This window comes from Urocitellus parryii, chromosome 4 (assembly GCF_045843805.1).
Source record: "Urocitellus parryii isolate mUroPar1 chromosome 4, mUroPar1.hap1, whole genome shotgun sequence".
NCBI classification, from domain to species: domain Eukaryota; kingdom Metazoa; phylum Chordata; class Mammalia; order Rodentia; family Sciuridae; genus Urocitellus; species Urocitellus parryii.
The window spans coordinates 4543001-4610605 of NC_135534.1; the positions used below are offsets into that span (position 1 = coordinate 4543001).

A 67605-nucleotide genomic window follows, 5' to 3' on the forward strand; every position below is an offset into this window, starting at 1 on the left:
TGACTGTGTGGCCCGGGCAGGACCTCGTTGGCCTCTACTGGATCTACCGGCAGGGACTACCCCATGGGCATGGAGATTTGGCCTCTGGGCACCACCCCTGTCCTGCTGCGGCGCGTCCCTTGCCAGAAGCCCAGGGGGATACTGAGGCGACGTGATGCTTAGGCCTGGGCCCCACAGCCTGCTGGAAGAGGGAAGCCAGGGGCCCTAGGCTGAGGGAGGAGCGTGGGGATTCCAGTCAGCTTGCCTCCCCTCTGCCTGTGTGACCTTGGGTTAGTCAATTCACCTCTCTGACCTCCACTTCTCGTCTGTCAGGCAGGGCTGGGCAGGCCAGTTCCAAGGATTCAGGAGACCCTCTGGCCCCAGCCAGCACGTAGAGGACTGGGTCTCTCTTCTACTCCTCTTCGGGGGCGTAATTAGAGCAAGTTTGGGGCCTAGGGCCAGCACCACATCTGACAGTCCCTGGTGGCTGGGACCACATCACAGGACACTGTCCCCTGGGCTCTCTCCTCCTTCCTCTCTGTCCAGGGGAAGGGGCTGGAAGTGGGTGGCCTGGGCTCAGGTACCAGAGAGGGCTGGGAGGGTCTGGGGGCAGGACCCAGCAGAGGCCCTGGACTGGTGGTAAGAGGGCGTGGGCCAGGCCTGGGGCTGGCCAGGTCAGGGGCTGGAAGAGACCAATTAGTCAAATGGCTACAGTTGACCATTTGGAAGCAATTAACAGGGTCACTATTAATGTGCCCCCCACCTGGTTCCACGCGGAAGGGGTGGGCAGAGGTGGCTGCGTGGGTGTCTCGGCCCAGCCTGCCCAGGCCATCGAGACCTGCCCAAGAGACCCCCACCCTGCAGGAAGCTGTGGAGGCGGCCAGGGCCCCCTCGGCCAGGGCCCGCACCAGGGCTTGGCAGCCCAGGGATGCTCTCGGCCAACCCAGGCCCGAAGGGGGGATTCAGGGGGCTCCTTCGGCCTGGGAATGGGCAATGGAGAAGAAGAAGGCCTCACTGCGTGTTGAGGGCCCGTGGGCTCTGGGCCAAGTGGGCCGGGTGCCGGCGAGGGGACGCTCCTTGCGGGTGGGCCGCAGCTGGCCTGGGACAGGGCCTAGGAGCCTGGGCTTTCCGCCACTCCTAACTTCAGGTGCAGAGGGTGCACGGAAGGGCCAGACGTGTGGCCATGAGAGAGCAGGACGTGGCCCAGGGTCTCTGATGCTCAGGTCACTGAGGAGGGGACCGCGTGGAGAGCCAGGGTCACGGGAGACTCCGGGGCCAGCACCTGCTGTCGGGGCTGTCTGAGCAGTCTCCCCTCCAGGGACCCAGGGACAAGGCATGGTCCTCACCTTGGGGCTGCCCTGAGCCGACGCTGTTCCCGTGGCAGGGAAACTCGGCAGGGGCCTGTCTCCTGAGGGTTGGGTTCTGATCTGCAGCATCACATGCCATCTCAGACGGGCTGTGCTGCCTGGCCAAGGCCACCAGGCAGCAAGCAGCAGCCAGTCACCCTCTCACCCTCAGCATGGTCCTTCCTGGGGCCCCAGGCTGCCCAGGAAGCGAGGCCTCACTGAGGAGCAGACCAGCACCTCCCAGGGGAGGTGCCCGCAGTGGGCAGGGCTGGAGACCAGGACCAGGGCCTCCCTGGGAACTGTGGGGAGCCAGGTGTGGAGCAGGAGAGGCTAGGCTGCCTCGCCGGGGTTCTCTGGGCCTTTCCAGTCTTCCAGGAGCACCCACAAAGGGGGAAACCGGGGCTGTACGGGAAGCCCCGTTCCCCCCGAAGCCTGCTGCCCCCATGGTCTCTCTCACTTCTCTTTGAACTTGACTCGGTCTCCCCTCCTTCCTTCACTGCCCTCTCCTGAACCGATGCCCCCCGCCCCCTGCCCGCCATGCAGAGGGGCAACTGACTCCAGAGCAGACTTCTGTGAACCTCCTGTGCTCCCCCAGGAAGTCCCAGTGACCAGAGTGCAGTGCAGGTCAGCCCAGGGGAACCCACGGGGCAAGCCCTCCTTTTGGCCAGGCCCCAGGGCTGACTGCCCACTGTAAAGCCATTTCTATCACTAAGAGCTGAAGCTCCAGCAACTGTGGCAGGGCCTTTGGACTGGCCAAAGGCTGTGGAGCTAGCGCTGGGTGAGCTGCACAGGCCCCGGACAGGACAGGTATGAGGGACAGCCTGGGGTGCTCTCCCCTGGGCACTCAGGCACTGAGCAGACTGGAGTGGGCCCTTGGAGTGCACACTGCTCTGCCTGTTGGGTCACGGTGGTTGCCAATGTGCCAGTGGGTGTGCGTAGCTTGTGGGAGTGTCCTGGGGTCGGGACCCCAATCCTGACCCAAACAGAAGGGACAAGACCACCTCGCTCACCTAAGCCCTGGTCAACCTGGAGCCAAGACTGTGGCCTAGATTGACCACTGGACCCCAGAGGGCACCCCACCCCAATCTCCCATTTGAGCCTGCTTGCCTGTATCACAGTGGCTGGGGACGCTGGGGACAGAGACCAGGGAAGCAAGATAAGGGCGTGGAGATGTGGCTTTCCGGGCACTACCGGAAGCCCCTCTTTCTGGGGTCCCTCTAGCAGCAACCTAAGATGCAGGCTGACCCCTCTAGGGTCTGGAGTGCCATGCTCTGGTGTTGGCACTGCTGCTCCGGGCAGGGTGGGGGATGCTGATTGGCCCTGGGCCACCTCTCCTCCCACCCCCTCATAGGCCCGCCCAGTTTCTCCATGCTCTCCCTGGGGTGCCCTGCAATGGCTCTCAGGATCACCACCTCTTGATCCTGTCTCTACCTGACTCTCTAGGGCTCTGTCTCTGTGTCCCCTTCTCTGGCTCTTCTGTCCCTCCCAGCCCCCTCTCAGGACCCTGGTGGACACTGCCAGCCGGTCCACGGCCCGCCAGAGTGTCCCAGCCTCCTCTGTGCACAGAGGTCTGCCGAGTTGGGGAGCTACAAGATAAGCCACTTCTGGGGGGTCCTGGAGCTGGCCTCTGGCGGCAGAGGACAGCGCTGTTGCTCCTGCAGGAAGCGGGGGACGCAGACCCAACCCCGGGTCCCCCACGCGCAGACCTTCCCTCCGCAGCCCGCCGCCCTCGCAGGCCCAGTCTTTATGCGCCGTCTTTAATGGGCGTTTGCCAGAGCGACTTCCCCGCAAGTCGTTTTCACGGACATCAGTCATCGCCACGGTGCCATTGTGCAGGGGGATTGATGGGGGGCGGGAGGGGGTGACAGGGCCTGGGGCGGCCGCCTCCAGGCCTGGGTCTATAATTTTCCAAGGCATAATTGGTCTGGGGGCGGGGGCGGGGGAGGGGCGGCCAGGGACCTTGCAGCGGGGAGGGCGTGAGCGGCGCGGGGCGCGAGGCCGAGCGGAGCCGCGGCTCGACGGCGAGCGCCGGGGCGAGTGTGCGCAGGCGGCCCCCGGGGCCGAGCCCCGCGCCCCGCCGGGCTCCCCACCCGCCGGGCTCCCGCCCCTCCCGCGCCTCCGCCTGGGGACCACGTCGGCCTTTTGTTGCCGAACCGTCTTTTCTTCCAGAGCTTTGCGCAGCAACGGAAATTTCCCCGCTCCTGGGTGAAAATTAAAGGTTCTCCCTCCTCCCTCTCCCTCTCCCTCTCCATCACCCCCCTCGCTTTCCCTCTCCCCACCCCTCTTTCCCGCGGAGCCGGAGTCGGCACCGCCAGGCGCGGGAGCCGTCTCCTAGCGCCTCTCCGCGGCCGGGCTGCCGCGCCTTCCATGGGCACCGCGCTGGCCTGCAGCCGCCGCCGGGCGGGCGCGATGCCGCGATGGGCTTGATCTGGCTCCTGCTGCTCAGCCTGCTGGAGCCCGGCTGGCCCGCGGCGGGCCCCGGGGCGCGGCTGCGGCGCGATGCGGGCGGCCGCGGCGGAGTCTACGAGCACCTCGGCGGGGCGCCCCGGCGCCGCAAGCTCTACTGCGCCACCAAGTACCACCTTCAGCTGCACCCGAGCGGCCGCGTCAACGGCAGCCTGGAGAACAGCGCCTACAGTGAGTGCCCGGCGCGGCGGGGTCCGAGTGGGAAGCTGCGCCCGGGAGAAGGGACGGCGCACCGACGGTGCCCGCTGCCCCTGCCAGAGAGCGGCCGCGAGACATCCGCCGCCACGTCCGGGGAAAGAAGCGAGGCTCTGAGATCGGGGAGAGCTGGGGGTGGGGGCGAAGAGCCAGCCATGCGGGGAGCTCAGAGGGGGCACGTGGTAGACGACTCGGGCTCTGCGCTCTGCTGCGCTTGGCAATTCTGACAAGTTTAAGCCCTTTGAATTGGTGGAGAACAGGAGCCCGACAAGGCATTTATCATTCTCTTTATTATTTTGACGACTTCTCCACCTCCTGTCGACCCCAGGGCACACAAGTTCCCCTCTGCCCTCCAGGCTCTTGGCCGCCCAGGTGGCTGCGTCCAGTCGCTGCTTCCGAGCAGGACACTCGACTGGCAGAGCTAGGTCCCTGGGCCGCTGCGTCAGTCTTCCCTGGGCTCGGATCTGCACCCCTGGGCCTCAGCCCTTGCTCCTGGGATGGCAGGAAGTGTGGGTGCCCCCTCTTTGGGGTGGGAGCGGAGGGTGCGGCCCCGAGGGCCAGGGGGCGTCCTCCAGGGTCTGGGGTAAGTAGAGATACAAATACACCCTCCCGGAACCCAGGACCAGAAGTCGGACTGCACGCACTGCGGGAGTCCCCCAGGCTCGTGGCTTGGCTCCTCTGGCCCCCGACCTGCGACCGGTGCTGAGCCCTCTTGCGCAGAGCAAAAGCTGGGAGTCTAAGCAGCCTGCTGGCAGGGGAGCGGGCGAGCAGAGCTCGGACCGGAAGGACCGCAGCGGGGAGCGTGGGAGGGTGCCAGGACCGCTGAGATCCTCAGTTTAGGCGCGGGGCGCTCCACTCCTGCCCTGGGCGCAGGAAGCCGCGCCGCGGTTCAAGGTGGTAGCGGAAAACCACAGCTTCCTCCGGGGGAAAGCCGCAGCCCTGCGAGGGCGTCTATGGAGGACGCCATCTAAGCGCACAGGGAGGACCGCAGTCACCAGGGGTCTCTGCGCAGGACTCTTCTTGCAGAGACACCCCCGCGCAGGTTCCCTCCAAATCCAGTCTAAGTCAACATCTGAGAGCATCCAGTCTTCCTGGTGCAACCCAGCGGGCGCCCAGAGGGAGAGGAGGGTACCCGTTTTCAGCAGTCTCCTCGGGCATCCAGACTGAGCTTTGCTGGTCCCTGGGCTGGCGCTGGGGAGCCTGATGAGTGTGCCGTACACTTGAAAGACCTGCAGTGGCACATGCCGGGAGCCAACCCTCAACTTAGTCCTGCTTTGGGGAATGTCCTGGCCATGCAGGCAGCAGGCACTAGCCCTGGAGAGGTGCCCCTGGAAAGGGTGTGGAAGGTAGCCTCAGCTACCCTGGAACTCTGCTGGGGACATGGCCCCACTTGGGAACTATTGTTGCAACCCTAACCCCTGGAAGCTCTCTTAGTGTCTGGAGAGACAGGCACCAGGGTGACTTGACTTCTGACATGCAGTGGCTGGTGGGTGAACCCTAGCCAGCGTCCCTCTGTGAGCTCCAGATTTGGCTCTCCCCCTCACTTCCTGTATCCAAGGACCCTCTGCCTGGGACATCTCCCACCCAGGTCCATGGCCCACTCAGCTTGGGTGGCCCCGCGGTGGGGTTACATTATCCACCCGTGCCAACCTTCCTGTCCCACTCCAGGGCTTGAATTACCCTTCTGGGAGGCTGACACTCTCCCCTCCCTGGACCTCCAGCCCCCACCCCCTGTGGGGTGTGGGGTGACCTCACCGTCCTGAGCTGGTGGTGCACAGAGCTTCCTCTGGTTCTGTGGAGGCGGAGCGATGATGGGCCTTCCCCACTTTCCCAGGCATCCTGGAGATTACCGCGGTGGAGGTGGGCGTCGTCGCCATCAAAGGGCTTTTCTCTGGGCGGTACCTGGCCATGAACAAGAGGGGACGGCTCTATGCTTCGGTGAGTCCAATCTCTTGCATGGGTGGGCACTGATAGAGTAGCCGTCTCGCTGGAACGCCACTTCAGGGGGCAGAGGGGACGGGGGTGTTAGAAAGCTTTGCTCCGGGATGTGCAGGACCCAGAACTCTGGGAGGCAGCCCCAGCCGATGGGCCTGCAGGGAGGGTCCTGCTGGGATTCTGTTCTGCGGGTTGGAAATATTCACACCTTGTGGTCTACTGTTATGACCTTCTCTGAAGGTAGCTGAGAGCAGAGGAGAGGTGGACCCCGAATTTCCACTGAAATTCATGGACCCAAGCAAACTTGCAAGCATACCAGGGGGTCCCCGTGGAAAGCTCTTCTGTTGGGCAGGACAGAGCTCTCCTGGAGGAGCAGGGCAGGCTCAGCCAGCCAAGGGGCAGCGAGTGGGAAAGCCAGGCCAGGGCTGTCGGTGCTTAGGAGGGAATTGAGAGGACAGCAGGAAGGAGCCCTGTCCCAGGCCACGCCCCAGCCCAGATGCACCATCCCCTCTACCTACCGCATTCCCTGGTTCCGTGGGCAGCGTCCAGGGAACACCTGGTGTGAAATGCCAGGAAGTTTGCCCCTTCAGCTAATGACCGCGTGACACTGGCCGGTTGTCCTTGAGCACTAAGACCTCACACGGGCCAGAGGTCACAGCAGCGCTCCCCACAGGTAGTCACCTCCCTCTGACCCACTCTGCCTGGACGGAAGCACCCACAGCTCCCTGCCTCTGAGCCTGGTGATCCCATTGTGGGTGGTCAGTTGATTTGCTAGAGGAGGTGCAAACCTGGGTGCACGTGCCTGTCTTCTCCGGCCCAGGGCCCCTGGCCAGAAACTGCGTCTGGAAGCAGAAGCTCTCACCCCGCTCCCTGCTCAGTGATGAGAACGTGCTCTCGGGACTGGGGCTCTCTGGAACTCCAAGCCCTGGCTCCAGAGAGAGGAACTTCACTTTGATCCTTGAAGTCAATCATTCACGGTTGCTCCTCCCTCTCAGAGTGAAGGACACCCCGTGGAGGAGGTCTGGTGGCCTTTACTAGTGGCACTTCCTGGCCACAAAGGAGGCCCCCTGTCCCCACCAGGGAACTCCCCAGAGCAGAGCAGGAGGCTGACCGAGGAGGACAAAGCACTCTCCTCCAGTGAGGGACCCATCTGACCTGGTGATCCCGTGGGTGGGAGGCCACCTGTGTCTCTGCCCCCAGAGCTCACAGCCCTGGTCTTGGGGGAGGAGGGGTTGAGGTCCAGTCCCACTGGGGACCACGAGGCCAGGGATGGCTTGGCAATCCAGCTGGAGGGTACGGAACTTTCCAGAGCACCCGGCAGAAAGGGCCTCACTGCCCTGCAGGGGGAGGCAGCTGGGGGCCAGCCTGTCCTCCCCTCCTCCTGCAGACTGCACCCCCACCCCTGCCCCTTGCTGCCTGGGTGCCCTGGATTTGCTGGCCTTCCTTCTCCCCTCCACCGGCCACCTCGTCCACTTCCTGGGCAGGTGACCATGGGATGGCACCCTGACATCCCCAGTGCCTGACCCAGCTTCTGAGTTAGAGATCGCCACCCTCCTTGGGACAGCCGAGCAGCTCAGAGACCCCAGGCAGAGGGCAGCACAGCCCACTGGAGCTCAGCAGGCCCCTGAGCCCGACCTCAGCCATGGCCCCATAGCCACTCATCCAGCCTGGAGTCAGCTGGGAACCCCCCTCAGCCCCAGTGCCTACGCCCACCCCCTCTAGCTCCTCCCAGAGGACAGCGTCTGCACACCAGCCTGTTCCTTCCTACCTGGGCTGCGGCAGCAGCCGTGGGACCAGGTGTCTGGCCTATAGCCTGCCTGTCCTGCAGCCCAGCCAGCCACCCTCCCACTCACCCGTCTGTCCCCCCAGCTATCATCCACCCATCCATCTACTCACCTGTCCACCCACCCAGACCTGCCTGCGTGCACCCGCCCACCCGTCCACCCTGTCGGGCATACATATCCACCCACTCATTCATCCACCCTCTGCCTACTCCTCCAAGAACATGTCCACCCGCCGTCCATCCATTGCTCTCCCCTGGAGCCACCACCCAGTCACCCAGTCGGCCACCCACCCAGCCATCCATACCCACATGCCTATGTCCACCCACCCTCTCTCTCCATCCACTCACCCTCCCTCCCTCCCCCACCCAGCCAGCCACCCACCCATCCAGCATCGTTCATCAGTGTCCTTGACACTCACCAGATGACATACTCTGCCAGGTGCCTGCTGAGGGATCACCCTAAGATCCTCCAGGACCCACATCACCCACAGATCAACCCCGGGCACCCGGCTCCACCCTGGGAGGGGCAGTGCCCTGCCTTCTCTCCCTCCCTGGCCTACAGCTCCCGCGCCCCCGGCTCAGCTCTCCACACCGGTGTGCCCCTGCCCATGCTGACCCTCCCGGCACGCCCTCCTCCAACACCCCCCTCCCTCCGGCACTTCCAAACCACGCCTTGTCCGCCAGGTGTCTCGGAGTCCACTTCGTGTGGTACAATGGCTCTGGGGAAGGGCCTGGGTGGGACAGCGGCCAGAGCAGGCCTGGCCACTGCTGCCAGCGAGTCCCAGCTGGGCTGTCTGAAGTCTGTGGCTCTGGCCGCCCCTGGTCATTTTGGCTACCTAGTGTCACAGGTGCCAGCAGTGCTCTGTGCGTGGGAGGGCCTGCGCCTCTGGCCCTGAGGCCCACAGGTCTCTGTGTGGGAACCAGGTGCTGGCACAGCATGGGGGGGACAGGACTGCCCTGACCCCAGTCCCTGGGTCCCCAGAGAGCACCTGTGCAGGGTCGGGCAGAGGCCAGACGATGCCCTATCCCCCTGGGCCTGATGCCACCCGGCCTCCGTTTCCTCACTACAAATGGGGGGGGGGTGGCCCTGGGCAGGGCACTCCACAAGGTGACGCAGGAAGTCCTGGGCATCCCCAGGGGGCAGGAGGGCAGGGAGGGTTTGGGTGATGGGGTGTGGTGGCCCCTGCCTGGTCCCCCTGACCCCCGATCCTGGCATCTCTGGCCCCGGTCACTGCCTGGTCAGATGCTGCCCACTCCTGGACCTGGCTCACAGCCTGTGACCCTGAAAACAGGCTCGGGGTCCTCTGGGTCTCCTTGTCTCCAGAGCTTCCCCCTCCCACTTGTGTGGGGTCACCACACCCCAGAGGGCAATGGCCCCTGGGGCCCTGTCCCTGCTCTCTGGCCATTCCCTAGGAATGGTCCTGCAGCCTGCCCTGCCCTGTCCCCAGCGTGGTGGACCCCAGGCAGGTGCTCCTTGTCCCCCGGGGTTGAGCCTGAAGCCTCAGTGGGTCTTCTGAGGCCTGCCCGCCCCCCACGGCGTCCACCCCACAGAGGGAGGCCCCACGGCAGCAGTCCCTGTGGCTGGGTCTCGGGAGCCCCGGTGACATCTCTTCAAGTGCCTTTTGGCTTTGCAGGCTGGGGACGGCGGCCAGGCCTCTGTGCCCTTGGCTAGCGCGGTGCTGCTGAAGGGCACGCGGCCCCGGCGACACCTCTTCCGCGGGGCTCCTGTGCTGTGGAGGCAGGACTCGGTCCCTCCAGGGCCTGGCCCAGGTCCCAGGGGCCTCTGAGGACAGTGTCTTCCTCTCTGCCTGCTGGCTGCTCCCTGGACCAGCAGCGTCCAGGTTCTCACCGAGCACACACCTCTGACCAGGTTCCAGGCGGGTTGCACCCGTGGGGGGCACCCCGTGCCCAGGACTGTGCCTCTCAGAGGGCCAGGGCCGGGGACCCAAACCCGCCCCTAGTGGAGACGGCTCCTGAAGACCAGCCACCCCCCCACCCCCCGTGCTGGGTTCTCCCTTCTGTCTTGTGGTGGAGCCAGGTCCCCTGTCACCCCCAGGGGTGACACCACAGGGCCTGCTGCCGCTCCAGCTCTTCTTGTTCTTTTACGCCATTTCTTCAAAAGAGCTCTGGGTGCCCCCTCTTCTGTGTCCAGCTGTCCAGTCCCTGCTGACCTCAAGGCCACCAAGAGCCCCTGGGTGGGAAGGTCCCATCTCTGCCCTGCAGCCTGTCCCTAAGCTGGGACACCCCACCGTGGGTGCGTCAGTGGGGCGTGGCGGCTGGAGGGCCCAGAGAGGAGAGGCGGGGCGTGCAAGCCCCCAGAGGTGCTCAGAGGACCTGGTGGAGAAAGTGACCTGGAGCCCGGCCCTGAGGGCCATGTTCACCAGGCCAGGGGGGCGGGGGGACATGGGAGCAGAGGGCACAGGCTGGACGAAGGCGCGGGCTGACCCACACGGGTGTCGTGAGGGGTGGTCCCCCCACCCCAGCCCCAGCCGCAGCAGGCCTCCGTGGCCTCCCGTGGTCCTGACGTGGCCTCCCGCGTCCCTGACGTGGCCTCTCTCCCGCAGGAGCATTACAGCGCCGAGTGCGAGTTCGTGGAGCGGATCCAGGAGCTGGGCTACAGCACCTACTCCTCCCGGCTGTACCGCTCGGTGCCCGGGGGCCCGGGGACGCGGCGGCCGCCCAGCGCCGAGAGACTGTGGTACGTGTCCGTGAACGGCAAGGGCCGGCCCCGCCGGGGCTTCAAGACCCGCCGCACGCAGAAGTCCTCCCTGTTCCTGCCCCGCGTGCTGGACCCCAAGGACCACGAGATGGTGCGGCGGCTGCAGAGCGGCCACTCCAGGCCCCTGAGCAAGGGTGGCCAGCCCCGGCGACGGCGGCGGCAGAAGAGCCCGGGAGGCCGCGGGGGAGCCGAGCCCTCGCACATCTGGGCTCCGAGCTGAGCGTCCACCAGCCTCGCCTGCCGTGTGGGGGCTGGGGACACGTCCCCAAGGCCAGAGAGCCCGGGGCCTGCCCGGCTCCAGGGGGCTGCTCTAAGACACTCGCGGTGACGGTGTCCAGGGGCCGCTGAAGGGACCGAGGACAGCTCAGTGCCACCAGGGTGCACGGCGCAGGGTCCCCAGAGCAGACATTAAAGTATTTTATTCTGCTGTCACTTGCCCGACGTCCTGCGGGGGGAGACCTCGCGGCCTTTCTGGGCACATGCACCCCCGTCCAGTCCGTGTCGGCAGAGACGCGAGATGTCACACTGTGTGCGAGATGTCACACTGTGTTCTGAGCACAGGAGAGGAGGCCTCTGCCGTCCACGCTGGAGCTCGGGGCTCTCGTGCCGCACACGTCACCCGGGCTCCGTGTGTCCCTGGAGGCTGCGTGTGCATGTGTGTATGTGGGGGGGGGTCCTGTGTGCATGTGTGTGTGCTTGTCCGTGTGTGCGTGTGTCCTGTGTGTGCGTCTGTATGTGTATGTGTGCATGTGTCTGTGTCCGTGTGTGAGTCTGTATGGCGGAGAGGCAGAACAGAGTGTGTGTGTGTGTGTGTGTGTGTGCACGGCTGTGTGCATGTGTGTGCGTGTGTGCTGTGTGTGCGTCTGTATGTGTATGTGTGCATGTGTCTGTGTCCGTGTGTGAGTCTGTATGGCGGAGAAGCAGGACAGAGCGTGTGTGTGTGTGTGTGTGTGTGTGTGTGTGTGTGTGTGCACGTCTGTGTGCGTGTGTCGTGCGTGTGTGGGGGGTGATGGAGGAGGAAAGGAACTCACTTTGTTCTCAAATCCCACGAGGCCCCTCCCACTGGAAGCTGCATGTCCCCTCAGGCAGGGACTCTGTCCTTCTTTGTCCTTGAAACCTGCCACCCCCACCCCCACCGTCTTGTTTCACAGCGACTCTCAGAGGGGCACATGACTTGCTGTGAGGAGCCACGGCTGGGCTCCGTCGTGGCCCCAACACCCGGCCCCAGCAGTGCCCCAGGGCCACCCAGGGGCCGGCCAGAGGCCAGGGGCTGCGGCCACCTCTCCTGGCACCTGCACCCCCAGAGGACGTGCTCTTGGTCCCCCGCCCAGCCAGGGCCACAGAGCCCAGGGCAGCCCGACTGGCCACTCTCTCGGGAGCCGATGGGGCTCCGCACCCCAGTGGGCAGCACAGGGCCTGCGGGTCGGGAAGAGCTGCCCGGGTGCGGCCGGCTGAGCCTGCCACTGAGGTCCCCAGTGCCGTCCCCGAGGGGCAACGTGCAGTCAAGGGTCGAGCAGAGGCGGCCCGTGGCCGTGTCCATCCAGAGACGGGCACGTGTCACAGTCACTGCCCGTTGGCAGGTGAGGACCCGGAGGCTTGGCACGCGCCAGGGGACAGCCGTGTCCCGGACACCTCCACTGTCCACGCTGCGTGTCAACAGCCGGTCCCTCCAGGGATGAGGGTGGGCGCCTGACTCAGGAGACAGCCGGGCGGGTCACCGTGGGCCAGGGCCGAGGCCTCTGCTCATCACCTGCCAAGGCCCCAGGGGTCGGACCCTCGCCAAGGGAGAGGGGCTGGGGGGCGGGAAGGCAGCCACTGCCCAGCTGGGGGGGGGCTGCGGGCTGGGCACTGCCCTCCGTGGGAGGAGCCCTCTGAGCTGGCGAGGGCCACCCGAGGCCCCAGGTGGCCTCTGGCATTCGCCCACCAGGAGAGAAGGGGGGAAGCGGGGAGAAGCCGGGGGACCGCCGGGGGGGTCTCGGGAACTTTGGGTGGAGAATCTGTCAGGAGCCGGGTGTGCCACGGCCGGGCCACCGTGGGGGACAGCGGCGGTTCACCGTGGGGATCAGCAGTCCCTGCGCCAGGCAGTCCCCAAAAGGACTGAAAGCAGGAGCCAAAGGGGCACCCGCAGGTGACAGTGTCGGTCACAGGAGCCCGAAGGCGCGTGTCCACCCCCAGGAAGGAGGAGCGAGCTGGACCACCCACAGCCAACGCCACTCGGCCCGGGGAGGAGGGACTCTGCCTCCGGCCACGGGGAGGAACCTCGAGACCCGTGTGAGCAGAGCGGCCTCGTCCTTGTCCTCGTCCTCGGGGGCCTGCTGTGGGGCGGAGAGCGCTGGGAGCCGGGCAGGGCGGCCGACAGGGTCCAGGGGGATGGTTTTTTGGAGACGAGCAGCTGTGGAGGGGGCCGTGGGGCTGGTGGCATGACACTGTCACCGTGCTTAATGCCCAGACTGTGGCCTAGCTCAGCTTGAGCCCTGTGGCACCGACTGTGAATGCCATCGTCACCCTGTGCCATGTCACCAGAAGTGGCTGGAGGACGGCACCAGAGCGGTCAGTAAATGTGGCTGGACGTGGAGTGGCCCCAGGGTGGCCAGGAAAGGGCAGCCTGGGCAGAGTGGCCCTGTGCAGCGGGCCCAGGCAAGGGCAGTGCTGGGCGAGGTCAGGCCCCCTCCCGGCTGTCCCTGGTGCCTGGTGACACACGGAGCTAAGCTGTCCCAGGCCCCTGAGTCCCAGCCCTGGACAGCCAGCAGGACCCTGCCCAGGGTCAGGCTGCCCTGTGACCAGGGCACTCCAGCTGTGCAGAGCAGGCCGTGTGACCCTGCCGGTCTCGAGGCCTCCCGCCTCCCGGGGGTCGGAGGCCAGCACCGCCGTGGAGGGCCACCCTGCCTCCGCAGCGCCCCAGGACACGAGGGCTCAGCCCGGAGCTGGCCCTGTCTCCTGCAGCCTGCAGCACTGGGACGCCACGGCCACCAGCACCACCCTGCGCCTGTGACGTCCACACCCAGGGGGACGGGGCTTCCGGGGAGGAAGGAGCTGGCAGGTGCCTGCCACGGAGCCTGGCTGTCCAGGGTCAGCTCGGCCTCTGCCCACGCCTGCCCCCGGGGCTCCCAGTGACTGCTCTAAAATACCGGCCACAGAGCCCGGGAGCGTGGGGACGCCAGGCCAGGAGAGGCGGGCCGGGTCCTCCTGCAGGCCCTGGGCGAGGGGCTGGGGACAAGGGCAGTCTTGTGGCTCACGTGGCCTGGGGGTCCCGGGGACCCAGCCTGGCTGGCCGAAGCCTGGTAAAGGGCCTGCCCTTCAGACGTGTCTGCCCCGGGGTCGTCCACGCGGTCAGGAGACTCGACGGCGATTCTCCCTCGTCCTTCCTCCTCTACCAACCGCCGTCCACGTCAGCACCCAGCCAGGCCGGCCTCCTTGGGCAGCTCAGGTCCGGAGGCCAAGCTGCCTGCTTGTACATCCGCAGGCCGGGACAGCAGCAGGCGGGGCGCAGGACCCCAGGAAATTCTGGAAACGCCGGGAGGGCCCCCTCGGGTGTGAGCCGCAGGGTCTGGCCAGCCACAGTCCTGCTCTGGGATGAGTGCCGCGGCCAGTGACCCCCAGCTGCCCCCTTGGCGGCCCCTGACCTCACAGCCTCCACCCAGCCTGCCAGCCCGCAGAGCGGCCCTGGGGTGGGAAGGTCCACCTGGGGGACTACGGTGAAGGCGTGGGCTGGACCGAGGAGGAACTGGCTTGGTGGGGAGGAGAGCTCCACCCGCGAGGCCAGGTGGGGTGCCACTCTGAGCCTCGGTTTCTTCCTCTGCAGAATGCGGAGCTGGTGTGAGGACGGGCTGAGCTCATGCCCGCGGGGACCGAGGCGGGGCCGGCCCAGTCAGCAGGGCCCTGGTGCCCGTGGCCACCTCACCACCAGGGACTGGCCCTCTGGGGAGCTCTGAGGTGGGAAGGATCGACGGCTCCCTTCGGGGCCAGCCCTTCAGCCAGCTCACTGACCACGCGCACGGTCACTCGGGTCCTGCACACCCTGGGGCCAGACCTGCCTCCCACCTGCCCATCAGGAGGCTGCTGCCCAGGATACACGGGGCCCACCCCCCGCCCCTGGCCCTGCAGCCCAGCCGGCCCCTCCTGGCCCCAGGCCTGCGTCCTGAGCTTCTGCCTTGCTCCCCCCCGAGGTGCGGGGACACGTCCATGGGTCAGTGGTCTCAGGAGGCACCCAGGGGCAGCTTTCTGGTCTTCAAGGCCACCCCCTCTGGTCACCTGCACCCAGAGCCACCCAGAGCCCCTGTGCCGGCCCTGGCCCTTCCTCAGGCCCACGCTGCCACCCGATGCTGACCCCCAAGCTCTTCCCACCTCAGGACCTTTGCCCGAGCTGCCTGCTCAGATGCCCCTCTCTCCACCTTCACTAGCCTGGCCCCCTGCATCTTCTGAGCCATCCGCGGAACCTTCCGGAACCCCGACCCCATAGAGGCCCCTCCCACCGCTTTTCACAGTATCTTGTTGTTTTTCCTGCGCAGGATCCACCAGGGCCTCCGACCACAGCCCACTGCTGCCCCGCCCACGTCCCACCCGAGGGTGAGGCTCTGGTGCTCCCTGGTGGCCCACCCCCTCAGAGAGAACCAGGGCTGGGGACAGGCAGGGAACAGCGAGGCCCGAGGGCCAGGGCGGGACGTCACAGTGGCTGCTGCTCTCTGCCATTACTCCCCTCCTCTGAGGACTGAGGTTCAGAGAGGTTCAGCAATTTTCTTTAAGTCACACAGTCAGAGAGAGGTGTGTCAAGGCTGGCTCCAAGGTCTCCAGTCCTGGGTGTGACACATGGTACCCAGGAGGGGACTGAGAACAGGGGGGCAAAGCCAGTGACACCGTACTGTGGAGGTCCATCTAGTGGCTCCTCCAAAGCTAAACAGAAGCCAGGGGCAGCAGCAGGAGCCTGTGATCCCAGCAACCTGGGAGGCTGAGGCCGGAGGATGGCAAGTTCGAGGCCAGCCTCAGCAGCTTAGCAAGACCCTCAGCAAGTGAGGGAGACCCTGCCTCCAAATAAAAAGTAACAAATGGCTGGGGGTGTGGCTCGGTGGCTAAGCGCCCCAGGTTCAATCCCCAGTCCCCAGAACAGGTGCTGGGTGGAGCCCAGTGGCAGGGCGCTGGCTAGCAGGCGCCGGGCCCCGGGTCCCCTCCCCAGTCCTGCGAGAGAAGAGAAGAGAGCTCCGCGTGACTCGCACCCAGGCCTCCTGTCCCCAGGAGAAATTACAGCAGCTCCACGGGAGCCGGGCGAGCCTGACCCTGGCCTCCGCTGGCCACGGCTCCTCAAACCCTCCAGGGCCGAGTGTCAGAGCACTGCCCACGGGGGGGGAGCAGAGAGCTGACCACTGGCCAGGGAGAGCCCGAGGGGCGGGCAAGGCCACGGGCCGCGGATGCCCTTTACGTGGCCTGTCCCCAGGTGGACGCTGCACGGAGGCTGACGTCGGCCTGTGGCCTCCAGGGCAGGGGGAGGGGGACAGAATCCAGGGGGCACGGGGCTCCTTCCAGGAGACGCCCCGAGCACCACCCGCACTGTGCCCAGGACGGCACCTCCACGGGTCACCCGTGGGGCTCTGGCACTTACCCCAGGGAATGAGGTGGCCCAGCCACGGCAGAAGCCTTGCCATGAGGGTAGCCTGGTCACCCTCTGGGGACAGTGGGGGCTGGGCTGGGGGCTGGGTCGCCCCACGTGGTCTAGGTGGGCCCCCGGGTGCAGTACTGCAGCCCACCAGCAGATGGCAGTAGTCCCAGGGACGCCCTGGGGTGACCCAGTGCTGAGGACCTGTGGCCAGTCTGTCCCTGCCTGTGGGCAGTGGGGACTCTGCTGGGTCACCTAGGTCAGGCAGGAGGAGTAAGAATGAACTGTGCCTGGCCTCCCCACATGGCCAGGGTGACGTGGAGGACAGGGCTCCCCTCCTGTGCGAGGGCCGGGGCCCCAAGGAGGCAGCCGTGGCCTAGGGCCGGGGAGGTAGGTACACAGCCAGCGCCCACTTTTGGCACCGGGTGGGAGATGGGCCACGGAGCCCCTCCGTCAGTGAGCGGGTGGAGGACGCGCGTCCTGGGTGCGGGACCCTCTGCTGGGCGGCCCTGCTTCTCGGCACGCCCCACGGGGCTCCTCCCGCACCCAGCCAGGGCAGGGCTCAGAGAGGACAGGCTGTGGCCCCGCGTCACACAGCGTCCAAGAACTGGGGCCACGTGGGAACCTGTCCCGGGCTCTGGAGCCCTGCTGGCCCTGGGCCCAGGGGTGCAGGGGACCCTGAGTCCATCTGGGGCCCTTGGCTTAAGCCAGAGCGTGGCAGCCTGGCCTGGCTGTCCCCCTGCCTGGGACCTGGCCCAGCAGTCCTGTTCAGCCTCGGGTACCAGGACCCCCCGCTGCCGCTCTCCCTGGGTGGCTCTGGGCTGGGGGCTGAAGTGGTGCCCATTTACAGGTGCAGAGACTGAGGCTCAGGGACGAAGTCCCAGGTTCCCAGCTGTGAGGGGTGAGCCTAGACTGGAAGCTGGGCCTTAGACCCCAGGAGAGACACTGCTCCACCCTGATCAAGGACCCAGGTTCTTCCCATTTTTTTCCTCCATATTTGACATAGACCCTTGACCTCATTGTACAAAATTGCTGCCTAGATTCCAGCCACCATACCTATGTTCCATCCAGCAGCAATAATAAGTTGGGCAGGTCTCCAACTCCAAAGGGCAGCTTCCAGAAGTCACACTCACTACCGCTGCTCACTTTCCACTGGCTAGACTCCAGTCACCTGGTCACTCCCAGCTGTAAGGGAGGCAGAGATCTGCAGTCTTGCATCCAGGCAGCTCAGTGCCAGCCAGCACTGGGGACTTCTACCACCAAGAAGGAGGCGGGCAGGTGGCGGGTCCCCGCACAGCCCCCGGAGTGGGCACCGTGGCTCCTCATGGGCGCCTCCTGAGCCATCCAGGTCTTTCTCCCTGGTGGCTTCTCAGAGCTGGAGGAGGGGAGGCTGTCATGGTCCTGGAGAGGCTGCCGGGGGCTGGAGGCTGCCTCCCAGAGACCCCTGCAGGAGGGCAGCGTCCCATCAGGCCCAGCCACGCCTGGCCACAGGGTCCCCCAGAGCCCACGGGGCCCCCACGGCTGTTCCCAGAGCTGAGCGCCTGTCCCAGAGGCCCTGCTCTGGACAAGGAGGACGGTGCGCCTGCCCTGGCACCCACGCCGGCCCCGGGGCTTGGAGGGGCGTGGCCAGCAGCCTCCGCAGCCCCCGGCTCCAGGGGATGAGGCTGGAGGCCCCGGCGGCTCACAGGCCCAGGAACCAGGCCGCACATTGGCCCGTGGACCCCAGCCCTGGGCTCCGGAGCTGGTGGTCCCCACCCCAGCTGGGGGGCCTGGGCAAGTGGTGGGGCAGGCCTCCCACGGCTCCGGCCTCTTGCTCGGGAAGGGTGGGCTGCAGCCGCGAGGGGGCCAGGGGCCTCCCTGCCTCCGTTGAGCAGTCATTCGAGGAGGCACAGCGGGGCCAGCAGAGGGCATGGGCAGTTGTGTCGGAGCCAGGTCTTGAGGGGACCGGGGTGAGCCCCAACCCGGTGTCCAGCTGCCAGCAGGCTCCACCCACCTGCAGACCCCACAGAAAGGCGGCCGGGTGTTGGGGGCAGAGCTGAGGTCTCCGACTTGGGGCTGCAGGTCCTGGGCAGGATCTGGGCGCTGGCCACACGGCCCTGGCTCATGGCTGCAGAGACTGCTGGCCTCACGCCCCGACTCGGCTGCCTGCTCCTTTTCTTGTCCCCATTTTTCCAATGAAGGAAGAGCTCAGAGAGGCGAAGCCATCTGCCTAAGGTCACACAGCCTTGGGTCTGAGTGACCAGGGCCAAGGTCCAGCAGTCAGGCAGACCTGAGGTAGAGCCTGGCTCCATCCAATCACCTCGACACCTTTGGGACGGTCCCTTTGTCCCTCTGAGCCTCCACTTCTCCCAGAGAACCTGGCAGGGTGGGGGGTGGGGTACTAATGCTTGCCCCTCCCCCACCCAAGGGGAACCAGGCAGCGGGACAGACTTGAGGTGGGCTCCCCCTGTGGACAGGCAGGACCCGGAGGCCACTGGCCCCATCCCTGACCTCTTGTCCAAGGATGGGCCTGGTGGCCTCTGGGGGTTGGGCCCCCAACAGCCAGGGCTGCAGATGCCGCCGGGTGGGGCGAGGTGGGGCCGGGAGTGTCAGGGGGGTGGCCTCAGGGTCCAGCTCCAGTGACCCCCCTTCCCAGCCTCCTGCTGGCGCCCCAGGTCTCCACCCAGGAGGACGGTGCGATCTGATGGCCACATGGTGGTCAGCACTCGTGAGGCACCAGACACGACGGTGGCCCCAGAGGGACGGTGGCACTGGGCGCTGCCCGTCGTCAGGCCCGTCTGAGTGGGCAGAGTGGGCAGGGGTGAGGGAAGCCCTGGCCCAGGTGTCCTGCCCGGGAGGCGACCTCCAGGCTGATCCTGAGGGACAAGGAGGACGCTGGTCACTGGCAGGGCCTGGGGCGGGCCAGCAGAGGGGCACGGCGGGCAGCGGCCTTTATTCTGAGTGGGCACTGCCCGCAGAGCCCCCTGGCCAGGACCATGGGGGAACAGGCCCCACAGGTAGTGAGCCAGGCAGGAAGAGCCCGGCAAGGCCACCAAGAGCCCAGGGACAGGGCCAGCCCACACTGTCACAGAGCTGTCTGCTGCCACCTCCGGACACCACCGAAGGCCAAGGTGGTCCCCAGACACCGTGGACCATGGCCAGCGTGTGATGGAGGCCGGCTGGGGGCGGGTCCTGCAGCAGGGGGGGGTCGCTGTGGGGAGCCCGGCTCCCGGGAGGACCCACGGGGATGTGTCTCTTCAGTGTAGCGAGAGGGCCACACTCATGAGGAGGCTTGTACCAAGGGACACTGCACAAGGACATGGAGACACTCTGAACCGTCTGCACCCTTTTCTAGAAATATGGAGCTATTCTAAAATAAGAGTGGACGAAAATGAGTCAAACTGGGCGTGACTGTGATCCCAGCAACTCAGGAGGCTGAGGCAGGAGGATCAGCTTGAGGCCAGCCTCAGCTACATAGCAGGACTCTGTCTCAAAATAAGATTTAAAAAGGCTGAGGATGTAACTCAGTGGTAGAGCAACCCTGGGTCTCATCCCCAGTACCAAAGGAAGGAAGGAGGGAGGAGGGAGGGGAGGAGGGAGGGGGAGGGAAGGGAGGAGGGAGGGAGGCAGGTGAGGAGGGAGGAGGCAGGGAAGCAGGTGAGGAGGGAGGGGAGGAGGCAGGGAGGGAGGGGAGGGGAGAAGGAGGAGGGAGGGGAGGAGGGAGGGGGAGGAAGGAGGGAGGGAGGAGGAAGGGAGTAGGAAGGAGGCAGTGGAGGAGGAAGGGAGAAAAGAGGGAAGCAGGGGAGGAGGGAGGGGAATATGGAGGGGGAAAGGGAGGGGAGAGGGAGGAGGCAGGGAAGCAGGGGAGGAGGGAGGAGGTGGGGAGGTAAGGGAGGAGGGAGGGAGGAGGAAGGAGGGAGGGGAGGTCAGAGGGAAGAGGAGGTAGGAGGAAGGGGAGGGAGGGAGGAATGAGGGGAGGAGGGAGGAGAGGAGGGAGGGGAGGAGGGAGGAGGGAGGAGGGAGTGGAGGAGGGAGGGGAGGAGGGAGGAGGGAGGGGAGGAGGGAGGGGAGGCCAGCTGTGTGCAGTGGAAACTCACAGTCCAAACCCCGACCTCGTCCGAGGACTGTTCTGGCGCTCAACCCCAAATTCAGAAACAAAACGGAGGGTTTCTTTAGCACAGGGAGAAGGTCCCCTGCTTCACTGGCGGTGGAGACAAACGTGGGCCGCCTGGTGTTGGAAGTGGCTGTGGGTGAAGGACCGCAGAGCTGCCCCCCACAGGGACGAACGGGCACAGGGCCAGTCCTCCCTGGGGTGGGGCGAGGGCACCCCTGGAGCGGGCCCAGCAGCCTCCTGGGGCTCCCAGAGCGGAGCGGTCTTTCTGGGCACAGCTGGTCCAGGGGGCCTGGCCCGTGGGGAGCCTGCTGGGCAGCTGGAGGCCAGGTCTGGAGGCTCAGCCAGGCGGCCAGGGCTCGTGACCCAGTCCTGGGAGCCTGGGGGAGCAGCCTTGGGCCCCGGCTGCTCCGGAAGCCTCTCTCAGGGGCCAGGCTCAGGCTGCCCCTGGCCTCCACGTTGCGGCAGGACCCCTCGCGGTGACCTCGTCCTACTGTGTGACCGCGGCTAGGCAGTGAGGACGCGGCCCCTCCCTATCAGGGCTCCATCTCCCGAGACCTTCCTGCAGCCACATTCCTGGCCTGGGTGATCAAGAGGGACCGAGGCCGGGCCCCGTGGAGTGCCACGGTCACTGCTTCTGGCGTGTCCACATCCCCTCCGCCGACGGCTCGTCCCCTGGGACCACAATGGCTCATGAGAAACCAAACATCCTCCCAGGACAGCGCCCGGCAGCCCCTCCCGCCCAGTCCCGGCTCTGGGAAGCACTCAGCCAGGCCCGGGAGTGACAGGAATGACAAAGACGTCGCCCTGACCCAGGACAGGACCCCTGGCCGGCCAGCTCCCAGCCTGCCCCAGGGAGGAGCGGGACGTGTGGCCGCCCTGCAGGGCCTCGGGCTCCTCTTCAGCAGACTCGAGAGGGGCTGAGGCTCGGGCGGGCAGCTCCCGGTGGTCAGCAGGTAACGGCGAGCGGGGCTCCCGGAGGTCCTCCTCCAGGCCCCTACCGTCCACAGCTCACGGGAGCCCGGGACCTTGAGCGGCCAGACCAGCTGCTGCCCAGTGACGAAGGCTTCATTGACCACATCTCCCAGACACCCCAGACAGGTGGCCCATGCCCTCTGCCACTGGACTCCCCGCAGGGCGGCCAGGTTGTCCCCGAGCTGGCCTGGCGTGTTGTCCTGAGACAACCAGGGAGCTGGGTGACGTCCACATCAGCGGGAGATGTGCTCCACAGGGGCCAGCGTCCAGGAAACCGGTTGCTCCAGGAGGACCTGCCAACGGGCTCCTGGGCGGCCTGGCCCCGGGGCTGGGCAGCAGGGCAGGGAGGACGAGCAGAAGACGGGGAGCGGCTCCTGATGCTGACTCCCTGCCCGCAGCCCGTGGTCCTGGGCTACTCGCTCGATGTGGCTCTTCTGAGGGCTCTTGGCTGCGACGCCCAGTGTCCAGGAGAATTCGCGCCAGCAGCACTGCCTCACGGACTGGCCCGTGGTCACAGCTCACAGGCACCTAACCTCAGGGGCCTCCGTGTCCCCGCCGTGCCGAGAGCTGGCGTGGGGTCGCAGGGGCCAGCAAAACGCCAGCAGCACTCAGTGCGCGGCAAGCAGCGTGTCCCGTCACCACGCCACTGCTGGGGGCCTGTCCACTCCTGGGGGCTGCACTGGCGTCTTCCTAGTGGACACTGAGGGTCTGCAGAACAGACGCTGGTGGCTATAGGGACAGAGTCTGTGCATGGAGACCACGGCCGCCCCCCGCAGCCCTCCGGCAGGGTCTGCAGGCCCACCTGTCCCCTGACTGCTGTCTGTGGCTGGTGACACGTGGCAAGGCTCTGTGGTGGGGCAGAGACTGTGACCCCTGCGCTGAAAATACTTCCCATGTGGCTCTTCCCCACAGTCCCCCCGGCCTGCCCTGCGCCCGGCAGTGGCCACCAGCTTTCACGGCTGGGCCTCTGCAGGGTGGCCTCCGGTCCCTCCTCCCAGCCAGGTCCTGGCCTCCCTGCCCCGGGGGGTGCTGTGGGCGGAGGCAGCACCCCAGCCTCTGGGACAGCCACCCCCCGGCAGCCGCTCCCACATGGGACAGACTCCACACAGGGCCACAGGGAGGCAGGACAGGGACGGCCCCCCGGGCCTGCAGTGGCTCGGCGGGGAGCTGTCCCCTCCGCTGCCACCTGCACGGCCGGCCGTCGCTGGGGCCTCTCAGGCTGCAGGACTGGGCTCCCCCTGCTCCCAGCTGAGAAGCCCCAGGACTCACGGCTGCTGCTGAGCCACCCACCTGTGGGGGCCGCACTGGTGGACGATGGCTTCCCCAGGCTGGAATGGGAAGGGGTGGCCCAAGGGGTGGCCTCGGGGGCCCCGCCCGACAGGGAGCCGTGCCGAGGATGGTGGCCCTCGGGCACCAGGGCAGCACAGGCCTGGGCCATTTGCAACCCGAGGGTCACTGGAAAACCAAGCCCTGTCCCTGGTGAGAGCGCTGCAGCAGTCTGCCGCCTCCCTGGGCCTGGTCTCCGGGCAGGTGCCTTTCCCGAGACGGCCAGGTGGAGGTTCACGAGGGACCCACATTCAGGGGCGGAGGGGCCTCCCCTTCTTCGTGGGCTCTCTGACCCCTCTTCCAGCTGGCCTGTGACATCACAAAGAAACCAGGAGCATCTGGCCACCGAGCAGCCCGGGCGGCGAGCAGGGCCGCGGTCTTATTTTGGTTTGCGCACGGCGCTCTCACGGGTATTTCCGTCGAGCCCCCTGAAGCTGCAGATGCCAGGGCTGTATTTAACTCCAGTGGGCTGCAGGGAGAAGCCCGGCCAGGCTGACCTGTGCTCAGGGGTGACCCCTGGGCTCGCAGCGTCTATTTTAAAGGAGCTGCCATATGGTCTTGGCCAAAATAGTCGGAAGAAGACCCCGGAATAGCAGGCTGGGTCGGCCCCGGCTTAGAAGCCCATCAGGGGCTTAGGGGCAGGCGTGGGGGGCGTCAGGGAGCGGGCAGCAGAGACGAGGAAAGAGGGGCGCTCGCCACCAAGCCAGGGGCCCGAGAGCGGCCCTGGGGCTGCTTGTAGGCCCAGCGTCCCTGGCTCACAGGAAGGAGGCCCTGAGAGCAATGACCCCAGAGGCCAGTGCCCGGCGCCTATTTCCAGACGGGGAGGCTGAGGCCAGGGCAAGGCTGAGGCCAGACAGTTTTCGGGGCCCAGAGGCTGCATCAAGCCCGGGTCGGGGGTTCCTGCACTCAGTGGCTGCCGTCACAAAGATGCCAGGTAAGGACAGGGCCCTCCCCCAGGGGACCCCTGCTCTTCCTGAGCCCTGCAGGAGCCGGAGGGGCCTATAGGGATCCGGGCCCCCGTCGGGGCTCCTCAGATTCCCCAGAGGAAGGGACCTGTGTGTGGCCAGGGAAGGCCCCCGGGGAAGGAAGAGCCACCTGGGGAGCTGCAGAGGGCCTCTGGAGGCCTGTCCCAGGGCAGAGTGACACCAGGCCTGGCTTTGCCCCTGCGATCTTAGAGGCCCCAAGGCACACCCGGCACCGGCCCCCACGCACGAGGGGGAGCCACCCCGGGCCTCGGCCACCCCCGGGCCTCGGCCTCCGCGGTGGGGACAGTGAGCTCGCCTGCTGTCGGGGTTATGGAGTGGTGGGGGAGAAAGCGGGTTCCCACCACCAGCTGGCCAGGAGCAGCGTGGCCACCTGAGGGCCAGCGCCAGGCCCAGCAGCTTCACAGCGTCCTGCCGCACAGCCGTCCCCACGGCAAAGGCGCCCTTTAAACCACGGGCCCCTGAGCGGGGACCCAAGGCAGCGGCGGTGGCTCTGGTCACCCCTGCTGGTGCCGGTGCCTAGGCCCAGGGAGCCACAGAGCCCCCTGGCAACCTGGGAGCTGCTCCCAGGGCAGGGAGGTGCCCAGCACAGGGCGCAGGAGCCGGGCAGGGAGGTGCCCAGCACAGGGCGCAGGAGCCGGGCAGGGAGGCCGCCAGGAGCGCTCTGGCAGGGGGTGGTGAGGAGTGTCCCTTCTCTCTCTGTAAGGCCCTGTTGGGACTCCGGTGTGGTCACCTCCTGATGGGGGACTGGACCTGAGAGGTCCAGGTTGACCTGAGGTCTGAAAGGCAGAGGAGAGGGACAGTTCTCCAGAGCTTGTCCCCAGGAGCCCTGCCCATGGCCAGTCCACGGGAGGGATGGGCTGCCGGTCCCTGCTCTCCTCGGACGTCCCCGGAGCCTCCTCCCTTTATACAGGAAAGGAGTAAAAGCCTTAGGGCACCAGACACAGGGACATTGACAGGCAGGTGGCCCTCCTCCCAGCCTGCAAAGCCCCTGGGCAGAGGGTGGCAGCTGGGCCTGGAGCCCCCAAAGACCACGGGGGTCTCTGGGAGCGGAGGCTGAGGGCCGAGACCACCCTCAGGGCCTGGCCAGGTCAGCGCTGAAGCCACAGTGGCTGCCAGGTCCCAGGCCTGTCCAGAGCCGAGGATCACTCCACCATGCCCAGTGACAAGCCCCAGGTGACTCGGGCAGCTCCAGAAACGTCCTGGGGTCATCCCCAGCACTGCAAATAAGAGAAAGGACACACGGGCCTCCAAGGGGCTCACGCAGGGACTCAGCGGCCTGCGCTGGGCTTCCTGGCCGTGGCCTGGCTCCTGCTTCACATCCACAGAACAGAGCTGCCCTGGGCCCAGCACCCCCAGGAACAGCCCACCCAGGGCCACGGTCCCCACCCACCCAGGAAGGACCAGAGAAGAACATGCCCTGAGGGGCTCCGTGGGAGTCCTTGCCATGGTGGGCAGGCGAGGGCAGGGCGCAGGCCCAGGGAACCCTCCAGAACACTTCCCTCTTGGTTGCAGGGAGTGGCAAAGGCGTAGTTAATAGAAGGTTCTGGCTTTAAAATCGTGTTGGTGTCAGGTGACCTTGGTGGGAAAGAGAACGGAAATACACACAACAGGCGAGCTTGGGGGTCTTTGGTGTTGGAATAAAGCTTATGCATATCCTTAAAATATCGTTTTCTTCTCATAGTGCTAGGGACGGAACGCAGGTGTCACCCGGCTGGGCCGGCGTGCTGCCCCTGGCCACGTCCCAGCCTCACGTATCTCCCTTTCTCTCTCGTTTTGCGGGGCAAGGTGAGCACTCTGCCCACTGAGCCACATCCCCAGCCCCGATGTGGATTTTTTAAAAAATAAAAATGGCACACATCAAATTCTTAGGGCTTTAGAATCTATCTGGCACCTTCAGAAGACTGAAGAGCGACAGATGAACTTCATTGTAAAACATCCACATTCGCCATGTTCTGAGTCCAGGCCTGTGCTGTGCGCCTGTGGTCCAGCTACGTGGGCTGTAAATGCAAGGACCCCAGGGTAACTTCGCAAGACACAGTCTCAAAGTAAAAAACGGCAAAGGGCTGGGGATGTAGTTTAGTGTACCAGGCCCCGGATTTAGTCCTCAGAACCAGGGGGAAAAAAGTGCCAGATTTTCGTTTTTTTTGCAATTATTTAGAACCCATTGTAGATTTCAAGTTAAGGAGGTCCAAGAGCCAACTCACCCGAGCCCTAGAGGATGGTGGGTGGGAAGGAAAGAGGAGCCCGTGCCCCTGGTGGCCAACTGTTGCCAAGGAAGGAAGAGAGCCTGGGCCGGGGCTCCCAGCCCAGCAGTCCTGCCCCAGGGGCACTGCGACTCCGGGGTGGGTCCCCCTCCGCTGTCCCTGGCTGGAGTCCTGGTACATGACTCCTGCTTCCTTGGACAAGGGACCCAGATGTCATCCAGGGAAAAAATCGCCTTTTTCAGCCCAAGGTCAGTCTAAATCCAAATTTGAGCCAGGGCTGGACCTCTCTGGCCTTTAGACTTTGGGGTCTGTGACCTACTCACTTATGCCAGGTCACACCTTGGTCTCACCTTTCCCGTGAGCAAGGGGCCTGGCAGGGGCAGGGGCCAGCTGGAGCCTGGTGTCTGCCTTCCCCGTGGTCAGCAGAACGCCCCCCTCTGCCAATGTGCAGCACCCTCCCTAGGCTCCCCACATCGGGGTACCCCTCTGGCACCTCCACTGGGGACAGATGTTTCCAGAAGGAAGAGAAGCCTCGGCCCTCGCCGTCAGCTTTGCGCTGGCCTCTGGGGAGCCGGGAGCCCAGGACCAACAGGAAGAGGCTCCGAGGGCAGGCCAGGCAGTCCTGGGGACCACGGGGCCTGGGGACGACAGCCAAGGCTGGTGCCATGCCAGCTGGAATAGAGGGCTCCCCCCAAACCCTCTCCACGCCCTGCATTTTTGGGATCCCTGTCTCATCAGGAGGACCCCCTTTCTAGAGATCCTCCCAGAAACCCAACCAGGGGAACACGGTTATAGGCCCGACTCTAAGGAAAACCAGTGGGGGGGGGGGCGTGTTTCAGAGAGGGTGAGTGACTGTTCCAAAGCCACACAGCCCATCAGGAAGGCCCTGGGACCCAGCCTGCCTGCTCCAGGTCCCCTGACACATTTGGGATGCCATCGTCCCAGATGTGGGGACTGAGGACACTCCTCTGCAAGGCAGGTGAGTCAGGCAGGGGGTGCTTTGGGGTTTTCCTGGCTGTGCTGTCACGAGCGAGAGACAGGGAAGGCCCAACCTGGGCACAGACACCACGCACAGTGCACAGCGCGCTCCCAGGACCTTCCCTCACTGAGTCCCTCTGGGGCAGGGAGGGGACGTGGCCAAGGCTGGCCTGACACTGACCTTCCTCCCACCCCCATGGGGACTCCAAGGAGGTCCCTGCAGGACCGAGGGGGATGGGGGTCCTCACTGCCTCCCCCACTGCCGCCTCCCTCCCCACAAAGCCCCGCTGGACGGCTGCCCACTGCCGGGAGCAGACCCCTGGGGGTCACCAGGGAAGAGGGGCCCCAGGGCCAGGCATTCGGGGAGACCCAGGAGGGAGAAGGAGTGATGGGCAGAAGCCAGGCCCACTGCCCTTCCAGGGCCCCTTCCCAGACTTCCCCGTGGTCAGCCCACCAGGCCCCTGGGTCCCCATGGGCAGGCGGACCCCTGGGCAGGAGGGTCAGGCCCTGGGTGACCCAGGTGAAGCCCTGTCCTCCCCGCCTCCTGCTGCCTTCTGAGAGCCGGGAGGCCCCGGTGGGTCCCTCTGGGCTCCGACAGCTTTGATCTGAAATGCTGAAGAGCCCGGGGCTGGGCTGCAGGGGCTCCATGGCCTCCCACGTGGGCAAATGGACCTGGTGGTCAGCCCGAGCCCCTGAGGTCTGCGATGGGGCCCCGTCGGGGTCGCCAGCTCCGTCTGCAGGAGGGAAACCGAGGCAGGCAGAGCCGCCTCGGCACCTGGGTGGAGCCCTGCTCTGCTCGGGCCAGCCGTGACCTTGTGAGGAGGCCTCAGGTGCTCTGAGCCCTGATCCTGAGAAGTGGTGCTGATAAGGAGGCCCTGCCCCGGGCCGCAGGGGAGAGAGGGTGCTCAGCTCGGTGAAGCCCTGGGCGGCGCCCACCCAGCCCTGGGACAGCCTTATCTGAAGAGGAGCTGTGGGTCTCAGTGGTGGCAGGCCCCTGGACCAGGAACCTGGCACTTGACAGGCCTAATTCTTCTAATCCTCTCAGCACCACTGAAAGGTAGATAAGAGGTGGACAGGCCCTGGTCACGGGGTGGGTGAGGCCAGGCGGGCACCTGGCTCCCCAGGCTCGGACAGGGCAGCCAGGCCCCAAGACGACCTGGCCGTGAGGCGCTCAGGGGACACACGCTGCCCCTGAGGGCTGAGCAGGCCCCCTCCTTCAGTTGTCCCAGGGCCTGCAGGCGAGGACGCTGCTGTCCTGGCTCTGCAGATGGGCACGCTCGGCAGGTTCCTTCCCGACTGTCCCAGGGCTGAGTCATTAGAGCCAACAGCCCCCAACATCTGTACCTCTGGGGGACAGCGGTGACAATAAACCAGAAACAGTGTGCGGGTCCCCTCACGGCGGTCCCTGGAGCCGTTAACTCTTAGCAGGGGGAGCAGGGACTGGGAGGAGTGGAGAGTCAGGGTTTCAAGGGACCCAGCTCCACTTAGGGAACATGAGAAGGTTCTTGAGACAATGGTGGGTCAGGTGGCCAGGACCGGGTGGGGGAGGGGCCGAGGAAGCCTTCTGAGCCTTCTCCATTTTGCTGCCAGTGAGGAACTTGGAGGGGTGGCGCACGCCGGTCATCCCAGTGACTCAGGAGGCCGAGGCAGGAGGACTGCAAGTTCAAGGCCAGCCTCAGCAACTTAGCAAGACCCTTTCTCAAAATAAAAAATAAAACAGTCCTCGATGTGACTCAGTGGAGGAGCACCTCTGAGTTCATCCCCAACACCCAAAGGAAAATGTCTTTTAAAAACTAGTTAAGGGAGCTGGGCGCGGTGGCCCTGCCTGTCATCCCAGCGACTCGGGAGGCTGAGGCAGGAGGATCATGAGTTCAAAGCCAGTCTCAGCCAAAGTGAGGCACTAAGCGGGGTGCGTTGGGGTCTTGGAGCTGTGCCCCAGGCTGCACCTCCCTGTTCCTTGGAGACTCTGCTGTCAGGGGAAGCTGCAGAGGGAAGAGGGAGCCATTTGCAAAGTTCACGCCACCCAGTGCCCCAGGCTGCCTGGGTCCCTGGGATCCGAACCCAGAGCAGCACTTTTTTAACTATTCTTACTCCGAGGTCTCGGGAGGTCCTCCGGGCCCTGCTGGTTGGTGGCAGAAGCCCCTGGACTCCTTGGGGGGAGCAGCTCTGCAGGGGAGCATAGGTCATAGGTCATAAAAGGTCACCATCGAGGGGGCTTCGGCCTTGGTCGCCGGTTGCTGCTCGGGGCCTGTCCCTCCTCACTCCCCGCCAGCCCTCCACCCACGGGCCTGGAGAGTTTGGTGGCGCCTCCCACGGAATGAAAACCTGGCCTTGTTTCCTTCCCAAAGGCCTCCTCCTCCGGGCAGGGCTCTGTCTTGGAAGGCAGACGCCAACTCTTGGCCCATTTCACAGATGGAGAAACCAAGCACAGTTAGAAGGCAAGTGGCCCGTTGCACAACCCACAGGCTAGGGGCAGATGTCTGCGGAGCCCAGAACCTCTGCCGGGTCCTTCCTTGGGTCCCTGGTGGCCACGCTCCCTGGGGTGCAGCCGGCAGAAGGGCTTCAACCTGAGCTCAGAGAAGGTCCCGTCCCCATCTGGGTCAGCTTTCTCTCCCCGCACTGTGCCCTGCATGGAGGACCTGCTGGAGGAGGAGCACCAAGCCTCACTGAGCCTGCAGCTGTTTACTATTGAGCACCTACTGTGTGCCAGACACTGGAAACACAGCTGGGGACCACACAGACCTGCACTTGCTGCATAGAGGTGACAGTCTAAATGGGGTCAGTCCACAGATACATGAGGAGGATTCCTAGGGGCTTGCAGAAGCTGTGAGCAGAGAGCCTGGACACCGGGTGTCCCCCAAGGGCTGCTACCTAAGAGCAGACCTGAATGGAGAGAAGTCATGGGGGAAACCTAGGGGACAGTCTCCCTGCAGGAAGGCTGGGGGCAGGGAGAGGGCAGGGTGTAGGAGCAAGGCCGGAGGCCAGCGGTGGGGAGATGCGGGCGTGGAGAGGGGCTTGTCCCCAGGGTGCTTGTGACAGTGAGGCAGGCCAAGCCTGCAGCAGGGACAGGTGGACCCAGGGGCCACAGTGCCAAGGTGGAAGCAGAGTTCCCGGTCCTCTGACCCCAAGAGTCCCTGGAGAGGGAGCGGCCACAGTGCTGGGGGGTCCTCTGCTGCCTGGAAGTCCCCTGTCCAACCACAGGGGTACCAAGGGGCCCGAGCACATCCCTGCAATGAGCCTGCAGGGGAGCTGCATCCTACCAGGAACCCAGGGAGACATCACAGGCTTCGCTGGCACCTGTGGGGCTCCCGGCTGGGTCCCTCCTCCCCAGGGGAGGTGCCCAGGGGGGTGGGGCAGGCCACATTCCAGGCCATTTGGCAAGTGAGGAGCCAGGAGCCAGACAGAAAGGGACCGACCCAAGCAAGTGAGGGGCAGGTTCTGACCGGGATGGTCTCCTCTGCACAGATTCGAGGCCCATCTGGGGCTGGGGGCCCAGAGGCTGTGAGTGGCCCCAAGAGCCTCCCGAGGGTCTGGAGATGAGGTTCCAGACCTGCCAAGGCCCTCCTGGGTCCCCAGGGCCCTCCCTCCTGGGCCTCAAGCCTTCCAGGTCCCTGGGGAAGTAGGAACAAGCCACCTCAGGGGTTAGAGGGCAGGTCCAAGGGCAGGAGGAGGAGGAAGAAAGGCCTGGGGAGTGGTCTCTGCTCCCAGCTGTGGCGGCGGTACAGGGAGGGGTGGGCTCCACACCCTCCGCTGCTGGGGCTGGGGCCTGCTCGGAGGTGGCAGCCCAGCCCCACAGGTACCACAGAAAACAGGGATTTTCACACCTAGGTGAGCAGGCATCTAGTGTCCCCTGGCTGGCCCGCCCCCATCAGACCGCGATGGGCACGGTAGGGGTCAGGGGTGGGGGCAGGGAGCCTTCCCGAGGCCTGACCTGAGACCTCGGGTCTTAGCTGGGGATCCTGCGAGGAATCCTAAGCCCTGCATGACCGCGTGGGGTCGCAGGGCCCTGGCCCCCTTGAGTGCACCCCACCACCTGCCCCTTGGTTCCCTTCGGAGCCCCCATTTCACCAGCCTCTGCTCAGACCGGCCTCCACCTGATAGACGGACCCACCTCTGAACGGTCAGGCCTTGGGGACCTGGCCTGGCCTGTGGCCCTCGGGTTGACCCTGGTCCAGCCAGCCACAGGGTATTTGTGCCCATGCTCACCCTCGATCCCAGGCCAGTCCTTAACACCTAGCAAAGGAACCAGGCTCTCGGGAGTCCCCGAAAGAAGTCGTGCGAGGAGAGACGCCGGCTCCTGCGCCCACTCCGATAGAGGGAGAGACCACGACAGGGGCAGCAGGGGCAAACAGAGCTTGGAAAAGCTGAAGAGGAACCGACGCGAGGGGCGGGACGAACAGGTTCGTGGGCTGGGCGGAGCCAAGGGTGGGCGCCCGGGTCCCCCAGGTGACAGTAGCTGAGCTCATCCCTGGCCTCCTCCCCTCCCCTGCCCCTGATTGGCAGGCGGCCTGCGACCGGGCGCCCAGGCGAACGCGATCAGCCCCCCGCGGGCGCGGGCGAGTAGGAGGGGGCGCCGGGCTATATATATAGCGGCTCGGCCTCTGGCCGGCCCAGCGCGCAGGGAGGCGCGCATCGCCTGGTGGAGTCCCAGCCGCGGCCGCGCGCCCCTCCGCCGCTGCCCGCCGCTCCATGCAGCCCCGGTAGCTTAGCGTCCACGCCGGGGTACCCCGTCGCTCACCGCCCGCTCCTCGCTCTGCCGCGCACCCCCAGCCTGGGCCCAGACCGTGCGCTCCCGCGGGCCCCCTCTGGCGCAGCTCGGGCGCCGGCTTCCCGGGCGCACGGACCGCTTGACGGACGCACCGCCCTCGGGCCGGGATGGCGGGGCCCGGGACGGCCGCGGCGGCTCTGCTCCCGGCAGTCCTGCTGGCCCTGCTGGCGCCCTGGGCGGGCCGAGGGGGCGCCGCCTCACCCACAGCACCCAACCGCACGCTGGAGGCCGAGCCGGAGCACCGCTGGGAGAGCCTGCTGGCGCGCTCGCTGGCGCGCTTGCCCGTGGCCTCACAGCCCAAGGAGGCTGCCGTCCAGAGCGGCGCCGGGGATTACCTGTTGGGTATCAAGCGGCTGCGGAGGCTCTACTGCAACGTGGGCATCGGCTTCCACCTGCAAGTGCTCCCCGACGGTCGCATCGGCGGCGTGCACGCGGACACGAGCGACAGTGAGTAGGGCGGGCCGGATGGGATGGGTCGGGGATGGGGAGCAGCAGCTGCCTCTTCCAACTCACCCAAAGACACACGGAGGCCCAGGGCGGGCACCTGCTCGCGGGCCCTGGGAACTGGGCTGTCTCGGGTTCCTGTCCCGTATGACGCAGGGACTCGGGGAGGCAAGCACTTCTGGCTCCGCAGCCGGCCAAGGGACCGGCTTTGCGCAGAGCGGCCGCCGAGCCCCGCCTCCCCGCCTTCAGAAGCCTGGGCTGCGGCGACCGCCGAATTCCAGCACTTTAGCCTGCTGTGGGCACCCACGGGGCTGAGAAACGCGCTCGGGCTGAGGCGGGTCTTGGAAGCCTGTGCAGCCTCCGGGGCAGCCTTGGCCTTGCAGTCCTGAACTGGGTGAGGGCCCGTGGCCTCCACACCCGCCCTAGAGTGAGCCAAGGTCACCTGCCTTGGTATAACCCGCACTCACTCCCAGGTCTGCTGGAGCTCTCCCCCGTGGAGCGGGGCGTGGTGAGCATCTTCGGAGTGGCCAGCAGGTTCTTTGTGGCCATGAGCAGCAAGGGCAAGCTCTACGGCTCGGTGAGTACCTTGGAGTTGGGCAGGCACCCGTGTGCAGGGCCAGCAGGATTGTGACCCTCTTCTAGGTCCATCTGTGCCTGGGCCACCAAGGGGCAGTCGGTGGGGTCACCAGGTCCCAAGGCTGGCAGGCAGCACCAGCCCTGGGTACCTCAGAAGTGCCCAGAGGCAGGCTGGGTGGCCAGGGGCCAGCCCAGACAAAGGGAGCCACCCAGTTACTGCCCTTGCTGAGCAGGCATCCCCTGACCCTGTGAAAGGGACCATTGGGAGCCCCAGGCTGTGCCCAGTGGGTGGGTCCCAGCGAGGAAGTGGAGATGACCTCTCCCGGGCTGCGAGGTGCCTGGCAAGTGGCCAGCACTCCAGCTGCTGTGGGCTGGCGGTGCCTGCCAGGGTCTTGACACCCTGACTGCCCAGGAGAGACCTCTCAGCCCCGAGCGGGTGGCTGGGCAGACCCCTGGCCGCCGGCCAGGGTCCCGCTCACGGTGCTCCTCCCTCCCAGCCCTTCTTTGCAGATGAGTGCAAGTTCAAGGAGATTCTGCTCCCCAACAACTACAACGCCTACGAGTCCCAGGAGCACCCCGGCATGTTCATCGCACTGAGTAAGAACGGCAGGGCCAAGAAGGGGGACCGAGTGTCACCCACCATGAAGGTCACCCACTTCCTCCCCAGGCTGTGACCCTCCAGAGCCACCTCAGCCTCCACGGACTGGACGGAGGGTGGAATCCAGGAGGAGGTGTACGATATTTAAGTTAATTATTTAAGGATGTATATATTGCCATCAAATTATTTATGGTTCTGTGAGTGTGTTTTGTAATTTTTTTTCTGGGAAAAAAAAAAAAAAAAACTAAGACAACCCAAAAGCAAGTCTGACTTTTCTGGCGTGACAGGGGACAGTCTTACCGTTGGATTTGCTTTACTCTCAAGAACTTGACATGAGCGTGCTGCTATTTTGTGTTGTAAAGACAGTGACATCGGATTCTGATGGCGCCCAGCACCCTGTCTGGAAGGGCCTGCTGGGGCCGTGGTCTCCAGCAAAGGGGCGCTGGGCCGGGCTTCCTCTCGCCGCCCACGGCTGTGCCCTGTGGCCGGAGTCGGGACATATCGGTTTACTTCGGGTACTGAAAGCACACTGTCGTCCTCGCTGCCGCTCCGTTTTTAGATGGGCCCAGGCTGACCTTTGAGCTTTGCTGTAGTCCATCTTCCCCCATCCACCAGATGGGAGAGACTGACTTTATAAACTGCTCTTCGCCTGGTCAGGATCAGCCCCCGTCGCGGCAGCCACTGGGGAAAGACAAAGCTGTTCCGCAAAATGCCAGGGAGCGAAGCGGTTCCCTGCTGGGATGTTGCCCCTCAACCCTCGCCTGGTGATGGACGAAGCTCGTGATGGAAGACAATTCTGAAATAGAGGATATTTTTAACAAAATCGAAAACAAAAGAACAGGCTTCCCTGTACACGGGAGGCTTTGGACTAGAACCACGATTTAGGCGAACGTCGCGGACGCAGCCCAGCCTGCCGGGACCTGCTGCTCAGACGCACGCCCAGCCTCTACCTCAGCCGGGCCCAATCGCCGAAGGCTTAGGGGGCGCAGCTCACTGGGCCACCCCAAGTGGCTCTTTTTCCATATGCAACCAAAAGGATGGCAGAGAGCGGCGGTGGGTCCCCTGCGAACCTTGTCACGTTTGAGCTATCTTTACCCCGTGATTTACTTTTAGTAAGGGCGTTCATGGTGGAAATATTTGCAGACAGCTGTTAGAGTGCACTATATGGTCACCAAGTAACCTTATATTTTTCTTTATATATTTTACAAATGTAACCCCTGTCGTTGAAGCCGAGATGGAAGGGCCAGGGTCGGTGGGGTTTAAAAAAAGTTCTGAGGTGATGGCAAACACTTAATTTTAATGAATGACTTTTTAGTTTATGCAAAGTGACCTTAACTGGCTGCCACACATGCTCTGAATGCTTCCTCCCTCAAGACCCTCCTCCGGTGTCTCTGAACCATCTCCCAAATTAACTTTATGGGACTCCACAGACGGCAAGCCTGGGATCTGATTCGAGTTTTTGTCTTTTGAATTCCTTTTGCCAAATCTTTGTTCAAATGCAAATCAAGGACTTCAAATAATACTATTCTTAACCCAGCCCACTGAGTGCCAAGCCCCCAAGTCAGGACCACCCATCTGAACCCTCAAGAGGCTGTTTACAGTGTTCTGACTCAACAATGCCACACAATTCTTACCTGGCCCTAGACTCCGGGAGGGTGGAGGGCAGGTGAGGAGCAAAGATCGCCTCGCCTGGGGGAGAATGTGCAGTCTTCCTGTTCTTACCGCATCTCAGAGTCAAGAACCGGGATGCTTGGATTCTTCAGCAATGTCACCTCTGAGCGCAGTCCAAGGGCCAGGAATGGACGGACCCTCAGTGCAGAGGTAGCTCATCCACCCGAACAGAACTATTGACGGTGCGTCTGGCGATGTCATGGTGCCTTTGAAATATTGGACGTTTTTGGGTTGCGGTGATTTTGGGGATTCGAGGTTTCTCTATTTACCACCGTTTTCAGAGTCTGTCTGTAGTTTTATACAGGTGCCGATCAATAGCGTGATGTATGTGTGCTATGCACATCGAGATGCTTGATGAGCTTTTCACCGTGGAGAGAAAGAACCCCACCAGACGCGGTGCAGATAATCGGGAGAGATATTAAACATGATGGAAACCCGCCTTGAAATGCCCAGGTCTTGCTCCCGCCGTCTTCCTCGCATGGCTGGGGGAGGGGGAGGGAGGCAACTTTTAGCCAGCTGTGGGGTGTCCACACAGACGCCGCCTGGGAAGCAGGAGACTTGGGGCAAGGCGTCATCATGACTCTGAACCTTGCAGTTGATTCTCCTTCTTGCAACGGGTTAATTCACGCCGCCCCTGCACTGTCACCAGCCCCTTCTGTCCCTCTGCCCTCCACCTGGGGCTGACTTGGCTGAGGGGAGGGAGGGGCAGAGCTGGCCCTCGGACGCACTGGAGCAGTGGGGAGACCACCACAGTGACCTGCAACCGTCTTTCCTAAGAAGGGAAGGAAAACCCACAGAGGGTCGAGCCGGCCGGAACGCGTCCGTCGGTCAGCAGGGCACAGATTGTCCTGGAAAAATCGGTCTTAACTGAGCCTCTAGGAGGTGTCTGTGGGTGTGGCGGGTCACATGAGACCAAGGCCCACCTGATGGGTCTGGAATCTGATTCCCCTCTCCCCACAAAACACGCCCAAAAGACCCCCAAAGGCCCTTAGCTGAGCCGGTCAGTTCCGGGGCCATCATGCTCAGCTACCTCTGTTTCTTTTTCTGTGACAAGGAAGTGCTAGGTGGCCCCTGCCCTAACCCTAGGTGGCCCCTGCCCTAACCCTAGCCCCTCGGCACCTCGAACCCTAGTACCCATCCCCAGTACCTCAGAACGTGGCTGTGGAAGGGGGTCGCTGCAGAGGGGTCATGGAATGAGGCTACTGGGGCGGGCTGGCCCCCGTAAAGACACAGCCACCGGTGGCCAAGCAGACCCGAGGGCAGGGGTCTGGGTGGGGTTTCTGCAAGGCCAGGCTGCTGAGGGTCACCTGCAGCACCTCCCAGCGTGCCTCCAGGTCCATCCTGGATCTCGGCCTCCGGCCTCCAGGACCGAGGTTCCGTGGCTCCCACTATGTGGAGCACCCCTATGGGCCGTGGTCACCGCAGTTCCAGGAGCCTCACGGGATGGCTCTTCACGGGGGCCAGGGGTCCTCAGTAAGGCTCTGTCCAGGTCTGTCCTGACCCCAGAATGCTCCACCGGCTTCTGTGGTGAAGCCCTCTTCTCATGGGCACAAGTCCCCCTGCCTGGGAGCTTGCCCTTGGCCTCCAGCCCCAGCACAGAGGGAAGATGGGTGTCAGGCCTGGGTCCTTGGGCAGATTGAAAAGGCATTCATTTGCCAGGTGTGGTGGCACGCTCCTGTGACCCAGCCACCCAGGAGGCTGAGGCAGGAGGATGACAGGGGTGAGGCTAGCCTGGGCAACTTTTTAAAAACTAAAAGAAAAGGGCTGGAGGTGCATCTCCGGGTGGGCACCCTGGGTTCCACCCTCAGCCCCACAAACAGCAAAGAGCCCTTTGGTCATGTCATGTGCTTTTTGGGGACCCACTTTGTGTTGGATATACATCTACTTTTTTTTTTTTTTTGGTACTGGGGATTGAACCCAGGGGCACTTAAGCACTGAGCCATCTCCCCAGCCCTTTTTTATATTTTATTTAGAGACAGGGTCTCGCCGAGTGGCTTAGGACCTCACTAAGTTGCTGAGGCTGGCTCTGAATGCACCATCCTCCTGCCTCAGCCTCCTGAGCCGGGGATTACAGGTGTGTGTGCCACCACGCCCGACCTGCCAGGCACACTTCTAAGTGAAGGACACAGAGATCCCTGCGCCCTGGAGCCCTCATTATAAAGGGGGTGGTGACGGTAAATAAGGGACCTAAAGGACCTGGCAAGTGGGCTGCAAAAGAGGAAGAAGAGGCGGCTGGGTGGGCCTTCCCTGCAAGGTGACGATCATGGGGGAGGAGGCCACCGGGAGGGAGGGAGGGGCTGAGCTGGGAGCAGGCGGCCACCCTGAGCTCTTGCCTGTGCAGGCTCTGTGGTCTCTGGAGGAGGCAGGGGTTGAGGCCATGGAGGTCAGCTCAGGGGCGCCCAGAGGCCACTGTGGCAGGGGGTGAGGGGAGGCAGGGGCTGGAGGGGACCTGCAGGCACAGCCTCCTCCTGGGCCCTGGGTGACCTCAGGCCGGCCCCGCCCAGCTGCCTCCCACTGGGTGACCTTGGGCAGACCTGTGGCTCCTCGGGTCTCTGCAGCCTCCCAGGCTCTGAGGGGGGAAGGTGAGACAGGTAAGGTGCGGGCACAGCCCAGGTAATGTCCCCATGTCATTGTTATTCCCCTGGGAGGCTTAACGAGGCCATAGAGCCACCTTTTCTCCCTGCCGGGGGCTAATGGGACCTTTCTGTCCCAGTGCTCCTCACTGTCATGCAGAGAGCAGGCCCTTCCTGAGGGTGTGGCAGGGTCTGGGGAAGAACTGGGTCCCCTCCAGCCAGCAGGGTCACCTGCCCTTTCTGAGAAGAGCCCTTTAGGGAGAGCAGGGCTTTTCAGACACTGCCAAACCCTGCTGTGCTGGTTACTCGGGTCCCGTTTCAGTGTGGTGGCCCGGGCTCTGGGCTCAGAGTGCAGGGGCTCCCTGTGGTGGCCTCCGTGTCTGGGGCTCAACCACCTGGACATGATTCTGGAAATATCCAGGCCCGGGGTGCGCGGAATCCCAGGGACTCCGGAGGCTGAGGCAGGAGGATTCCAAGTTGGAGGCCAGTCTGGGCAGCTCAGTAAGACCTGGTCTCTCAGGAAAAGATAAAAGGGTGAAGCTCAGTGTAGAGTGTGTGCCCCCCCCCGAGTCCAAGTACCCCACCCCCCAAAATTGGAGCACACGCCGTTCTGAAGGGGCACCGAGGATTTTCTTGCCCTTAGTCCTCAGGGACAGTGTGACAGCCAATCACCCAGATGGGATCCCCAGCATCTGGAGGAAGTCTGCCACCTCAGTTCATCGATGGACTGATCAATCTCTTTTTTTTTGGCACCTGACACTCGGCCTCTGGCCGCGGGCCGCTGGCCACTGACTGATCAGTTTGACAGCCTGAGTGTCCGCCCGTGGTCTGTGAACTGATCTCAGCCTTGGTCCAGGGGCCCATGGCCCTGGGGAGAATCAGGGCCGACTGTGTCCTCACCGGGAGCAGTTTGTAAGTCTTCTTGATCTGTCATTCAAGTCCTCCAGGCCAGGTCCCCACGGGGGAGGGTACCCGCACAGCCCTGGCCCTGGGAGGGTCCTGTGGCCAGAAGAGCCAAGGAATTATCCTGGGTGTGTGGGGACCAGGACCCCTTCCCAGGCAGGTGACCCAGCTCGGCCCTGCCCCAGCCTCAGACCCCAGAGACTCCATCTGCTCCCCAGGGCTGACGGCCCTCCCTGCCTCCAATGGCCTTGACCCAGTCCAGTGCGTGTCCCAGGCAGCCGCCACCCACCTCCAGGAGCCAGGGGGCTGGAGATGGCAGCAAAGGGCTTCCTGGCGGCCCTGGTGGCCAGGAGTCGGCGTTGGCAGGGCCAGGCTGGTCCCGGGGGGCTCCCGAGGTTGGGTCACAGTCCTCTTGCCGGCCCCCTCCGGGCCTGCACCCCTTGGCCCACAGAGCCTCGCTCCAGCGGCGGCCTAGACATCCGACTCTGTCATCACCTGGGCTCCTCCTCTGAGGCCGGGCCTCCGTGTCCAAGTCTCCCTTCCTGGGTACCCTGGTCATTGGATTTAGGAGGACCGCACCTGAAAGACCCTGTTTCCAAACACGGTCCTGTTCACAGATTCCGAGTGGATACGACTCTTGGGGGACCCAGTCCACCGGTTCCTGCAGGTTCCTTGTTAAAATCACAAGTGGAAGATGGTTGGCTTTAGGGACCAAGGGACAGAAGGTGTGGGTGGCCTGCAGGACGTGCTGGCTCAGGTCAGCGGGAGCCTCATCTCCCAGGGCCTTCTCAGTGGCCCACCCGGGCTCTCTGGCCTGGGACGGGGACCCCCGAGCCAGGGCTGGTGGAGGGAGGGGCGAGCCACTCGCAGGTGAGGCTGCAGGGAAAGCCCGGCCTCCTCTAGGGACAGTGGGCACAGAGGGCAGTGCAGTGCTGCCCCACTTTGGGGCACAGGGGGCCGAGCTTTTGTCCCCTCCTCCAGCCGGTCACCGGGTAGGCCAGGATCCACTGGCTGCCAGGGTGAAGGCGCCATCTTGGAGGGCCGCTGGGCATCCTCTAATGAATTATGCAACCAGAGTCTAAGGCCTTCCTCCGGCCCCCCACCCTGGACAGACGCTCTGGAGGTAAAGGGGCCGGCTGGGCTTCACTCCCATCCCCCCAGGGCGCTGCTCCAGGTGACTCAGGGGACCACCACGCAGCCTCCTGGACGGCAGCTGCTGCGGGTCGGCAGACGCCAGGCAGACACAGGTCGCGGGTCAGGGTGCACCTGAGCCGGGGCTCCCCACCCAGTGCCGTGCCCCGTGGCTCTTGGAGTTGGAGCATTGGGCAGCCCGGTGGGGCCTCCCCAGCATGCGCCAGGCCTGGGTTCCGGCTCCAGCACAGGAACGAGTCCACACATTAGATAACTCACTCATTTTCAAGTCCTTAGTCCCTTTGTTCCTGGCATTTAAAGGTGCGCAGAGAAGCCGGGCTCAGGGACCGCGCCTGTAATCCCAGGGATTCTGGAGGCTGAGGCTGGAGGATTGGGAGATCAAGGCCAGCCTCAGCAACTTAGTGAGGTCTCGTCTCAAAACACGACAACAACTGGGGAGGGAGCTCCGTGGTGCCCCTGGCTCAATCCTCAGTACCAAAAGGAAAACAAAAGGGAGCAGGTCCCTGTGCTGGTCCGCTCTGCGGGTCTCCCCTGCTCTACCAGGACAGCCCAGGCTGGGAGGGGCTTCGGCAGCAGGAGTCGACTCAGGCTGGGAGTCCAAGACCCTGGGGCTGCTGTCCCACAGGGTCCTTTACGTCATTAGCACGAGCCCGGGGTGTTTTCCATGTGAGCTGTGGGGACACTCGGCTGCATGGGGTCTCCGTGCTCCGGGGCTGGTGGACCAGGCACTGGTTTCTCCCCGTCTAGACCCGGGCCTGCGGGGCCCACGCCTGATCAGATGTGCAGGGCTGTCCTCAGGGGTCCCTTCAGACCCTGTCACCAAGCAGGCTTTCTCCTGGTGCCAGGAACAGCTGCAGGGACAGGCCACTGACGAAAGGCCACCCACATCCCTCCTAGAATGGCCTTTCCTGTGGGCGGAAGGGGGTCCTCTGCACTTGAGGCAGCAGCCAAGTGACACAGCAGGTCTCGGGGCAGGAGCTCACAGAGGCTGAGCTGTGACGGGGTGACCCTGGGCCAGGGAGTCAGCGCTGCACGGCCAGGTCAGCCCCAGGTCTGAGAGGCGGACCTCGAGTCCTCTCCCCTGGGGCTGAGGGGTCTGGCCCCTCCCCCACAGCACAGGCAGAAGCCCCACCGGGGACCTCAGGCTGGGTCACCACGGGTGATGCTTGGTGCCCTGGGCACCAGGAAGTCGTCCAGGTGCCTGAGGCTGCCCCCTGGGGGACGTCCACGTGTATGGAGAGGCCACGGGCAGGTGTCCTGGCTGGGTCTGGACTTCAGACTGTTCCGAACTCTTCCGCAAAGAAGGCCGGTGGCTCCATCCCCTGCCACCGAGTCTTCCCACGGGGCTCAGCTGTCCAGGAACTGGCCGAGCCAGCTCTGCGTCCACCAGCTCCTTCCAGCAGCCGGTCACCAACGAGAGGCAGCATCTGGTGTTGCTGACTTTTGCAACTTGATGATTCAGCAGGGTGACCAGGACAGAGGCAGGGGAGGGGACCAGGCACACAGCCACCCCTCCATGGGACCATGGGACCCTCATGGCAAGAGGCCTGCTCTGCACGGTGCTCCCCGTCCCACAGCAGAGGACAGGGCTGGCTGCTCCACGGGCTGCTCGTCCCCATAGCTGAGGGGCCAGGGTCAGCACAGGTGTCCCTGAGGCCAACAGCCCCTCTGGACCCTGAGGCCCGGGAGGAGGCCTGGCGGCAGGGTGCTGGCTCCCCAGTCTCCAGGACTAGCTGACAGGGGCCACCTGCATTGGTGACCCAGCCGCTGAAAGTGTCCCCCCAAAGTCAGCCCAGGGGGGACAGCCGGCCCCTCCCCTCCTCCTCCCTGTGTGCTCCTGACCCTGGGCGGACTCTGCCGGGCCTCCCCACATTCAGACAGGGGCGGAGGGAGACACGGGAGGCCAACCTGCCGGGAGGCCCGCGCCTGCCGGTGCAGGAAGACCCGTCCAGGGTGGGACAGGGGTTCTGGGGGCGGGGTCCCAGCCAGGGCAGTTAGAAGAGAGAGGACCGGAACACCGGAGAGTCGTCACCTTGTGGCCAGCTTCCGTGGGACACCAGCGGAGCCCCCCCACCCAGCCACCGCCCGGCACCCACCTCCCTGGGCTGCTTCTCATCCTGCACATGTCCGCTCCAGCCCGGGCGCTTCTAGAGCACCAGGAGAGGGTCACTCTCCAGCTGTGACAGAAGGTGAGGGCTGGGGACACAGGAGGGCCCCGAGCACAACTCTGCACAGGTGGAGGAGGAAGGGGCTGCCGCCCGCCACGGCTCAGCGCAAGGTCCTGCCCGGTCCCCACCCGCAGAGGCGTGGCCCCGTTGGGAAGCGCAGAAGGGGACCCAGAGGACCAGCCAAGACATGCCTGCCGTGAGTCGGGGCACCCCCAGGAGACACACCGGCTCCAGGAAGGGGGCCCAGGCTCCTCACCTCCTGGGACATTCCCAGACGGACCTGCATCTGGCCCCCCAAGAAAACCGTCACGTCATGGGTGATAGCATGACCATTTAGGAGGACGGGGACAGTTCCTTCAGCACTTGGACGGGGGGGAACCCAGCTCTGATAGTTGTTGAAATGGCCCCAATTCTTCCTGGTGTTGGAACTGGTCCTTTTGGAACCCAACTTCGCGTTCCCCACGAAGGGGTGGGGTCTCTTTCCTTGTCCCTTCCACCAGGGCTTGGCCACCTGGGCTTGGCCATGGGAACTGCTCTTGCTCACACTTCTGGGGGCCTGGTTGGCTCTCAAGGTGAGGAGGCCTGACCAGCCATCCCTACCCCTGCCAACGGCTGGGCAGGAGCATGAGGACATCTTGTACCACCTGGTGGCCTGCAGAGCCCCCCTGGGGGAGGGGGCACCAGCCAGCCCACAGAGGGGAGTGACCAACACAGAGACAGTCACCATGTCACCAGGTGATGTGACGTACTATCCGGAGATTCCCCCGGTCCACGCGGTTGGACGGTCACTATGAGGGCTCAGGAGACCACATGAAGGGTCTGGGGGTGTTTTTTGAAACCGGGCCACGTCCCAGTGGCACCCCACCCTGTCTCTTGGGCTTTTAAGCCATGAAGTTTCACCCTGGTTTGTCCCACAGCAAGAGCTAGGTCACACGCTCTCTTCCGTGACTCCTGAACCAAAGAGGAACCGGGCACGGACACCCTGAGTCGTGCACAGAGCTGGGAGAGGAATCTACCGCGACGACAGCGGAGGCCTCGCGCAGCCGGCCTTCCTCAGGAGCTCACAGCCGAGGTCTCTGTCCTTACAAAACCTTGAAAATAAAATCTATCAGACTTTGAAACAAGGAGAACAGTGAGCTGATGCCACTGTCATCGAACCACAGGCCCCAAGACCCCAGGAGCACGTGGCCTGAGGGCGGGAGGAGCGTGGCTTCCGCCAGACCCCAGACCAGGGGCGGGGCCTCTGCAGGCTCCGGGCACCCAGCTGCACCGGGGAGGGTGGCTGTCCCCCTGCTAGCTGGGCTTCCTCCCCTCACACACACTCCCAGGGGGCCCTGGGTCCTCTCAGGTGCTGCCCCCAGCCTAGGAGGTTTCTAAAGAGAGGATCAAACTGAACCTGAGAGGTCTGAGCCGAAGGCCACCAGGCCACCAGGTAGGAAGGAGCTTTAGAGGAGATGTTTGGAGGGCCTGATCCATGTGCAGGGTTAACGTGACGCCTTGGTCGCCAGAATATGTTGACGGACTCCAACACCTTGTGGAGGGCTGCGGGTGGTGCCAGAGCAGCTGTCCCCAGACTCCAGAGGTCTCTGGGGGCTCTGGCTGGGCCTGGGGCCACAGCTTTGCCGAAACCCTGATTTGGGTGTCTTCCTGGAGGCCCCAGAGCCCGGGGAGGTGCCGTGACACTCACGGCGTGGGTGAGGCGGGTGGTGCTGTGCTGGGCTCCCATCACCTGCAGAGTCTCCCTGTGGGGACACCCGTTTGACCCCCAGATCTCTTAACCTGGCGTCTCCGAGGCCCCTTCTCACCAGGGAGAGGCTGTCTGGGAGGACAAGGAGGCCCGGTGTCTGGGCCTCGTCCCCTCTAACCAGGACAGTGCTGGAGCATGGCCTCTGAGTCCCCCAGGGCGGCCTGACACACACACGAGCTTGGTGGCCTTAACCCACACAGACCGATTCCTCAGCTCTGAGTGTTTGGGGTGAGCCTGGGACGGGGGCACCCTCTGGCTCTGCCTCTGCCTTCCCAGAGCCTCTCCACTCTGCCCCCCTCCGTCCCCTTCCACCTCCTTCCCTCTCTTGGGACACCTGCCGTTAGATTTAGGGTCCACTTGAAATCCCAGACAAGCCCCCCCAGACTTGCCGGCCTCCTATCCCCCCCCTTCAGTGGGCTCCCCTGGACTCAGCCCCGAGGGCAGGTTGCTCCTTTGTCCCCGGGGCCTGCAGCAGGGGCTGGGGACATCTGCTGAGAGCATGTGTGAGCCCAGAGCGGCAGGGGTCCCCTGGGCCCTGGGGGTCTGCAGGCAGCTCCGGGGAGTGGGTGAGAATCCCACGCTCCTCCCTGTCTTCCTTCCCAGGCCTTTGGTGTGTCTGGGGCTCGGGGCGCCAGTTCCTCGCAGATCCTGCCTTGCTCTTTCCAGCCTTCACACCTGGGGCAGGAGCAGCCAGCCGTTTGCTGGGTCTCTGGGTGCCCAGCTAAGTCCCTTTTGGTGAGAAATGTGCATTTCTGTGACAGCACAGCCCTGGAAGGCTCCGACTATTCATGTGCAAACACCGGCCGCTGGGGTCCCCAGGGCTGGGGCTTTGACAAACAAGGACTGGACCTGAGGCGGCTCAGCGGCCAGGAGCCTGAGGAAGACAGTCTGGGGGCTGTTCCTGGTGGCCTCCCTCTCACGTGGCCCTCCTCCTGCTGGATGTGGGGCTGGGGCTGCTGGGCCTCTGCTGCCCTCACACTAGCCTTTGGGCCACAGTTGCTTCAAGTAGAGGGTCACGTGCAGAGAGCAGGGTCAGGACACCTGGTTGCAGCCCCAGCCCAGGTGCCAACACCCAGGGGAGCCGTGGGCACAGCAGCAGCTGTTCCTCCCGCTCCCCCGGTCTCCAGGGGCAGGTTGGGCTGATTCAGAGACAAAGCAAGACTGGTGCCCTCTGCTCCCAGGAGACATCATCTCTGGGCACACACGTAGGCATCCCCGAGCCTGGGCACCGTCCCCTCTGGGACTGTCGGATCACACTCGAGATGTTCAAGATGAACAACAAGCGCCTAGCGTAGGTGTGTCCCAGGAATTTCCTGGACACACACAGAGATTGCTCCGTGTCCACCTGGTCGCCAAGTCTCTCTGCGGGCCCTGCTTGGACTGGCTGAACCTGGCAGCCCGAGTGCCCAGCTCTCCTCTCCGGAGCCTCCAGGATCTCGGAGGCTGACCGGGGATCTCCAGGTCCTTTCCCCAGGGCAGGTCTGGCAGAGGGACCGTGGACCTGCCGATGGGGGCCCGAAGAGGCGTGGCCAGCTGGCGTTCTGGGGGCAGTTCCTGCGTGGTCCTCACTGGGGGACTGCGTCATGGTGAGAGCTCTGTGCCCTGCAGGTCCCGGGGACCTCCTTGTCCATGCTGGGGGCACAGCAGCTTTCTGTCCGGGGCCTGCCTCTGTCTGGGGAGCTGGGGGAGACCCTTGCTCAAAGCTCTGCCAGGGGTGCCCTCTGCCCTCTCGCTGCCTCCCGAGGTCGCCTCTGGCGGGGCCCTGCCCTCCACACTGTCCTAGAATCGGGTGCTGCTGGGCCCTGCCTGCCCTGAGCGGGCAGTTTCCAACTCCTGCCCCTGCTCTTCTGCCCCTGCCTCTCTGGGTCCCAGAGTGGACTCTGGACTACAGGACACAGGGACGCGACTTCTCCGCGCCCACCCAGTTCCCGCTGAGCACACACTTCCTGCTGCCTCCTCACTGCAGCCAGAGAGCCGCATCCTATGGGGCTTTGGGGACTTACCCTCCCAGTGGGGGACAGGGGACAGGTGATAGGAAAACAGACAGGAGGAAGGAAGGGGGGGCTGGGGATGCTGGGGGTGGGGCCCGGATGGCGGGAGGAGCTGCAGCCTCAGGCCAAGTGGGAAGGAAGTGGCCCTGGAGCCCTGACCAGCGGCCGCCCCCACCCCAGCACACCCAGGGCACTGCAGCGGGCGGGAGCAGGAGGTGGGGGCTGAGGGCGAGATGGGGCCCGCGAGACCTGGCGGCTGCTTGGCCAGGAGCCCCGGGCAGCGCACAGCGGGCAGGGGCCTGATGTGGCCTGTGCCGTGAGAGGGTCTCCTGTCTGTCAGGCTGGGAAGAAGCAGCTTTGGCACAGCCCAGAGGGTCTGTGCGTGGCCAGGAGCAGGGCAGGGGTCTGGGCAGGCGCCTGAGAGGTGGCGGGAAGCCAGTGGCCGGCAGCGGGCCCACTGTGCTGGGCTTGGATGGCTGCGGCCACTTCAGATGGGAATCCCATTTGTTTGTCCCCTCCTCGTCGAGTGACTTCAGTGTCTCACAGTGGACAACACGCACCCACCACCTCTGCCCATGAGCTCACAGACCCAGGAAAGAACGTGAAGAATTTCCCAGCAGGACCGGCCCCTCTCACCCCCCTCACTGTCCCTTGCTGGGCCGCCTCCTTCCGCTCGCTCGTGGGTGTGGACTCCCCGGACGTCAGCCGAGCACTCAGGCCCAGTGGGCCAGGACCCAGCAAGCCGGGGGCCAGGGGGCCCTGCCCGGGAGAGCGGGCTCCCCACCCCTGCTGGGCCACCGGGACTCAGGAGGCTGGGGCGGGGGACCCTTGATCAGGCCACACTGGCCAACCTCCGAGGGCCGGAACGCAGGCCTGCTGAGGGACCAGGGCCCCTCTCAGTCACCCTCTCGGAGCCAGCAGGACCCAAGCCACAGGAGAAGAAGGAAAGAGGAGGCTCAGGTCACCCGCCCCAAGGGAGGCTGGGACTCTGAGGCCACCAAGACCAGACGGGGCCCTGACAGGCCCTGAGAGGCTGACAGGTGACTCTGCGTTCCAGGTCCTCCCTGTCCCCTCCCCAGCCCAGGGGCCACATGAGGCTGCTTCTAACAGGCAGGACAGTGGCCACCTGACCCCAGCCCAGGGACCACATGGGGCTGTTTCCAGCAGGTAGGACAGTGGCCACGCGACCTCAGCCCTGGGCAGGACACCCCTGGGAGGCCGCAGAGGGGCTTGCAGCGGCTCCGCTCACCAGGATCAGGTGTGTCCGCGGCGCAGTCCCTGGGGAGCCTGGGGTGAGGGAGCGTGGGGGACTCCATCCACCCTGGAGAGGCCATCACCCTCACTGAAAAGAGCCCGAGGCTGTCGCGCTCCTCCTCAGTCCCCTGCTGGGCCCCGGCAGTTCCGAGCACCCACTCTCTGCGCCCAAAGACCTGCTGGCTCAGTGATGCCCAGGCGTGTGCCAACGGCAGCGTGCCTCAGTGCTGAGCGCAGCAGGCACAAAGGCCCTGAGACGGAAAGCGCTTGGAGTCCTGGAGGGCAGTGTGGGTGGGACAGGGGACTGGGAGTGTCCAGCTTCTCAGGTCAGCCTTCTGGGGCGCACCGGCTGGCAGGGAGCGGCCGGCAGGGCCTGGGGTGAGCTCTGGTTGAAGCCCGGGCCCGTGGCCCTGGGCCTGGCCCCAGCGGGCCTCAGACACATCAGCCCACCCATGGGAGTCAGGCCTGCTGCCGGAGAGAGGCGCCGGCCCTGCCGCGTCCCCAGGTTCACGCAGAAGGAAGGGGCTGCTTGGAGAAGACGCTGGGCCTCACAGGTGAGAGGGGCAGAACCTGCCACCCCTGCCCAAGGCCTCCAGCGGTGCCCCAGGAGCAGGGCCACACGCCTTGTGGCACAGGGTTCTGCCATGCCTTCTGCCCCGTCCGTGTCAAACGCATGGGCCATGAGAAAAATGGTGGCTGGCCCCAAATACCAGTGGAGTCCTGCAGAGGACTGGCCGGGGCGGCCCTGGCCCAGCTGCGGTGCCTGAGACGCTCCCGCTCTGGCTTTTCTCGGCACGGAGCCCGGCCAAGTTCTTTGGAGTCAAAATTCTCTGAAGTTCGGCTCAGAGAGAAATAGAAAGGAAGGGCTCCCTCCGCGGCCTCCCCGCCGGCCCCCGCCGGCCCGCAGGAGGTCCTGGAGTTGGGGGAGAGGCAGAATCAAAGGGAGAACAGAGCCCCGCCGCGCACGGGGCCCGGGCTGGCTTTGAGGGCCAGCTGTACCCGGGCCTTCGTGGGGCGGGCACACAGCCCGCAGATGGTGCCTGGACGGGCTGCCACTTCAAACGCTGGCGCGCGCCCCATTACCTGCCGCGTCTGTGGGTTTCAAAGAGGAGCCAGGTGAGCGCTCTGTAATCACGGCCACTCGGGAGGGCTGTAAGGAGAGCCCCCACCCCGGTCATTACCGCCTTCCCATGGCCTCGCAGCCGCCTGGAGAGGCCCACAGGGCAGCCACCTGCTCAGCCAGCTCTTCTCCACGGCTCCAGGGAGGGCCACGCCCCCGCCTGGCCGCTGTGCTGGACGGGGCGTCAGAGGCCAGGTTTTGAGGGCCCCGGTGGCCCGCTTGCCGGCCAGGCTCCCTGCTGGGGGACCTCGGGCAGCCCCCTTCACCTTCAGCCTCTGGTTTAAAACTGTCTCTGGAGAAGAGCGTAGAGCCCACCCCACGTCCAGTCCTGCAAACAGACACACAGACACGCGCCCTGGGTGGACCACGACCCCCAGAATCCCGCGAACCCGGGCCTAGGGTCTCGGAGGCACGTGCTCTAGGGCTCCACTCAGCAGCTGTTCATGGAGCACCCCCACGTGGGGACCAGCCTTCAGTGAGACAGACAGCAGTCCCCCGGCTGGAGCCGACATCGTGGCACCAAGGAGGAGGACGTGGGGCATCCGAGGGGCGACAGGCCGCAGAGGACGCACCGCGGGGGACCAGGCTTCAGGGCAGCCAGAGAGGGGCAGAGGTTTCAGCCCTGGGTTTGGGAGGTGGCTTCAGGCAGAGTGAGGGAGGCCAGGGACAGTGTGCAAGCAGGGGGCAGGGAACACAGCTCTGGACCCCAAGCTCGGGGTCTCTGCCACTGCCCCGCCTGGTCTGGACGCCCCCTCCCACCTCAGCAATAGGACAGGAGCTTCCTGCCCGTAAGTCACGGCCTCGGAGGAGAGGTGGGGTCCAGGCCCGCCGGTCGGAGGAGCCCACGGAGGCCCTGGCCTTGCTCGGTGCGTGCGTTCCCACTGTGCCAGAGGCTGGCAGCCGCGGCATGGACGGCGTGGAGGGGGTGGACAGTGTGGACAGCGCGGACTGAGTGGACAGTGTGGACAGGGCCAGTCCTCCACCACCTCTGGCTCCGTTCCCCTGTGAGATGAAGTGTTCTTGACCCTCTGAAACCGTCTACGGCGTGTACTGTGGAGGAACTGTATCCCCGTCCCAAAATGAACCCAGGTCCCAGCAGGGCCTGCAAATGGGATGTATTTGGAGCTGAGGTCTTCGCAGCTGTGGCTCATGAGCTAGGATGAGGGCACACCGGGTCAGGGTGGGCCCAGTTCCATGACTTGTGTCCTGACGGGACAGAACAGAGACGCACAGACACACAGCAGGCCACGTGAGGACAGGCTGGCCGGAATGCGTCTACCAGCCCAGGACACCAAGGACGACCACCCGCCGGGGCTAAAGGAGGGACGGAGGAAGCCCGTCCCCAGAGCCCTGGAGGAGAGCAGGCCCTATCCACACCCTGACTCTGGACTTCTGGCCTCGGAACTGAGAGAGGGAAGTGGCCACCGATAGTGTAGGTGCCCTCTTCTGGTCCTTTGTTAGGGCCGCCCCAGGAGACTACCTGGGGGGACACCTGAGGAGCCAGGGGCCACGGGTCCCGGGGAATGGAGGAGCCCAGAGCAAGGACGTTTGTCACTTGCTCCGGGGAACACCCAGCCGTGTCTTGGAGCAGAACATGAGCAGGTCTTGCTGGGCCTCGCGCAGGGGGTGGAGGGGGATGGCCGGGAGCCTCCGTTTTGGGGTGTGAGACCTCACAAGCATCGGCCATCCCCCAAGGGGCCCCGTTGGGTTGTGAAGTCCATGGCTGCCAGCCGCACCCCAGCCCAGACCCACCGCCAAGCACACCTGGCGCCTCCCTGGCCACCGCCGTGGCCACGGTCGGCCTCCCCCGCCCAGGGAAGTCCGCCTGGTGGAGGGGGCTGGGGACAGGAGCCGGGGCTTGCTCCTGCTGGTGCTGACCGGCCCTGGGGAGGCAAGCTGGGAGGGTCTGGGGCACAGACCAGCCCAGGGCCCAGGTGCAGCCTTCCCTTCCCGGCCCCGAGCTGGGCAGAGCTCGCCGAAGCCCTGGAAAACCTCGGGAAAGGCCAGCGGCCTGGGTGGGCTGAGGAGGGAGAATTCTTCCTGCGAAAGGTCACCGTCTCCAGCATTCTTTCCCCCTGTCCCTGCCACCAGAGAGGCCTGAAGTCCTCATTCTTCTCTCTTGGCATCACCCGAGGCCGGCGGCCTCCCCGCCCTCTTCTTCTCCATCTTCCTGAAGGATGCGTGATGCTTACACGGCCCCCAGGACGGGTTCCGAGCTCCTGCAAGGTCCACGGGGTCCTCTGGGGAAGAGCGGGAGATGACCCCGTACAAGGGGACCCTGGGAAGGGCTGGCACGGGCCATTGGCCAGGACGGTCCCGCTCCTCCCTGAATCCGGATGCGGCCGTGGCCCCTCCCTGCCCTGGGTCCTCGCCGTGTCTGGCCGAAGGTGGCCCAAGGGCTTCATGGACTCTCCTCACGTGCGAGTGTCTGGTGCCCTGGGCAGCAGGTGTCTGGGCTGGCAGTCCTCTGGCCAGCGAGCCAGGGGCCTGGCTGCCCTCAGCAGCCGCGCCACAACCCGGATCCAGAAACACACTCTCCAGGGCCGAGGCCACTGGGCGCGTGCCTGCCACAACCCGTCCCTGTGGCCTCACGATGGCCACACTCTGCTTCCTGTGGCCTTCCACCTTCCCTCTGGGTGACCTGGGCAGGGCCCCTCATCCCTCACCAGCCCCCCCAGAAGCCTGATTTGCCTGTGGAGCCTGGTGTCACAGTGCCCACTGGTGGCCCCTTGGCTGGCTCAGGGTGAGTGTCTGGCACTTCAGCTGGTCACCCACGTGTGACCTCACAAGAGGGCAGGGAGCCCCTGCCTTTGAACAGGTAGACCTCCGCCCTCAGGGCCATGCTCTGTACTCTCCCGGGTGAAGACATCCACCTCCACCCCTGGACAGCCAGGGGCAGGCACAGGGAGGGGCTCCAGGCCCGGGTCCCCTTCCATCCAGAGACAGATCAGAGTCCAAGGCCACAGCCCCTGGCAGCCCAGGGGCAGGCAAGGGTGGGGTCCAGGCGGGTCCCCAAGTCCCAGGTCCCCGTGGGCCCCGGGGCCGCAGGCCTCCCCCCACCTGCAGCCGGGGGCCGGTTTCCCAGTCCACATCCGGGGCTTTGTTGGGAGGTTCCTTGCCGGGCCAGAGGCCGGGGGCCGGGCAGGGAGCCCTCTGTGCCTGCGGCTGTCAGGGGTGGAGGTGGATGTCTCCCGGGAGAGTCAGAGCATGGCCCTGAGGGGCGGGTGGTCTGACCCCTGGATCTGTGAGAGGAGAGCATCCCGCTCCTGGGCAGGTCACACGTGGGGTGACCAACTCATCAGGGACATCAATGGGCGTGGGACACAGTTACAACCAGGGGCTCCACAGGCAAATCAGGGACTCCCAGGGCCGAGGAGCTGGGGGACCGGGCAGGGGTCCACCAGCCCGAGGTGGGCAGCAGGTCTGTGTCAGGAGGGTCTCTGGTGGCCAGGCCAGAGGAGGCTGATACGTGGGCACTGCAGGAGGGGCCACCTTCGTCCCCCACAGGAGGCGCTCCCACGCTGCCCTGAGCAAGTGCCTGGGCCCTCCAGAGCAGTGCCTGGCCATGGGGGAGGAGGCCCATTTCTCAGACAAGTGACCAACCCCCCTGAGCTGCATCCTGGCCTGTAGAACCCTCTAGAAGCTTCCCTCCCAGCTCACCTGCTAACCGTGATCACTGTTCACTCAGAAAAGAGCTCAGATGCATTTCTTCCCTCCTGCCGCCGGGTCCCACCCCAAAGTCCACACTCCTGGCCCTGGTGGCCAGGGGTCAGTGGCCATCCTTGCCAAGCCCTCCTGAAACCTGGGGTGGCAGTGACGTGCTCACCCAGCAAACGTGACAAAGTGGCACCATGTGACCGGGAACTGGGGAGAAGCACCTGGAGGAGGATGGCCACCGGGGACTCAGGCCAGCCTGGCCCCCAGGGGACGAGGTCACATGTGGGAGCCCAGCTGGCCACGCAGAGCAGACGTGACCTGACGCGGGCTACGCTCTGGCTCCTGGGGCTCCAGGCTCAGGGATGACAGGCCTCGGCTCCCTGATGCCCAGAGAGGAGGCCAGCAGGGCCACGGCTCCCCGGGGGACTCACGCTGTGCCTGGTCTCTGGGCTCCTTCTGCTTCTCTGGCTCTTCACGGTCCTGTAAGTGGCCATTTGGCCCCTGACTTAGGGGTGATCGGGTCAATCTCCAAGCAGCCTCTTTGACGGTGGCCAGGGGTTGGAAGCCCCTCGTCGGGGTCCCAGGGGTCCTCTGTCACTAGAGGTCACCCCTCTGGCCTGCGTGGGCTCCTGCCCCCAGTGACTGGGACCTGAGGGTCCCCACAGATGGCCGGTGTCGCCGAGTGGAGATCACTCACGCACAGGGACTCCCAGAGCCCTGCGGCCTGTGCTGGGCGGGGCCGTCAGCCTGCAGCTCCCGGGGCAGAGGCCCTCAGGATGCAGCCCCCCTGGCCACGGCCCCGCCACCCTCGGCACGGATGCCAGGCTCAGCACAGGGCAAGGCGCCAGCTCCCCTGTCAGCCGAGCTCCAGGCCTCTGCCCCTCACCTGTAAGCGGGGTTACCAGGTCGCTGGGCACCGCGGGCACAGCTGGCGCAGCCCCAGGCCAGCCCCAGGCCAGCCCACACACCAGGCCGGGGAGCCCTGCTGGGCTTAACTGCCAGGGACCTCCCAGTGCCCCTACCATGTCTCCTCTCTGCCCTGGACTTGTGTGCGCGTGGGGGCGTAGCTCTGGGCAGCTGCACCCACACGCACACAGGCCCCGGTGGGCAGGCCTCGTACAGCGGTGCAGGTTGTGGCCAGGACCAGGATGCCTCTGGCTCGCGTCCAGCTTTCTTGCTGCCAGCCACACTGTGTGCCCAGGCGAGGGCCACCTCCTTTGTTGCACAGACACTGCTAGCAGCCATGGGGACAGCAGGGGTCAGTCCACCTGGGGCTCCCTCCGGCCTCCTCTCTGGCCTCACGCCTGCCACCCCAGCCACGGAGCCCTTTCCCCAGCCCCTCGAGGACCAGGTGCCCTCGTTGTTCTGACCCCTGGCCGACGCCCCTCTGCTGGCCCTGCCCTGGACACAGGCAGCTGTGGTCAGGAGGCAGAGGGAGCCCAGGCCTGCTCCCCACACGCCCTGGGCCCCTTCTCTGGCTGGGTCAGCTCTGCCCAGGAGCTGCCAGGTCCAGGCTGCTGCTCGCTCTGACAGAGCGGCCACCACGAGGCAGCCAGTGGAGGAGGTGACGTGTGGCCTCTGAACTGGTCAGGGGTGCACACTTGATGCCCACACCCTCCATGGGACAGGGTGTGCCACATAGCCAGGCCACGGAGCTCCTGCCTGGTGCCCCCGGGGCAGAGCCAGAAGGGTCCCAGGCCCCTGCCACCACGGGGAGAGGGTCTCAGGTGGGTGGCTGGCGCGGGAACACGGGGTCCGACCGCTCTGAGGGGGTGAGCCATGCAGCCCGGGATGTTGGCAGTAGGACCGCGGCCGCAGGAGACGGGTGTGGGTCGGCGGGGAGGCCGAGGGGTGCTCCAGGTGCAGGGGCAGGTGTGCCCCAGCACCTGGGTCACCCAGCATCTGAAACCCTCCTGTCCCTGCCTGGCCGACGCTACCTTGCCGCCGAACACTGCCAGGGCCTGGGCCTGAGGGGCCCTCTGATGTGCACTCCGAAGTCCCAGCCCCCTGGGCCTCAGGCTTGAGGGCACAGCCAGCCACCAGGGAGAGGCCCCAGGGCCAGCTGCCCATTGCCACCCAGCCACAAGGCCCGCTGGCTGGGCGGCACCCACAGCCCCGCCATTCTGCTGGGCCTCCCCAGACCACCTGTGCTCCAGGTCCCCCGCGGGGCCAGAGGGCCTGACTGTGGAATGCCTCACCTCTGGGGAGTCACAGCCCGGGACCGGCCTCGGCCTCCCAGCTGCCGCCCGCCTCTTGCAGTTTATGGGGTCACAAACCACTTTGAGGGTGCAATTCCCTGTCCTGGTGCCAATTGGCCTCCGAGGAGCTTTACGACCCGCCGTAGCCCCGAGGGGGGAGCAGGCCCCCGGGACAGCCCTGAGCCCTGGTGGCCCCGCCATTTGGCACCCAGCTCAGTGCAGTCCGAGAAGCCGTCCTGAGCTGGCCTGCCACAGCCTCGTCCCGGGCCGTTCCCCGCCCCCATCCGCGGTCACTCCTGGAGGGGGCCACCAGCGCAGGCTCGGGGAGGTGGCCGCGTGAATCCCACCTTCTCTGTGCTCTGGGCCTTCGGATGTGAAGAGGGGACCATAAAAGCTGCCTCCGAGATTGTTTCGAGATGGGATTAGACGACAGCTGTGGGGCCTTGGAGCGGTGCCCACTGCATCCACATCAAAGTGGAGTCGGCCCAGGTGCCACCTTCCAGAGGCAGGGACCCTCCACAGATCCTGGCTCTCCCCTGGCGGACTGTTCCTGCTCTCCGGGGCCTTGTCCCGCACACTCAGGAGTGCACACAGGGCACACGACAATTCCATAATCTTACAGCAAATACACTGCCGGGGACACACCCAGGCCCCCAGACCCCCACCCCACACCTGCCCTTCCTGATCCCGGCACAGCTTCCCTGCCCAAGGGAACTGCCCTTCTGACATTTCATTGCTGTTTTACCACCTGGACCCACTCTTTAAAGAATGTCCTGCAAGACATCTTCCCTGTGTGTGAGTCTTGCCTTCTCCTCCTCCATCGATTCATGAGATTTAGGCAAGTGGGTGCAGAAACTCGGAATCTGTTCAATTTTCTTTGTTGTATAATATTCCGCAGCGTGACCCTGCTGATTTCCGTATCCCCTGTGGAGATACATTGGGCTGCTTGGTTCTGGGGCCATGGGGACATCACTGTGTGGGATACCACCGTCCTAGTGCAGCTGGCTTCTGCCTTCACCTGAGGCTGTCTGGTGTTTTGCACAGACGTTTGCTCTGGTTACATAAAGATCCCTGAAAAGTAAACATAGGGTCCATGTGTACACAGGCGAGCCAGAGAGACTCCTGCGTGACCCTGGGGGTGTAGCGTGTGTTCAGAGAGAGGACCTTGTGCCCACAACCTGTTAGCAGCAGGCTACAGAGAAGGAGACCCCTTGTGGACTCCCTTCTTTATGGCTTACTACCTCCCAATACCCAGGCAGGCTCCTTGCAAGGGTCACCTGAATCTGCTGCAGGAAACGGTGGACGTGGGTCTGCGTGAGCAAGCACTGCGCTACCAACTGCGGGGCCGCCTGCGGTTTGGGTCCCCAACTCTCCCCCAGGGCTGGATATTGAGGTGGGTTCGAATTGTCCTAGATGAGCAAGAATGTGACCACGTCCCCAGAAGTGACTTCCTCACACCTGCTGATGGCCCTCCACCCCCGCCTGCTCCAGAAGCAGCGTCTTCAGGGAGAATTTAGAAATTAGAAAACAAGGGGGGGGAGGAGGGGGAGGCGGAGGGGGAGGGGGAGGAGGACGAGGGGGGAGGGGGAGGAGGAGGAGGGGGAGGGGGAGGGGGAGGAGGGCAGGCCCACCCCAGCCTGGCCCGTGTCCCTTGGCGCGGGGTGTCAAGGCCGTGAGGTGCACCTGGGCCCCAGCTGCCCCCCAGGCCCTGAGTCACCCTGCTCCTTCCTCCTCCCGCCGTCCCCACCCCGACTCATTCTTGCCCCACGTGTGTCCTGGACACCTCTCACGGGCTGGGCACTGGGCCAGCTGCTGCAGGAGCAGCAGGATTCCGGCTGGACAAGGTCTCTGCCTCCTTGTGAGGTGACCGCGGAAATGAGAGTCATGAAGTCAATGTGCAGATACAAAGGTCATGTGTGGGCTGGGTGCGGCTCAGAGGTGGGGCCCTCGCCCAGCGCCCACCAGCCCGGCTCCCACGCCCTGCGCCACACACATGCACACACGCACACACGAGGTCACGGTGCCTCGGGCTGGGGCTGGAGGTCGGGCACTCTGTCTGTTCTCTCTCCCGTCCGCCTTTTGGTGGAGCCCTAGTTCCCCAGGCAGGGCCACCATGCTCCACACCTACCCACTGCACAACCGTGGTGGGGTTGTGCAGTGCACAGCATGTGCGCCTGTGCACATGGCCTGGCACCTGGGCTTCCATCCAGCCCGGCCAGGAAGCTGATGAGCAGGACTCCCGAGTCCTGGCTTCTTCCGGCCCACCTTGCTACCAGTTCCGTCATAAATGAAGCCCCAGGGAAGGCAGGGCTCAGGCTCCTGTGGCCTCTCTGGATGGCTGGCAGACACAAGGAGGGCTAACAGCACCCACGGGTGTTTCTGTGCACCATGACGAGCCAGAACCGTATTCATTTAGTCCCCAGAGTGGCCCTGTTCAGATGAGGAAACTGAGGCTCAGAGAGGACCAGCAGCATGGCGCAGCAGGTCAATGTCAGACCCAGGCACAGAGCAGCTCACAGGCCTCCCGGGAATCCCTGACAGTACAGGGGTCCCCTCCCCCTTGGGCTCAACCACAGGTGGCAGCCCCCAATTTGTTCCCTGCCCATTAACAGCCCCGACCTCTGAACCATATTGGGCGTGAAGGAATTAGGGCAGAGGTATGCCGCCTTTTGGGAGCTGACACCCTATTCTTATTCAATTCCCCCCCCCACCTCCCCGGCCCCTCCAAGTGTCAGCTGGCAAACATCTGTCCTGTAAATCAAAGAGCTGCGACTCGCCAGGTTTGACGGGGCTCCGAGAATTTCCAGGTCCCTTTGGAAGAGACACCATCGTGAGCAGCGAAAGAATCTGGAGAAGTGAAGAGCCGCCTCTGGAGGCTCAGCTCTGAGCCTGGCTCTGGGGTCACAGCCGGCGGGCAGCAGGCGGGAGCGGATTCCATCCCGGGGCAGCTCCTGTGACCCTCTAAGGAAAACACAGCGGGTTCCGGCTGGAGGAGCCGGGCAGAAGGCCATTGTGCGGAGCCCGGGGACTTGTTTGGGACGAAGGTGACATTCGCAACTGCGCCTCCGCACACCTTTGACCACTGGAGCTGCACGAGGGGCCGGCCTGTGGCCACTGTTGACGGAGTCACTCAAGCAGGGCACAGGACGCCTTTGTCTGTCTGAAATACCTGCTCGCTGGCCTCGGGCCTTCTGGGGCTCCCCCCACCCGAGGATGACAAAGTGACTCCATTTGTGCGGTCCCGAGCGCCTCCCTCCTTTTGCGCCCTGTGGACGTGGTGCCCTGCCTTCTTCACTGTGTCACCTGTGAGGCTGACTTTCCCGGGGCACCCCAGTGAGGACCTCTCATGCCACCTGTGGTTGACAGCTCTCCCAGTCCGTCTCCTCCTAAGCCCAGGGTGGCCCACGGTGGCCCCTGGCGGTCCGGCCGGGCACTGCTTACCAGCCCTACGCTCAAGACGCTCTTTAGACTTGAAACGTCACCAGATACCCCTCGGGACACGGGAGACGTTCTGCCGGGCGGATGGCGGTGTGCATGCATCAGCTGTCCCTGGGTGGGGGTCCCGCGGCAGGGGGGTGGAGGGGCCTCACGTCCCGAGGCGGGGGTCTTCACCCTCCGGGCCTTCTCAGAAGCTGGCCGTGGGTCCCACCGGGCTTCACTGGGCATCTTGGCGTGTTTCTAAAAGGTCCTGATTGATGGCAGCTCCCGGAAGTGGAGCGGCCTGGGGGAGGGGGAGAGCTGGGGCTCAGTCCGTCTCGGGGACTGATGACGGGCCACCCGTGCCGAGCCCTTGCCCAGAGCAGGGTGCAGCCCGGGGCACCGCAGGCCAGGCCTGCTCTCCTGCCCTCCTGGTTCCAAGAAAGCCAGGCCCCGGGTCGGCCACGTTCCCAGGCAGGGACATGCCCTCAGCCTCTGGCCGTGGACACTCTGGAGACCCTCCAGTGGCCCACTACCCCTTCCTTGGGGCAAAGGAGGAAGTACGTGGGGGTCAGTGTGGGGGGAGCAGGCGTTGGCAGATGGTTGAATGGTGGTCCCCAAAACCACGTCTGCCCGGAACCTGGGAGTGTGGCCTTGTTTGGAACCTGGGCCTCTGTACGGGTGGTCAAGCAGAGGGTCCTGGGACGGTCTGAATCCAGTGACCAGCACGTGGGAAGAGGAGGCAGAGGACTCAGAGCCCGGAGGGAGCCCCCTCCTGACCTCGCAGTCTCGGCCCCCAGAGCTGTGACTGCCTGAGCTCCTGGCGTCCCAGTTGCCGGTCTGAGGTCACTTGCTCCTGTGTCCCCCAGGGATCCGCGGTGTCCAGCAGCTTCATCTTCAAATCCCAGCCCTGCTGCTGGCGGACTGTGTGGCCTGGGCAGGAAAACCCACCTCTTCACGGTCAGTTCCTTGGCGGACGCTGGCCGTCACTGGAATGAGCGACCCAGACCCCCAGACCCAACGGAGGTGGCAGGTGCTGCCCCTCGGGAGAGTGCCCTGGGGTGAGGCCTGGTGGACCGTGGGGCCAGGCTGCACAGGGCGCCTGGGCTGCCACCACCCCCGGCAGACCCAGCGTCCCCGGGGGAGGGGCCAGCAGGGGCGCAGAGCTCAGCCAGTTTCCTCAGGGACATCTCGTAAACACGCTCCAGGTCACTGGGCCCGAGTTCAAGAGGAGCAGAGGCTGCGGCTCCAACCATCCTGTGAGGAAGTTTCTAGAAGGAATTCTTCAGACAAACAGAAACCATGGGAACCAGACGCTGAGGAGGAAGGAGGAGGCTGTGTCCACCAGGCCATGATGTCCCCTGCCCTGCTGGGCTCTGCTGGCTAGGGGGACGCCCCTGCCCCCTAACTGGGGGTGGCAGACGTCGGGGGCTGTGGAGTTTTAAACCAGGGCCACCTGGGGCTGGTCCCCACCGAGGCCACCAGAGCTCCCGTGTCAGCCAGGAGCATCTTCAAACCCTGTCCTGGGACCTAGAGGTGGCACCAGGTCGGCCGGGGAGACGGGAGGAGAGACAGGGAAGGTCGGGGCCGCCAGCTCCGCCAGCCAGGCCCACGTGTCATCTGTCCCCTGCTTCAGGCTGGACATGGCCTGGTCAGCCACAGATGCCCTGTCCTACGGAGGGCGGGAGCGAGAGGGATGGAGGGAGGCCTGCGAGGACCCCGAGGGGAGGTGCCCCCAGCGGTGAGGCCAGGCCTGACGGGCAGCAGTACATGAATTTGGGGAGAGGACCCTGCCTTTCACAGACCAAGCTCGGCTGGAGGTCTGGGCTAGGACTGGTGCGCCTGGCCCCGGAGGTGACCAGCGCCCAGGTCCCAGCCCTGGGGTCCTGGCTGCTCCAGCCACGCCCGGAGGCCCTCACTCTCCACACCCTCCGCAGCCTCGCCCCTGCCCTTCTCCCTGGAAGGGGAAGCTGGTCAAGGACTTGTCCCGAGCCACCCAGGGGGCCTTGGGCAGGAGTGCGCCCTGGTCCGTGGTGTGCGAGGCCGAGACCCAGCCGGACTGACCCGCAGCATCTGTTCCGATGCCTCCACACAGAAACCCCGCTGGCCGCTGGTCCCGCTGACCTGCCAGAAAGAGGCTCCCCTTCACCGAACAGAGATGGACAGCACCCATTCCACTCCGGGGCTCCCCTGGCCTGGGCAGCTAGTGCCGAGACACGTGTTCACCCTGGCGTGGCCAGGCACCAGGCAGAGGCCCTGGGGGCCAGCCCTCACCCAAGTCTGCGTCCCCTGGAAGCCACAGTTGGGCTGCAAGTCAGCAGCCCCCAGCCCCCAGGACGGCTCACTGTCTGCAAGGTGGAGACGGCGCCCTCCGAGCTGCTAGGCACCAGCCTCGGTCCACACAGGGTGCACACAAGCACACTCGGGCTCATGCTCACGTGGGCACACCCACGAGTGTGCACACACACGTGTGCATTAATGCACTCCCATCCAAACATATACACAGTGCAGCCACAGCAGGCCTTAGCTAAACGGTGATGATTGTGGGGAAGAAAAGCACAGAATGTTCTGGAACAGTGCACAGGGAACGGGCCTCCTCAAGTCTTAGTACCTAAGGGGGCCGTTCTCTGTGATCTGGGCCCGAGAGCAGCCACTTCAAAGAGAACGTGTCTTCCCCAGGCCTGGACACGCCCCGACAGCCAGGTCCGCAAAATGTTCCCATTAAACAAAAGCCTCACTTTCCACCCAAGAGGAGGCTACCAAGTGAGGAGCGGTCTTGTCTCCATGGACGTTCAGAGAGCCATGGGGCAGGAGAGTGTCCTGGGGGTGACAAGTCTGGGGTCATCCCTGGGAAGGGCCACCTCGGGAAACAGCCTCCCTGCCCTGGACACTGGGGGTGCAACTCGACTCCCGTCCATTTGGGAGACATGCCCCACGGAGACCCAGAATAGCCCGGTTCTCCTCCACACCCTTCTGGGGACTGCGCCTCACTGGGTCAGCCTGTGGCCTCCAGCCTCGGCCTCCTGCTCGGGGAAACTGGGACGCTGACTGTGGTCAGTGCATTTCCGGGGCTGCAGGAGGGCTGCCCGGGGGCCTGTTTGGGAAATATGCTCTGGGAAAGCAACCCCCTCCCCCGCCCTGGCTCTGACGGACAAGCCACAGTCCTGTCCCCAGGAGATGGGCTGCACTGGTTCCCTCCACTTTTTTTAGATTTCAAACCTCCAGAGAAAAATGTGCAACCAGCTGGGCACGGCACGGTGGTGCCTGCCTGTCACCCAGCAACCCAGCCACCTGGGAGGCTGAGGCAGGAGGGTCACAAGTTCGAGGCCAGCCTCTGCAACTTAGCAAGACCCTGATATGAATTGGGCTGGGGATATGGCTCAGTGGTAAAGTGCCCCTGGATTTAAGCCCCAGCACCAAAAAAAAAAAAAAAAAAAAAAGGAAATAAAGAAGCAAGCTCCTTGTCCATCGAGCACCCTGACCATAGGCAGGTGTTTTTAATAAGGAACTTTCAGCATGAGGGGTTTTCTTCTCTAGAAGACTTTAGTACAGATCAAAAGTGGAACTGGACACGCGTGTGCGTGGAGAGGAAGGGGAGCCCGCTGACTGCATGGACAATTACTTTGCTACTTTGCAGTGTTTCTCAGCTTGTTCGTTGGAGGGTGAGGGCTTGGAGGGGGCCCCGCAGGTCCTGCCGACCCCAGAATTCTGAGTTCATCTACCGAGTGAGCTGCCGTGGCGTACCCCTGGGCAGTGTGGCTCCGGGAGGGCCTCTGCTGTGGGATGGGGGGCTCCTTGGGTCTGGGGGCCACGGAGGGCACCTGCCTGGCCACTACTTGTTGGGACCTCCACCCTGACACCTGCCTGCAGGAGGTGTCCTGTCCAGGAGACCTGCTCTCCGGGTGACCGCCGGCCATCCACTGGGCTTCAGAGCTTGCTCGCTGTTCCCTTCCCCACAGCTGTCTCCGGGCTCTGTCCTCTGTAACTTCCGCCCGCTACAGGTGGACGGACAGACGGGACCTAACTCAGAACGGGGGGTCTGTCTTCCACCCAGGACTGGCAGGGACTCTCTGCGTGTCTTGCTGGGGAACACAGGGGTCCAGAGTCTGGGCATGGGCCAGTGCCCCCGCAGAGGAATTGTGGGGGGATGCATTCCCTGGGGGACTCTGGAGAGCTCCTCTCACGCGGTCCAGACCACTCACGACAGAGTGTGCCCACCAACCCGGGGGCGTCCTGCCTGTGGAGCTGGCCATCCACACATGCCCCTCTGGCCCTGGAGGAGCCCAGCCTCAGGGGGGGAGGGGGGAGAGGGAGGTCCCTTCAACCAGCCAGGATGCCTGACCAGGGAAGGGCCTGCAGGTCAGAAATGACGACGGGATGGTGAGAAAGCCGGGAGAACAGAGCTGACAGCAGAGTGCCCCCCAGCTCCTCCTGGGCACAGGCCCAGGGACAAGGTGCAGGCCGTGTTCCAGGTCACCCCGGGAGGCTTCGACGGGGGGCAGGTGTCAGGGAGGAGGACCCGACACGTCATGGCCAGGCAGGCACCACAGAGAAGACCTGGCTGGGCCGGGTGCCCTGGGGGGACCTCTCTGCTGCTTGCTGGATCCTCCGGGGTCTCGGTGACGACTCTGGGAGGCACCTGGGCAGCTCCTGGGGCAGGGGAACTGGACGTCAGCAAGCTCTGAATTCGGACAGGCCTCCTGGCTTTCCCAGGGATCCGTCTGGTAAAGAGCTTTGTTCAATCCTAACTCCGCTGACCATTGGCCAAATGCGCTCCCCACCTTCAAAAGAGGTGCCGTGGAAACACCACTGGACACGCGGCCCGGCACCCCCTGCGGTCTTCCTGGGAGTCCCTGTCACCACCGCCACCACAGCCAGGGTGTGGCTCTCAGCAGACTGTGCAGACAAACCTATCTTAGGATCCCCAAACCCTGAGGGGAGACGCAGGGCCGCTCTGCAGGGAAGGAGAGGGGCTCGCCCGTGGGCCCCGGAGCTCTCCGAGCTGCGATGGTGTGCCAGGGTGCCTTTCAAGCCCATGGTGGTGTGATGCTCTGTGTGGCGCTGTGGGCACGGCAGGGCTTCACTGCGCCCCTTTCTGTCTTCTTCAGGTAGGTGGCTCTTGATGTGCTGCTGCGTCCTGGGTGAGGTCGCCGCACGCACGCTGTCCCACCTCCCCAGATCAGTGGGAACAGAGCTCCAGGCCTGGTCAGCCCCGGCCACAGCCATCAGCCTGGGGACACCGCCCTGCCCAGGTGCTCAGGCCTGGGCCTCGATGGAGCCCGGTGGAGGTGCTGACTCCGGCTTCTCTGCCACACGCAGGACCCTGGGCGGCTGCTGCTGGAACACAGCCGGGTCTCCTGCAGGGATCTGCCCTTGGTGTGGGCAGAGCAGGCACCTCTGGAATTGCAGGAGCACCAGCCCCGCCCCTGCACAGGGACAGGGCCGACCTGGGGAAGAGGACTCAGGATCCACTCATTCCCTCCAGAGAGGACATGCGGAAGGCAGGTCTCCAGGGGCCTCTCCTGGCGTGGTCCATGCTCAGGGCTGCTGGTGTCTGAGGTGCCGTATTCAGTGCCGAGGGAGGGTCCGCAGTTAGGAGGGAGGAGTGGAGGTAAGCTGTACCTTTGAGTTCAAATGCTTTTTTTTTTTTTTTAAGGTACATATGCAGGGCAACAGAGCATGTGCCTGTGGTCGCAGGCACACCTGAAAATCCAGGAGGGAGGGTGGAAGTGTGTGGCCAACCTGGGCAGCTTAGCGAGATCCTGTCTCAAAATCAAAAATAAAAAGGGCTGAGGAGGTAGCTCTGTGGTGCAGCAGCCCTCCGATGCGTAAAAAATAACATAGTAACCATACATTCCTACGCGCCCAGGTGAAAACAGTGGTCCGTAATGCAGGGACCAGCCTCGTTTTTTTTTTTTTATTTTTTTAATATTTATTTATTAGTTATTGGCGGACACAACATCTTTGTTGGTATGTGGTGCTGAGGATCGAACCCGGGCCGCACGCATGCCAGGCGAGCGCGCTACCACTTGAGCCACATCCCCAGCCCACCAGCCTTGTTTTTAAGTGGTCTTTATTATACTTTGCTGGATCTGCCAAATTTCCCACCATGGCAAGCTCTCCTTCTGCGATGAAAATGCTCAATGTTTTTGGGGTGTAACTTAAAATACAATGCACCCCAGGCAGAGGCTCGGTTTCACGAGATGGAAAGAGAGGAGAGGCACAGTGGCAATGGTTCGCACCGTGACATGTGCCCTGGCCCCTGGGGCTGCAGGCTGAAAGCAGTTCCGATGGCCAATCCATGTTGTGTGTGTTTTAACCTGATTTTTAAAACCAGACCAAAAAAAAAAAAAAAAAGCTAACAAGATTTATGTTAATGCATATTTTAAATCCAAACACCATTTAGCTGTAAAATTTAATGGAAATTACTTAGAAACAAACAAACAACGCACCCTCATTTTAAGGGAACAATTCAGTGACGACAAAGGTCGTCATGTGTGTATTTGCCACCAAGACCCCCATGGAGGACACTTCCCTCACCCTAGAAACTCCCTCCTCGCCCGGAAGCCATCTCCAGCCCTGGTGACCACGGGTCAGCTTTTCGTCAATGCAGAGTTATCTTTTTCGAGAACAGCCATGGCATTTTAAGATAAGAATTCATTAAAATGTTGCCAGGAACAGCAGAGACCAGCACCAGGAAGGAAACAAGAGACTCCCTCCCGGGACCACCTGACCACCCAACCTCCTGACCCCCCCCCAGTCTCCATGGAAACACCGTGAGGGTCAGAGGTACCTGATTCTCATGGGAACCCTGGGAACTAGTGTTCCCTTTGCCACTCGGCCACAACCCCTGCTGATTTCTGGGCTTGCTGGTGGCCTCTTTTTGGAGTAACAATCCAAAAAGTAGGAGAAAACAAGGGGTTTGGGTGACGGTGAAGTCTCGGATAGGACGTGTGTCCTCGCAGGCTCTGGATTCTGGCCTTGGCTCGGCTCCGCCCCACTCAGGTGCCCAAGGCCCCTCCTGTTACTCGGGCAGCTCTTGCTTTCTGAAAAAGGTTTTAACAAATGTTGAGACACTTCTCCAATTATGGAATGATTTTCAACCACAAGGAAGAGGCAGGGGCACGGTAGGTTTATGTGCTTAAGCGTGCTCAGCTGACCCTGGAATCCAGATTGATTGCATAATGTAGACACCGGACGCGAAGCTGTACAGGATTCCCTTAGTTGCTGGGATGCAGGTTTAGAAAGGATGAAAATCTCTCCTTTGCTATGATCAGAAAATAGCAACCTTCACATGCTCAGATGCAAGGACAGAAACCCAAGAAAAAGAATTTAGGGTTCAATAGGGCAGATAAAAACAAAACAAAACAAAAGGAAACAAGCTTCCCACCTTCCCAGCTCGGGCTCGGGGCATAGCTCCATGGTAGAGCACTTGCCTCCTATACATGAGGCCCTGGGTTCCACCCCCAGCACCAAACAATAACAAAAAACAAACAAAACCTCTCAAATCAACCTAAAACTCTGAGCTAACATCATATCCAGAATTGAGCCAGGCAGAGGGGCCAGGGGGTGCGACTGGGACTCTGCTCACCATTGCCCCCACCACTGGGTGGATGGAATCTCACCGGGACCATGCCTGGCTCAGTGGAAGGGAGCAAATCATAGGCACCCTAAAAAAAAACCCGAGTCATCTCAATCCAACCCCAGGTGTGCTGGAGGGTCTGGGAGAGGGTCCTGCGCCCAGAGGCAGATCACGGCTCTCACCTAGAGAACCAGACGGGTGCCACAGCGCCCTCTTCTGGCCAGTGAGGCCTTCCCTCCACCCACAGCCAGACGCGGGAGCCCCGTGGGTTGGAGTTGGGAAATGCCCAGGACTGGGAACCCCCACCACCTGTCTGTCCATCTGCTTGTGCCTCAGTTTCCTCTCACTAGCAGGATTCAGCACACACACGTTCAGAGCTGACCCTGAGGATGGGCCATCATTATCCTAGGTGGTGTGGCCTGGGGTCACTCTGCCACTTTCTGACACCCCATTTTCTACCTGTTCAATGATGGGGAGTACCAGGGGGTCCTAGGGATTTGCTCAGGGAACAAGGACGGGGTATAGGAAGCTCTGGAGGCACCTCTCTGAGTGCCGCATGTCCACCTGCGTTCACAGGCAGCCTGAGAAAGATGGTCCCTAAAAGGGAGCAGAGAGACAGGGTGGAGCCAGATGCTGCCCCTCCGTGCCCCCCCAGCCCTATTTGGGGCGCGCCCCCCCATGCAGCAGCCGCCCCCCTCCTCAGCACCCGGCTTTAAAACGAAAGCTGCAGGGAGGTAATTAAGCTTAATAGGAGCCGCGGACGATTGAAAGCCACAGGGGGGAAGTAATCAGATTTAACAGAAGCCAGGGCTTTCTGAACCTAGCGCACAGCGTGGGAGTCCCTGTCCAGAAAACCTCGGGATGGGCTCTTTGTGTAAAGGCTTTCCTGGTGACACTTCCTGCGCGCTCCGTCCTTAAGGCCAGGCACTGGCGGGGTATGAATGTGGCCTGGGCTCACTGGAGTTCACCAGGCAGGCCTTTCTCCCGGTGCGTCTCCACGCTGGCCCGGGACGGGGCTTGGAGGAATAAGGAGGAGAATCGGTGTTAAGCCAAAGCCCCTAGGAGGGTCCCTCTTTCCTTCCCCGGGATGCCCATTCCTTTATTCGCGGGAACGGCTTCCTGAGAGGTGCCCGCCCAGACGACAGGCGCGCCCGTCACTGCGCCTCACCCCTTCCCATCCGGTTAGGAGCTCCCGCCCTCCCTGACCATGCTGCTCTCCCTGGACCCTGCGCTCAGGCACCCAGAGGCCTGGTCACCAACATCATGCATCTTAAAACAGAGGCGAACGGGTCCCAGTCCTGCCGCCCGGCGCCTCGTGACCGCGACGAGCTGGGCAGGCGCAACCCCCCAGTCCCGCGGCTAGCCGGCCACCCAGCCCGAGAGCTGCCTTCACAGCGTCGAGCACCCTCCCAGGCCCCCTCCCGGCGGGCAGCCGCAGGGCGCGGAGGGGCTTGCAGCCCGCCCGCGCGGCGCAGGCCGAAACTGAGCCTGAGGCGCCACCTAGTGTCCACCCCGTGCCGCGCGCTCCCTTTATGCCTCCGCCGCGGGAGACAGCGCCGGCCCCCAGACCCCGGGCAAGTTCCAGGATGAAGGGGCTGGGGCCTGGGATCGCGAGAAGATAGAGTGGCCGAATGCGAGAAGGTCGACACAGCCCGGGGAAGGGACGACTGTGACAGCAGGATACACTCAGGGCTGGGGCGGTCGTGGGAGGGACGGAGTGTGGTTTTTTCATGGGAAGGGGCCCGAAAGCCGAGGCGCGGCTTCTCCAGACCGCGGGTGGAGGAGGAAGGCTCTGGGCCGGCCAATCTCTGGTCCCGGGGTTCCTGTCCCCCCGCCCCTGCTGGGGCCCGGCACAAAGCGCATCCCCCAGGAGCTCGGGGCCTGGGGGAGGGGCTGCAGTTGTCTACTTCATCGCTTAATAAAACTGAACCCGCTCAGCCAAGAACGCCCGAGCTGCCGCGCCGCGGAGAGTCGTTCCAGGGACATTGTCGCCAAGCGTGGCCTCAACCTCCCGGAGTTCCTAACGGCCTGGGCGGGGTCACCGGGGCCTGGAGTAGGAGGCGCGGCCCACCTGCGGGGCGGAGGAGGGGGCTGGGGCCCGAGGCGGGGTGGGAGTGGGTGTGTGCAGGGGGAGGAGGCTTGAGGCAATCCCGATAAGAAATTCTCGGGTGTCCCTGGGACCTTAACCACAGGGCAGGTCGTCAGGAGTGCTATATAAGGCCGTAGGCCCTGAGAGCCGTCGGAGCAGGATCCTTGCGCGCCTGAGCGCGGGTAGCGCACGTCTCGCTCTCGGGCCACAGACACCCAGCCCCGACACAGCCAGCCCGGCAGCTCTTCCCGGTCGCCGCGAGCCCCCAGGAGGTGCCATGCGGAGCGCGCCGAGCGGATGTGCCTTAGCCCGCGCCCTGGTGCTGGCCAGCCTCTGGTTGGCAGTGGCCGGACGACCCCTGGCCCGGCGCTCTCTGGCTCTCTCCGACCAGGGGCCACACTTGTACTATGGCTGGGATCAGCCCATCCGCCTCCGGCACCTGTACGCCGCGGGCCCCTACGGCTTCTCCAACTGTTTCCTGCGCATCCGCACCGACGGCGCCGTGGACTGCGAGGAGAAGCAGAGCGAGCATAGTAAGAGGCCGCCAGGTGCCCCCCACCCCGCGCCCCCGACCCACCGCCGAGTCCCTTCCCAGTGCGCCTCCTCCCCTGGCCTTCCTCAGCTCTTGGGGGTTCCCAGGAACTCCCAGAAACTCCAGTTTTCAGCTCCGTAGCGTTACCTTTCCTCTCTCGGTCCCCACAGGGGGCCGACTGCACCCACGTGTTGCGGGTCCCGGAAGGATCTGGATATACCTTCTTGCTTCCCTTTTGCCCAGGTTTGATGGAGATCAGGGCGGTCGCTCTGGAGACGGTGGCCATCAAGGACGTAAACAGCGTCCGGTACCTCTGCATGGGCGCCGACGGCAGGATACAGGGACTGGTAAGTGTCCCCACGCCGCGGGATGCGACGGGGTGCGCTGGATCAGAAGCTAGATTTTCTCGCCTCGGTCCAGACTCAAATGGAAGTCAATGGAGGGAAAGATTGCAAGAGCCGATCAAGCTATTGTCTGATTTTTTTTCCCCCTACGGAAATTTATGGTCCCAGGCTGTAGCCACAGAAATGGGAGGCCCGCCATGCAGTTCCCCTTGAACCAAAGGCCAGTCCAGCCGCACGAGGAAACCCCGTTTT

The 67605-nt window shown here is 64.3% G+C and overlaps 3 protein-coding genes across 3 annotated transcripts in view; all 3 read left to right on the top strand.

Annotated features, from left to right (window-relative positions):
• Positions 1–3742: 3742 nt before the first annotated feature.
• Fgf3 (fibroblast growth factor 3) lies at positions 3743–10643 on the top strand. Its single transcript, XM_026414146.2, has 3 exons — positions 3743–3962; positions 5821–5924; positions 10269–10643. Exons 1-3 carry the CDS (start codon positions 3743–3745, stop codon positions 10641–10643), a joined length of 699 nt encoding a protein of 232 aa, XP_026269931.1.
• A 20801-nt stretch (positions 10644–31444) lies between these two features.
• Fgf4 (fibroblast growth factor 4) lies at positions 31445–33031 on the top strand. Its single transcript, XM_026414154.2, has 3 exons — positions 31445–31784; positions 32255–32358; positions 32855–33031. The coding sequence occupies exons 1-3, from the start codon at positions 31445–31447 to the stop codon at positions 33029–33031; spliced, it is 621 nt and encodes a 206-aa protein (XP_026269939.2).
• A 33723-nt stretch (positions 33032–66754) lies between these two features.
• Positions 66755–67605, top strand: part of Fgf19 (fibroblast growth factor 19) — a 3569-nt gene continuing 2718 nt past the window's right edge. The window contains exons 1-2 of the mRNA XM_026414147.2: positions 66755–67010; positions 67253–67356. Of these exons, the coding sequence (XP_026269932.2) occupies positions 66755–67010; positions 67253–67356 (360 nt within the window). The remainder of the gene's footprint in view (positions 67011–67252; positions 67357–67605) is intronic.

Coding starts and splice junctions, on each gene's coding strand:
- Fgf3 (XM_026414146.2), top strand. CDS start 3,743: ATGGGCTTGATCTGGCTCCTGCTGCTCAGCCTGCTGGAGCCCGGCTGG. Junction 3,963..5,820: donor CCTGGAGAACAGCGCCTACA/GTGAGTGCCCGG, acceptor CCACTTTCCCAG/GCATCCTGGAGATTACCGCG. Junction 5,925..10,268: donor GGGGACGGCTCTATGCTTCG/GTGAGTCCAATC, acceptor TCTCTCCCGCAG/GAGCATTACAGCGCCGAGTG.
- Fgf4 (XM_026414154.2), top strand. CDS start 31,445: ATGGCGGGGCCCGGGACGGCCGCGGCGGCTCTGCTCCCGGCAGTCCTG. Junction 31,785..32,254: donor GCACGCGGACACGAGCGACA/GTGAGTAGGGCG, acceptor ACTCACTCCCAG/GTCTGCTGGAGCTCTCCCCC. Junction 32,359..32,854: donor AGGGCAAGCTCTACGGCTCG/GTGAGTACCTTG, acceptor CCTCCCTCCCAG/CCCTTCTTTGCAGATGAGTG.